General features: G+C 42.9%; 1 protein-coding gene across 2 annotated transcripts; it reads left to right on the forward strand.

Annotated features, from left to right (window-relative positions):
* The first annotated feature begins 2,760 nt into the window (after window positions 1–2,760).
* Window positions 2,761–28,715, forward strand: TFAP2B (transcription factor AP-2 beta). Of its 2 annotated transcripts, none has more exons than XM_065730457.1 (7): window positions 2,761–2,841; window positions 7,402–7,860; window positions 12,790–12,850; window positions 20,414–20,633; window positions 22,655–22,773; window positions 25,255–25,396; window positions 27,897–28,715. In XM_065730457.1, the coding sequence occupies exons 1-7, from the start codon at window positions 2,761–2,763 to the stop codon at window positions 28,195–28,197; spliced, it is 1,383 nt and encodes a 460-aa protein (XP_065586529.1). In that variant the 3' UTR covers window positions 28,198–28,715. The 2 variants fall into 2 exon arrangements, with proteins under 2 accessions (XP_065586529.1, XP_065586530.1); XM_065730458.1 differs by lacking the exon at window positions 2,761–2,841 and adding an exon at window positions 5,290–6,094 and having other exon boundaries at window positions 27,897–28,712.
* Window positions 28,716–72,089: the final 43,374 nt, after the last annotated feature.

Raw genomic sequence — 72,089 nt, forward strand, 5'->3', positions numbered from 1 at the left:
ATAATAGATGTAGATGGCTAGAAGGTTGGCCTTCGCGATTTTCTTCCTCCGTGCTCCGCGTTGGAGAAGAGAAAGGGTTTCGCTCTTTAGGGTGTTGCCCAAGATGTCTCTTTTTCTCTTTTCCTGCTTGTTTCTCCTCCACCTTCCCCCCCCCCAACTCCCTCACCCCCATCTCTTAAATACTTTCAGTGGTCACTTTGGAAGGCCTGGCTTGCATTTTGGAAGCAAGGCTTGTTTGCACATTCAGGATGCAACTCTTCCCAACTGAAACTGCTAAAACGGGCCCGCTGGAAAGAAATTTAAAGGGCTCAAGGGAGAGGAGAGGAAATGCAAAGCAAGCCCCAAAATTATGAAGAACCCCGGTTTATATGAATTATTCTTTATGAACACCGGATGCCTGCGTACCGTGTTTCACAGCTACAAGTGAACATCATGATCGTGGGACTCGAAAATAAGGATTTCAAGTCTATACAGTCTGTTAACAGAAAAGCAGCGGGCGTCATATCCATTTGAGCTCCTTTTCTTTCTCCCCTCCTCTCCCCTCCCCCAGCACAGAGAGCTTATTTAATTCAGGGTGCCACGAAATGGTGAAGCGTTAGCTGTCATGCAGCACATTCCCTGTGCCCTGTGCCAGCCTCGCAGGACATGACTCAAAGACTTTAACAGAAGTGATGGCACACTGTCCCTTTATGAGCCTGATATTTTTCCAAGAAGGCCATTCGGATCTGTAGGCGCAAGGAGAGTGCTGTGGGGTGGCTGCGTGGGGATCTCTGCACATCCTCATGCAAGCAGCATAGCTCTCTTCTCCTTCCCAGCAATTTTTAACACTATTGCTTCAGTTGCAATGGTCTGTCCAACCCACTCAGGGATGTGCTCTTTTCTCCTCCTCCTCTGTGCAGTAGCTGTGCTGAGGGGGGAGGAAAATAAATAAATAAGAAGGAAAGAAAGGAAACCCACTCGCATCTGCTTTAATAACTTCCAGCAAGAGCGCTGCCAGCTCCTGCTGCAATATCTGGCTGCTGTCTGCCTCCTGCCTTTTGCAGGTTGAGTTTGTGGAAGATGTGCACTTAGGAACAGCGAGGGGGGCTGCAGAGGTTGGGGGAAAGAGGGACGAATGCATCCGTCCCTGCTTAGATTTGGGGCCAAAGGGAATAAAAGAGACAAGCCCACCCTTCCCACCAGCCAACCAAACGACACCACAAGTGTCTCCTGATGAAGTTCTCCTTGTTACCCATGTATAAAAGCGTCTTTACCTGTAGGACCTCTGGAAATACAAAGAACACTGCTCTACCCACATAGGATCCCATGCAGAATAACAAAGATTGGTAGGAATCGGAGACAGGACCTCAAATTTAGAAACACCTTCTTTCTCTCTGCCTCTGCGTGTGTCTCTCACACTAATTCACCCCTTTCCCACCCCCAACCCCCCCTTCTGGTGCACTATCCTACTGCAAAGCCCAATTGTTCCCTTTCCGAGGCAGAGATGGGCTCTGCTCGCCTGCAGAATAAGTCGCCTCTGTGCGGTACGACGTGTTAAAGAAGGACAATGCGAGCGAAGGTTTGCCTGGGGGAAAATAATAATAATAATAATAAAGGTTACAAATGGTCCAACTCCTCCTCTCCCCTTCCAAACCGAGAGCTGCCCTGAAACGGCACAGAACCAACTCTGCTTTCACCGTTGTGCAGAAAGTAGCTAATCGCTATTGAAATGCGTGCTGAGCAGGGCTTGCGAAACTCTTTCTTCTCCTTTTTTTTTCTCAGAGAAAGTGTTTCCAAGTTCTCAAATAGACAGCCCAAGTCCGAAGTATAAGGCTTTCAAATGAAAGCCATTGATCTAAATGTGTTCCTCTTAGTTTGGCTCGGATGTGTTGAGGAGATGCTCTCTGGTGCTTTAAGAGAGGACGATTTCTGGGCATGTAAATAAAAGCATATTGCATGGGGGAAAAGCATAACATCTCATTGCAAATGATGAACCTCCTGGTGCAGGGACAGGTTTATTTTAATTTAAATGGGGTTGAAAAACTGTGCGTTAATTTCTCCATTCTATTTGTCTATCTATCTGTGTATCTATCTATCTATCTATCTATCTATCTATCTATCTATCTATCTATCTATCTATCTATTTATCTATCTATCTGTCTGTCTGTCTGTCTATTCATCTTGCCCTCTACATAAATAGTGGATAAACGCACTATATAATACAAATCTTTGATCACTGTATGTTCGTGTATATAAGGGCAGACATATAAATATATCCATATATATGTTCGGATATATAGTCCCATATTAAATGGATCAGGTTTGTGTGCATATATGCATATGTAACGTGTAGTATACATGTGCCTGTGTAAATCCATACTGAAGCGAGAATATATACGATTTACATATATAAATGGGTCACTTTATGTATGTCTGCACATGGGAAAAGTTATATGTTTGGGGATATAAGTGTGTATGTGTGCGTGTATATGTATGTGAAACTGCATATATGTCATTATCTGACAGCAGAGAGGTCTATATATGTGTGTATATGCATATATATAGTCACATCTATGTCTGTAGATATATATAACTATGTAACAGATAATGTTTTTACTACCCGATTGAGGTTTACTTCTGCAGCCTATTGTTTCAGACAACAGATATAAGTTGCGATGGAAGAGGAACGTCGGATTTGGTGTCTGTCCCCCATTTCCAATTATAGATGGATCATTACAGACAGAGAAGTACTGAGAATCCAGACATCTGCTCTTCACATGAATGCACTCACCTCCTAGAGAACAGCCTGCCATCATGCTCTGGAAACTGGTTGAAAATGTCAAGTACGAAGATATCTATGAGGTGAGTATATAATATGCATATGAGTAAGAGAGTATATGTATATTTAAATATACATCTAGCTGCATAGAGACATACTATATAATACATATATAGCTCTATATCTACTTACATGCAGATACAGAGACGCAGACACAGCACACACATATAGAGACGGGAAACCAAGAGTAAATGCTTAAATGCTTATTTATTTGCAAATTTGTATTCGGCATGCCAAGTCCTAAACTTTTTTTTCTTTTTTTTTTCCTCTTTTTTTTTTTTCCTCTCTTTTTTTTTTTTCATTCGTGGAAAAGCTGTTTGATGCGATTTAAAACATCAAAGAAATGATCTGGGGCTTGGAACGAGGCAACTTAAAGGCAAGAGTTTGATTGTTTAGAGCCCGAATTAAATATAATTCGATTAAATACGGGCAAATGTCGAGAAAGAGAAAAAAAAAAATGAAATTAGAAGAGAAGTACGATCTGCTATTCGGGGACGGGATGCATTCCTTTCTTTTCTTTCCTTTTTTTTTTTCATGTTTCTTAATTTCCAATCTAAGCTCAACCTGAATTCGGATATATAGATATATATATATTTCTTTTTCTCGTTTTCACAACCGGACGGCTTTTTTATGACTTTTTAAGCTCGTACACCGGTAGATAAGATGTGCGCGTCCACATTCACCCGCACTAATGACGAGGCACACACATTCTCTCACGTCCGTGGTTACACACACCCGAACCGATCCAACCAAAGCGGACACGGAAAGTTCTGGGTTTGTTGTTTTTGTGTTTTTTGTTGGTTTATTTTTTTTTAAGACCTCCCGGGATTTTCGAGGTCCTAAAGTAGAGCGAGGCGGGAGGGGACGGAGTGTTGTGTGTGTGGGTACGGGGGGGATCACAGCACCTCGAAACGGTTCTTAATTTGGCCCGGATCTTTCCCAACAACACCGTGAATGCGTTCCTTGTAAGTAAAGCAGCGTGCTGGATCGGCTCCGAAATTGGGGGGGGGGAGGGAGATAAGGAAATGGGGGAGGGGGGGGAAATAGATGGAGGGAAAGGTTTGCCGCTTCGTCAGTGATTTTGGTTTTTAATTTTAATCTGGTGGTGGTGTTATAGGAAGGGGGGGGGGGGTTGGATTGTCACGGGGAAGCGCCGTCGGGGCCGCACCGCTCCGACGTCCAGAGCTGTCCTTCAGCTCTCGGGGACCTCTCCGGACTTCCATCGGGAAGCACCCAACTTAGCGTTAAAAAGAAAAGAGGAAAAGGGAGAGAAAGAGAGGCAGGGGGGGGGGGAGGGCACTGCTCCGACTTTTCTCAGCCGGAGAAAGGACGGCAAAGAGCCGCAATATCTCCGCACTCAGCGCGGTGGGTGTGCGGGTCCCCCCGCAGCCCCCCAGCCCCGCAAAGCCCTCCCCGTGCCCAGCACAGCCCGGCCATTGTCTGTGCCGAGGCAGCGGGCGACAAAACGTCTCCCTTCCCGTCCTGAGGGGTCTGGGAATGTCGGAGATTTCCCTTCGTGCTGTATTTTGGAAGGGGAGATGTGACATCGTCGTGTCCCTCCACGGCCGTGGACGCAGCGGTGCGATGGAGCAGAGTGACCGAAACCCGCGGGTGCGCTCCGGGTCATTCCGTACCAGGCAGCCTTCACAAAATAATATCTCTACGGTTTGGTTTGAAAAAGGAGGAAGAACTCTCAAAAGGAAAAAAAAAAAAGAAAAAGAGGTGTTTCTCCTCCTTTTTCTTTCCGATTTCTAATTAGGAAAGCGATGGTTGGGGCGTCTCAGGCGCTTAAATGGCATCTGCTCTTAAAACAAAAGTGTGCGTGTGTGTAACGGGGGGGTTGGGGGGGGGGGGGGGGCTGCTCTGGGAAGTGTGAGTCTATTTAGGAAGGAACGTAAGTTGAACTTTAACAGAAATGGCAGACAGTCCAGTTGAACGAGTTCCTGCAACATCAAAAAGGTTTTACATCGCCCCCGGCTTCGCCTCGAAACCAGAAATTTACTATCCCTTAAAAATCACGGCATACATTTTACATTCGGGCGAAAATCGGGATACATATGTACATATCTAGATGGCGGTTGGGTGTTTTGGTTTTTTTGGGGTTTTTTTTTTCTCCTGCGTATCGGGCTGGAGGAACGGGATTCGGAGCTGAAGGGGACCCAACTTCACCCGCTGCAGCATTCTGAATAAGCACGGTCGGTAACACGCACCAGAAGGGCTTAATCTCCTCTGTAAATAGATAGATTACAGGCAGTGAGCATTTCTTCTTCTTTTCCTCAAAAAGAAAAAAAAAAAAAAAGAAAGAAAGAAAAAAAAAGAAAAAAAAAGCGAAAGGATTAGGAAAGCCTCTTATTTTCTACATTATTTGTTAAAAAAAAAATCTACAAGAACAAAAGCACCAAAGGCAATCAATTCACCGTATTGGGAATGTATAATTAAACGCAAAAGGAAAAAAAGAAATATGTTTTTTTCTTCTTCTTCGCCTCTAGCACTGCTCCATCTCCCTTCCCTGCTCCAGCTCAGTGTCTGCTTTCCACGTCTTCCCCTGCTCGAGTTAATTGAAGTTATGCCTCTTCCCTGCTAAACTTTTTCCCCCCTCTCCCTCTCCCCAAACTCTGCCCCTGCCAGCCCCCCTCGTCTGATTACATCGAGTAATTCTCCACTGAATGAACGTCATTTACAATAGTAGGGGAGCTCTCGAGCTGGCTGCCAGCTTCACGCTCCATTTGGTCCTGCATTCTCCCTTTAAAGTAGTCGTGTAATATTAATAGTCATGAATATCAATTATTATGAGGCGGTGTAGGGAAGGAAAGGGAGGAAGGGGTAGCGGAGCAGTCTGAGCCCAGCCTTGGGTTGAAGAGGATTGTGTTTGGGAGCTCAAAGGGAAAAAAAAAAAAAAAAAAGAAAAGAAAAAAGAAAAAAAAAAGAAAAAAAAAGAAAAAAAGAGAAAAAAAAAAAGAAAAAAAAAAGAAAAACCAGAGAGGGAGGGGTGAATCCTATATGTAGATAGAGGTTTCCAGGCTCGGTTTTGGGGGCATTGTTTTTTTCTTTTTTTTTCTTTTTTTTTTTTTTTTTTTTTGATGGATAGACTCCGAAATATCTCAAGCTGTTCTCCTGTGTCCAACACGACCCTTTGCAGATCTCCTTGATATTTTTTCTTTTTTTTTTTTTTTTCTTTTTTCCCTCCAAATATTAGTGTTATCGCCACTCTTTGATTTTTAGCTATTACAAGACTTTTTTTATTTCCAGATGTTAGTCCACACCTATTCCGCCATGGTGAGTTTGGATCCATGTTGTACTAGAATTGCATGTTCTCTCTCTCTCTCTCTCTCGATCTGTTGTCTCTCTCTCTCCCTCTCTCTCTTTTAAACGCCTTTGGCTTGGTAATTTAGCACAATAATTGGAGGAGGCTTGCAGCTGCTTCTCCCTTTTTGCATTGTGTGTTCTCGATTTGAGCTAGGGGAGATTGGGGGGGGGGGGGGGGGGGTTGGTGAGAACAGGGAAAAAAGTTTATTTTTTCCCTTTTATTTATTTATTTTTTTAGACCATGTGTGCCATTGCTTGTGGGGGTACGAGCTGCACTTCGTGGAATATCTATTTTTACTTGGGTACTTTAGCCTCGCAGCTTCCGAGCGATGGAGTTGGACAAAAGTCCGCTCCCACCTTTTCTCTGAAGCCTCCACACACTTCTCTCCCCCCAACCCCCCCCACCCCCACCCCAAAAGACTTTACATTACAATTACCCCCCCCCCCCCCCCCCTTCCCTCCCACCCCTTTCTCCGGAATATAATATTGGAAAAAGAGACAAAAAGACACTGGAAGTTCCTGCACAAACCGTAGCTGTTGGATTTGTTCAATACAGATCAATACAGATGTTTCATTTTTATTCTGTTTGGTTTCCATTATTATTATTAGACTCTTTTATACAAAGGGTCTCCGTGATTTTTATTTTTTATTATTATTATTTTTTTTTCCCAAGTCTTTCCTCGGGCAACTCCTTACCTCGGGCTCCTCCGAGAAGTGCAACTTTCCCTTCGGGTCTTTTTTTTTTTCCACGTGAAGATGGGTCGGTGATGTTGAGTTACAGGGTTTCAGCGGAGGGAATAAAGAGATGTTGGGAAACTTCGGGCAGGACGAGGGGGTGGGTGGTTAGGAGGGATGGGTTTGAGGGTTCTCTTTTTTTGTTTTTTTTTTTTTACTTTTGGTTTTATTTTGGGACCGGTGGAGGCAGACTCGTGTTATTAGAGTCGCACATCGTATACGGAGCATCAGTCCTACATTTTTAATTATGACATTAAGTGTCTTTCCCAACCCCCTCTTCGCCCTTCCCGATTTATTCCTGGGAATAGGTCTGGGTACGAAGCGCTGGGACACTGCTAGCGTGCGACGGGGGAGGGGGACACCAACGAACACTGGTTCACCATGGTTTTACTTTTCTTTTTCCCTTATTTTATTTTATTTTGGGGTGGGTGATTTGCTGCTGCGTTTGCGCTCTTTGTGTCCAAAAAAAAAAAATCCTTTTTCTTTTTTCTTTTTTTCTTTTTGTTGTTGTTGTTGTTGTTTTCCTTTCATCCCGACTGTAGGACCGGCATGATGGAGTGCCCAGCCACAGTTCCAGGCTGTCCCAGCTGGGATCCGTCTCCCAGGGACCCTACTCCAGCGCTCCTCCGCTCTCTCACACCCCGTCCTCGGATTTCCAGCCGCCTTATTTCCCACCCCCCTACCAGCCTCTTCCTTACCACCAAAGCCAGGACCCTTACTCCCATGTCAATGACCCCTACTCCCTAAACCCCTTACATCAACCCCAGCAGCACCCCTGGGGACAGAGGCAGAGGCAAGAGGTGGGATCAGACACCGGGTCACTGCTGCCACAGCCTCGGGCCGCCCTGCCCCAGCTCTCGGGACTGGACCCCAGGCGGGACTACCACTCGGTACGGCGGCCAGATGTCCTGCTGCACTCAGCTCACCATGGCCTTGACTCCGGCATGGGAGACAGCCTTTCTCTGCACGGCATCGGGCACCCGGGGATGGAGGAGGTCCAGGTAAGGCACCGAGTTTCTTTCTCCTTGGGCGATGCCTTCCAGCTGGGAAGGATCACTGGGGGTATGCAGCGGTTTCGGTGTGGGTTAAAAGGCTTGTTGTCGCGCTGGAGGTGGTGATGATGATGGAGATATTGCCCTTTCCTCCCCCACTTCTTTTTTTTTTTTCCTTTATTTATGGCGTGGGGGCTTTTATTTTTTTTTATTATTATTATTTTTGAGGCGTATTTATTTCATCGCTGTCACGCACGGGCTCTGCTTTGCGAGCTGGTGCAAACCGCACGTGAACCAGCAGAGTGCGTGGGGAAGGAAGAGGCTCTCACCTCTCCACGTGCTCCCAAAGCTGGCAGGGTTGAAGCCTGGCTTTTCAAATCCCAGCTATTTCCCATGCAATCTCACTCCCCTGCCCCCTCCTCCCTCCACCCCCACGCTAATTTCCTGCACTCCAGGGACTTTGATGAAACTGTCAAATTACCACTTATTTTTTTTCCAATCGTGAATGAGGGAAAATAACAACAGAACCCAAACCAAGTGGGGCCATCAGGACCGAGCCAGCCCCCCCCCTCCCTCCCTTTTTAATTGTTAGAGTGGCACTGATTTTAAGTAGTTCAGTTCTCTCCTTTGGATGACCAAGGAGTTTCACGGGGCTGAAAGCGCTGCATTTCCCAGCCTTCCCCCATCCCACGCGAAACTCATCGTCACGTGTTATTTCCTAAAAACAGAGTGGTCCTTAACAGCTTCGGTGCTGGGCAGGTTGGCACCTTGCTGGAACGGGGCACGGCCCCGAGAGGGGAGGATGGAGCATCCGGATCAGGCATCGGGCTTCAGAAAGTCAGGGTTCAGGGGTTGCCTTTCTTCCAAATTCTATCACAGATATTAAGAAGACACATTAAAACTTGGGAGACGCGAAGGAAGAGATGAGTGTAGATTTCAAAGTTACAGACAAGGGGAAAAGAAGGAGAAGAGGGGAAGAGTGAACAGTGGAAAAGGATGCTAGTGAACTTCGTGTGAATCGATGGCAGAGGGAACGCGTGGCATCAGCCTGAGGATTGTCTTAGGGCTGCTAGGTCCCCCAGCTTGACTGGGGACGAGGATTTCGGGAACAGGGAGGTTTTTCTGCCCGGCTGTGCTGCCTCGGAGCTCAGTGACCGACGGGTCACTGGTTTCTGCAGGTTTCCGAGCTGGTTTGGGGACCTGGGGGTAGTCCTGAGCCGTGTGTGCAGGTCTCGGCTCGCATTCTGCTCTCTCTGCCCTTCTCTCTCTCTCGCTCCTCAAGCGAGAGGCGTTAACTACTGTTAGTGCTTTGATATTTATACCTCCTTCAAATAAAAGCCGGTAATTGTTGGCTCTTGTGAGAAAGAGAGAGGAGAGGGGCGGGAGAGGGAAAGAGGAGAAGAAAGGGAAAAAAGAAGGGAGGGAGGCATAGAGAGAAAGAGAGAAAAACTTCAGAAAAAAAAAGAAAAAAAAAATAGAGAGAGAAGCCTTGAAGAGCTCAGATAAGAAGCTTTTCCCCTCTTTCCCAGTGAAACATCCCCGCGGCTCCGAGCTCAGTCTGTCGCTGCCGCACACAAGCTGCCTCCCCGGCGGGGATAGGGATGGGAACCGGGACAGGCAGCCTGGCTGTGGGCTGAGCTGTTTGCTTGGGATGCTGAAGGCACTGGGAATGGAAGTGGCCCTTTCTTTGTAAAAGTTTGGTGGCAAACTGGGGGAGGAGGGCAAGAAAGAGAGGGTATCCCAAGGAGAAACACGTGAAGGGAGAGGTGTCCAACTGCAAGTTAGCACAGGCAGCAGGGAAAGCAGCCCGGTCCTCTTCTGCTGTTCAGCATTTTCTATTCTTGTCCCTCCATCAATGACAGATGAAGCTGGGCAGTTTTCCACCGAGAATTTTAATGTGGATCAGGTTCTGCTCAGGCTATGAGGATTCCCTTTATTATCCAAGAAATAACTTCCAGAAACTGTCCCAAAAGCTTTATTTTTTATTCGTTTTTAATGAAGTCCGAAAAGTTGAACTGCTGTAAGGGCAGACAGATGAAGACGTGTATCCCTGCTGTAGTTTATGCGTCTCTGATTAAATAGATGCCATAAGAACGGGTTGGGCTGTCAAGGGGAAAAAGAGAGAGGAGGAGAGTGCGTGACAGAGAGAAACAGTGGTTATTATATAAACACCAAATCCAGGCCATGTGTAAGCCATTGTCCAGGGCTGGAATTAAGTGACTGCAACACGATAGCGCTCTGTTATTGTAAACAGGACGTATTGTATTGCTATTGCTGCCCCTTTCGAGAGGAGTTTTCAATCTGCCACTTACGGCCGTCAGGCAGGGAGAGGAGGGGAGCCAAGACCTACGTTTGGAAAACAAATCTGTATTATTTCATAGCGATGCTGGAAAATACCGTTGCAACTGCAGATGATTATTACTCCATTCACCATCTAGACCAAAGCTGGGTTCTACTAGAAAGAAATAGGGCAATGGTGTATACAGGGGGAAAATGCAGGCTGAAAGGGAAACAGGGAAGGATCGTCCTTCAGGGTTTCCTCTCAGATATCTCCCTAGCTGTTGGCTAAGATGTAGGTGTATATATGTGTGACATGTATATATATATATGTGTGTATATATATCCGTGGTATGTATATATCCGCTAGGTGTATATATATGGCTTGTATACATCCATATGTATACATACACATATATATATGGTATAGAGGAAGATCCATGCTATCGGATTATTGGCAGAAGGAAGGGAGGGCAATCTTCCTCTCTCACTTTCCTAAGTACATCAGGAACCCCCTCACCTCCCCCCACCCCCATACATATCTCCACTTCTCCTCCTCCCCACTCTGACGGCCGTCCCCGCCTGTGTGCCAGCAAGAGACACGGAAAGTTAAGTTGCACCAAAACACCCAACTCTCTTATAAAGTAACCCCTGGTATCACTTTTAACTAAAGAAGTCTAGTAATTAAAAGTCTGAGTTGTTTTTCCACGTTTCCGCATGCAGTCCTAATTAAATCTTTACGATCCTCTCTGTGACTATTAACTGCCAGCATGCTGAGCGAATATCCTGTACAAAAACCCAGCAGGAGGGCGTAATTAGATAGAAAATCAGACAGGAGTCTTCTCATTAACTACAACAACTAACCCACGTTGCTGATGGAGCGAGCGGAGTGCACGCACACACATAAACCGTGTGCACAGACCTATACCCCAGAGATAAGGTGAGAAAGGGAGGGGGGAGAGAAATAGGGAGAGAAGATGGCTTTTCATATTTACCTCCAGCTCTGTGCCATCGAGTTGCAACGCGCAGCGCTCCAGCAGGCTGCAGGATTTGCTCATCATCCCTCCTTGGTGGCTGCTGAGGGAGAGGAGGGATGAGTTTGTAATTGTATGTTGTGCCCTTTAGGTACGTGGGCTATTGATTAGGGGAGAGACTGAGCCACGCACACACGCGCAGCGTAAGGAAACGTAAGTTTCCTCCTCAGCGAAGGAAAACGAAGGAAGCAGAAAGATCCCGGGGAAAAATTGCTCCATCACCTTTTTTTTTTTTTTTTTTTTTTTTGGGGGGGGGGGGGGTTGTAATTTTCTCCTAAATCATATCACGTCTTGAACGGCTGCTGAGCAGAGAAAGGCTGGGGTCAGCTTCTCGGAGTAGCAAAGATAAAGTTAAAATAATAGGGAAGGAAATCGTTGCTTGGCTGTAAAGAGTTTTTCCTTATCGTGGAAAAAATATATATATATATATATGCGTATGTGAGAAGATCTCAAATATGTCACAACCCGAAAATAAAAGGAAAAACAGAAAAATAAAAATAAAAATTGGGGGGGGGGGGGGGAAGAAGAAGAAAAAGGAAAAAAAAAAAAAAGCCAAGCCCTGGGTAGAAACAGAAATCAATTAAAAAAATAAACACAAACAAGCACAGACATAGGTCCTCCTTCCACCTGAAGCCCAGAGTTCACCCTGAAGCGGAACCTGTCGCAGTTCTGCAGGGAATTTGGACTCTCAACTCGTGGAGATGGTTTCGCTGCCCCGAGCGCAGACGGAGCCCGGTGATTTGCGTTTGTGCATCGCACCTTCGAGCTGAGATATACGACCCAACGTGGGCTCTGCCCCTCTTTGTTCTCTCCCCTTCTCAAGGAGTGAGTGCCTGATAACAGGTGTGCTCCTCATAATAATCATCATAAAAGGAGGACGCCTTGTAAGGCGGATCGGAGGACTTTTTCTAGGCGATCAATTTTATAGCTGATACTTTTGATAACGCGTAACCCCCCTCGGCCCTCCCGCCCCACAAATTCGGGACACGGAAGGGAACCCGGGAGCAGTAAATCTTTTTCTACTCTCACCCTACACGACGTGGGTGTTGTGCCGCTCTCCAAATCGCCCAGGCTTTAATTAAAAGTCCATAACTATTCCATAGAAGAAATGAACGGTCCTTGAATTATTAAGATGTAGCGGGGTTAAGCAAACAAACAAAACAACAACACCAACAAAAAGGAGAGGTGGAGGGGGTTGGGAAGGGGAAGGGAGGAAAGCGGAGGGGGAATTGAAGTTGTCCTTAATCGTGTTCATTTATGTCGTGTAATAGATCTTGCAGATGTTGCCAAATTGCCGGATTTTCAAAGGGAGAAATGTAAAGCTTTCTCGAATGCAAAGAAGTCCGTGAGATATCCGTGGCTGTATAAGATAACAAAACCAATATTGCGCCCCATATGCTTCACACCTCCCTTTTATTTTTATTTTTTTTTTATTAGGCGACTGTATAATTTGTAAGAATTTCATTTCCTTGTCGATTTGAGGGAATAATAATAACAAAACTCCCTCCTCCCCTCGTGAATTAATATAAATGGAAATAACAGCAACTCCAGTTTGGAATGACATGATTTATGTACGCGGTTCTTTAATATCCAGTCAATTTGAATAGTGATGTTTTTATATCCACAGTCAGTTGAAGATGCCAATAACAGCGGTATGAACTTATTGGACCAGTCTGTCATTAAAAAAGGTATGGATTATTCCAACGAGCTAGATAAACTTTTACCGCGTGGCAATACCCTTGTGACATAGATATATATGCGTGTGCGTATAGATTTTAATTCGGGACAATGAATTTATCCGGGAAGGAGGCGGACACGGGAGCAAGATGAATCGTTGATTGGGTCTTTAGGTAGAGCGAAGGGAAAAGGAAAGGAAAAGTTGATTCCCACCCCCCCCCCCTTCCTCTGTTTCCTCCAATCACACAAACGCCCTCGAGTGGGGCACCCCTTGCTGCCCCCCACCCCCAACAGCCCTCCGTGGGGATCGCGTGGCTTTATACCGGGGAGTGGGGGGGGGTTGACTCCTCTTTTGGGCTTCAGTGCATCTCCCAGGCGGGTGGGAGGTGGAGGGGGAGAGAAAGCAACGCCTGTGGAAAGCAGCTCTGCCTTCCTTCCCCCCCACCTCCCCTTCCCCCTGCCTATTTTTTAAATCTTTCTACATATGCGCACATGATTTAGTGTAACTGCAGAATCACCCCATACTGTTAAAGGGAATGTGATATTAACAAATGTTTGCAGTCTCTCGTACAGCTGTAAGCAAAATAATTAACTAATTAAACTAATTAAATGTAATTACAATAACTCATTTTGGGCGTAATGCAGCTGCTTAATTTTTTTTACATTTCTCTGACAGTCACTGGAAGATGCTTGGCGATTAGTGTTGTGTTATGCTGATAGACATTAAACAGATCCCACACTGCAAATGTAGGGGAAGCTATCTTTAATTATCTAAGGGGTTTCTATTTCTAGATTCAATTTTAAGTACCAGAGATGAGGCTTAGAAATTCTGGCCCTTATGCTTACGATCAGCAGCACTCATCTCCGGGACTTTATGATTTGTCAACCGCTCAGAACAGCTACAAACACTTCAGTGCAGGCGAACCCAAATCTAGAACCCAAAGCTAAATAATAGGAGTGCTTATTTAAAACGCTTATTTAAAACGGCATGAGGTCCTCCTGTGTGTTTGTTGTTTCTTATTTCAATCCTCGTGTACGTTTACCACGAGGTTCCAGTTGGTCGAGGGTTGAAAACTTGGAGATCTTTTGAGGCCACGGGTTGGAAATGTCGAAGAGAGACAAAGAATTGGTCGCTTGAAGGAAAAGGCGTTAGTTTGGCTTGCGTGTTTCCGAGTGGGTGTTGCGGTCGGGATCTGAACCTGACGGCTTCTGGTGGGGTGTTTTTCTCCCCCCCCACTTTTCCTTCTCTCTTCCCCCTCCTCCCCTTCCCACCCCGCTTGCTGCCTCATGCGCGATGTTTCCTCGTGGGCGTTATTTGATTAATTGGTGGTTGATTTGTGGTCGGGAGCCTCCTTTTTAACGCTGGGGCGAGCTCACACTTTCGTTTCGCAGCCTGTAACCCTCTCCCAGCCCTCCTTCCCCCCCTCCCCCAGCACCCCTCTCCCTTCTGCAACGGAGGGTGGGGGGGGTGGGGGGGGCAGCAGGAGCGCTCTCCCATTCAGATCCAGATGCGAATCGTGGCACGGATTTGGGACAGGATGGGATGTGCCCGAGCAGTGGAGGTGGGCACTGCACGGTGCCACAGGGAGAGGGATACGCTGAGTTGTAACCGCGTTACACGTCCGCTTTGGAAATGAGATTACCAAAAGGCACTCAGGTCCATCTGCTGCTGTCCTAAAGTCACTGTAGGCACATTTTCTTCCTAATGTATATAGCCAGCAGAAGGGGACGATGCGGGCTCGGTTTCTTTTTATGGGTGCGGAGAAGTGGGCGCTAGTGGGACGTAACGTTTGGGGCAGGCAGTGGGTAACAGGGGCCAAAGGAGTGACACGGGGAGGCTCCCATCTGAATTTCGCTTTGTTCTCTGCGCTTCGCAGCTGTGAGGGTGTACTTTGAAGCAAGGATAAGTTATTTAAACCCTGCGAGTGGTTATTGCAGGCAGAGGATGCGAAGAGTTATGGGTTTGAGTGCTCCTCGTGATACGCGTTTACTAGATGAGCAGCAGAGGGGATCTGTTTCGCCAAAACATAGCTCAGCGCCTACGATGCTTTAATTAAACTGTAGTGAAAAGAATATAACGTGAACTTGAAGCATAAAGTTAATTATACCATCCAGGCTGCGCGTGCCTTCTTTATGGACTTCGGGGCCTGCAGAGGGAATTATCTACCCATCGGTGCAAAGGGATTGCCAAAAATATTAAGGAAACCATAAAGGGATTCATAGGCAGCTATCGATTTATCTCACGTATCGATCCCGCACAATGGATCCCACGTAAACGCGGCCTCTTGTTATGTTTGCTATCTGAGCTTACTTGACATTTCTGAAGTAATTTAGTTAAGAGGAAATGAGTTGTTCCCAGTAGAGAGAGCAAACGAGTGGAGTGAAGGTAGCCAGCGTGATAAATGGCTCTTTCATTTGGAGATCTCCAGAGCTCGTTTAAGGCTAATTTTCTGTATTAGCCCCCTTTGAGCTATTAATGCAATAGGCAGGGACCGTGGCCCCTCATCTCTTAGCTGCCCCATTAGAGCGAGCATTAAGCTCCCAAGCCTGAGCTCTGCTGCGGTGGTGGTGAAATAATGAAAGGTGCTTTTAAAACTCTCCTAATCTAAGCTGGCAGAGGGTGGTTAATACGATTTGAAGGGGGCTGGTCAATGAACAATCAATAAACTAATAATGAGAAGGATGCGGTACATTAACAGTCTAAAACTCCAACAAGACATTAAAAAATCATCGTTAACTCCTAGTCCCATTAAGATTTGGGTGGTGGGAGTGGAAGGAGGGAGCCAGATAAATCATCAAGATGTTAATCATCATCAAGGGAATAAATACGAGATTTTTAACTCAGCCTTGAAGAACTTACTGGCTGCAGGTTTGGAGGCCTTTCCCTCCGTTCCCGTTGCAGGGAAGGGCAGGTTTGCCAAGTGTCGGGTCCCCTCGTCATCTGCTCATCTGAAATTCGCTTGGCACTCTCTATGGCAAAATATCAGTCGTCGTCGCTCAAATCCCAGCGTGGCCCGAGCGCGAAGTTAATTTTTCGTGACTCCGGGGCACAGTCAGTGACCTTAACGTTATCCCGACGTATTTATTTACTTTCAGCTATTTCTCAAAGATCGGCCGTAACTTCACATCTGATGTAGCACGAAAGACCGATTTAACCCAAACACCTATTTCGCTGTCTCCTTGCAGACGTGCTCTATTAATGGCATTGTTTTAAGGAAACGTATGAAAGGAGCTCTCTTAACTTCGGGTTGTCCTTTTTTTTTTCTTCTTTTTCCCAAGTAACTCTGAGTCGAGCAGAACGAGTTTCCTCCCCGCCCCCCCCTCTTGAAGTATCCAGCAATAAATGATTAACCGAAAACCACTCCGGACACAGCCTTCCAGATGATAGATCTGGGAATGCAGCCTTACTGCAGAGTTTTTTGCTTCACTGCCGCTCTGCTCTGCGCCTTTTCTTGCACTCCCCATTGAGCCTTGTGATTCCTTTTAATTTAACGCGCAGCAATTCCGGAGGGAACGTGTTTCACTTTGAAACGTACTCCTGGCATCCAGGGGGAAAGGGGAGCGAGGAAGAGAAGACAGGAACAAGAAGGAAGGGGACGTTTACACTTTCTGTGTTTGCTCATTAAGGCTTAAACAATGATTGGGTCCTTGGTGACAACGGGCAGTTATTGTCCCTCTATTTGGCGACAAAGGCGGTCCCCATCACCGGGAACAACACAGCCTTGCTGCTCTGATGGACTTCTTGCTCACTTCACGCCTAATAGGCAGATTAAGGGGTTTGAGGGCTGTTTGACACCTCTTCACTAATTAGTCCGCCCGTGCAGTTCGCTATTAAGACGTACTAATCGCGATGGGTTGTTTCATGAATTGATCGACTGATGCATCGACGATCATATTGCTTTGCAGCGTTACTGTGGCGACGTCCACAGCTCAGAGCTTCTTCTTCTCCTTTTTTTTTGTTTCCCAGCTGTTTTCAGGCCACGATTCTATTTATCCGTTCTGTTGGAGTGATGCTGAGATGCCCTTTTTAGAGCCCTTTAGGATACTGCGTGCGCATTTTCGCGCGTGGGCCGATGGCAACCCAACACAGAATCACCACCACCACCACAAAAAAAAAAAAAAAGAAAAAAAAAATCAGAAAAAAAAAAGTACCAACCCCTAAGACTTAATGTATGCACAGAAAATTGTAAACATGTAAAGAACTGAAAGCTTCATGCTGAGTTTCGCCATGCTCCATTTCCCCACCATTTCCTGCTGTCGTTTTAAAGCGATCTCGCTCATCTAGAGATCCCGTTTGAGGGAACAGTATGCTTATAATTACTAACAAATCAAGCGGCTACTGTTGCTCTCCCGCTTTATTGATAAGCTGAAGAGAAATGGAAGGGGAAGAGATGACAAAGAGGGTGGAAATCACCACGGGGAGAGAAAGAGGGAGGGAAGAAGGAAAGAAATGGGGGAAAGAGAAACGGGGGAATGGAGAGAAAAAGAGAGAAAAGGAGATCTGGGAAGGAGGAATGACGTGAGAGCGGTCACGCCCGTAATTAAATATAGTTTTGAAGTGCAGGGAGTAAATCAATGGGGAAAAAAAACGTTGAAGCGGAGATGGTGGGGGATGCCGTGCGGGAGTTGTGCGTTCATCTGTCAGCAGCTACGGGGAAAAGCTGACATCGACTGCAAATCACCTCCCGTTACGGTGCGCACCGGTTTGCACGCACGCGGGGGTGTGACACGCGCAGTCCGCGTGTGGCCGTTCAGCCACCGCAACCTCCACGCTCTGTTGTCTCTGCCTCCAGCCGGAAAGCGATAGCCACGATAAACACGCAGATACGACACAGATAGCGATAATTCATCCCACGGCAAACACGTTTTTTTCTTTCTTTTTCTTTTTCTTTTTTTTTTTTTTTTCTTTTGGAGGGAGCATTAGGTAATTTACAGAAGATACAGAGTGTAGATAGAACAGCATCTCTCTGAAGCTATGAAATCGCGATAGACATGCTTACACCGCCTGGAAAAGCCCCTAGAATGGGATGGGAGTTATTAAGGCTCCCAACCGCTCGCTGTGTTCGTGCAGTACTTTTTTTTTTTTTTTTTGGGGGGGGGGAGGGGCACCTCTGGGAGCAACGGTGCTCAGCAGAGCAGGGAAGGAGCCTGCCTGCTCACCGACAGCAATTCGCAGGGGAAAAGCGAGAAAATCCGTATTTCAGAGGTTAACTAGTGCGAGAAGTGCCACGATGGGAGGAGTGGGGTCTGTTGGAGCGGTCGCACGGGTACCCTCTCTCTTTAGTGAGTTTGGACTAAGATCAGATGGTCGCGGAATTGCTGCCTCTTGTTTAATTTCTCAGTTCACTGGACAGTGACCTGATAAAGCGGCCGCTAAACGTAGCCACGGTAGAGGTGTACCCGAGCCACTGAGTCCGTGTGTTTGTTCGGAGGAGGGAAAAAGAACCAACCAACCAACCAACAAAAACCAGTGATAAAAATTCATTTGGTGTGGTGCTTCGTTAATCCAACTCTTTTTTACTTTGTCTTGATGGTGAGCTTGCTCGATGTGGCAGAGCACGTTATATGGCATCCACGTATAATGGGGGAAATACAAGGTCTCTCTTTTTTTTACATCCAATACCCCGAAGGAGTCTCTTCCTATAGAATCAGTGGCAAAAATCCCATTAAGAGCAAGAAAAGGCCTCTAACTCTCTTATAACTATTACTATGCCCATCTCCAACTCTTTGCAAAAGCCTTTATGAGCTGCATAATGTGCCCAACTAAAAATAATAGAGAAATAGGAATCCATTTCACTTCCCGATTCCCTGAAGTAAAGCCACTCCAAATAATTTGTTTATACTGGAGACTATATACAAGTAATACGTGTATCTGAAATCGACATGCCTTTTGGTTTTTAGCTGTTATAGAGCTTTTATTGTGGGGGTCTGGTCTGGCGGTAGGAAATGATCTGTAATAAAAACGGTGAAACACGGTTGTGTCTATTCCATACGCTGAGGTTATAAAATTGGCAATTGCCCAGTAGTTAGCACTTGGTAATATATTAGGATACCCGATCTTATTGTTTAGCAACTCCAGACGACTTAAAATATCCCCTCAACCCTAATGGCTTGATTCTCCAGATACGTCGCAAATAAACAGGGGTTTTTAAATGGCTAATAGCCGGCATATGCGCACCGTAGAGCCCTCTGATTTGCCGGATCGGTTTTGCAATCGATTGCAGTGGGAAACGGGAAGAGGAAGAAGCGGTATCAGCCCTGCGAGAGGGTGTGTAATCAATTAAAGTGTTCTCCATCGCTGCTCTCCGCGGTCGCGGAGCTCTCTCCGCGCGTCGCGTTGCGGTGATCCGCACGTGAAGCAGCGGTAGCAGCTGTCAGCTCTTATTAACTCCTGCATAAAACATACCTTAAGTACGGTTTGTTATCAATTACTCGCCGAAATGAAACAACTGGGACAAGGCAGAGCGAGGCTCCCTATAAATTAAAGCGATTGGTTGATTGATTAGCGCACCTGCCGTAAATCAGAACGGTTGCACGCAATTATGAGCTGAATTTCACTTTCGGGTTGAAGTTCATTTGTAGACAAAAAACCGCGGCGCGGGGGACGGCTTTGGGCTCGGCTGCAGCCAATTTCTTGCTGCTGTTGGTTTCTGAGCGGGCTTGGATGCTATAATGGGGATTTGCTTGTTCTCATCCCTTTCCTCACCCTTAACGCAACTCTCGTTTCTCAGAGAAAAGGGACACGTTGGTCGCGGGCAGAATGGAAAGTTTCTAGTTCGCTTTTGTTCGCTTTTCCCCTCCTTCATTTTATTTATTTGTTTATTTGAAGCCTTCATAACTTCAGACCTCATTTCTGTAGGAAACAAATGAGTTCCCCTCTGCTTTGAAGACAGTGCAGCACGGTTCTGTTGGTGCACGTCATGATTTAAACTGCGATTTTTTTTCTTTTTTTTCTGGTGTTCATCTCTATTTTTTTTTCTTTTTCCCATTTCTTTTTCTTTTTATCAGAAGGAAAAGGCTCATTTTGTTTCATAAACCAGACTTAATAAAAACACAAAGCAATAACAGAGCTGTCTTCTGGTTGCTGTATCCTCCAGCCTCCACACTTATTTAAGGCAGCAACTCCCTCAGTGTAGGGAATTTATTCCTGGCTCAGCTTTGAAGTAATGGGAAACGTGAGCTAAAGAACTAACTCTTTCTGGTATTTTTTGGTTATTTTTTTTTACCTTGCGAAACGTCAGGTGCAGTTAGTCGTACGAACACATGGGGAAGGGGCAACGGGATGGGAAGCGTGATGCTTAAAACCCAAAGCTGCCAAATGCTCCGAATGCGTGCTTTATTTCTCAGCAATTAAACCTTTCACAGAGGCTGTGCTGCATCGCCATGCTTGTTATTATCACATTCCTTGTTATTCTCCCCAAAAATGGAGGGGTGGGGGTGGGTACCCCCCGTTAATTCGCTGTAGAGCTGAAAAGTTCCCCTTCATTGCGCTCTGCTGTGCGTGTTACAGTGCGGTTACTCTATGCTATTCGTGCCATGACGGTTTCTCCCCTCCCTCCTTTTTCTTTCTCCAGTTCCGGTTCCTCCAAAATCCGTTACTTCTTTGATGATGAATAAAGATGGCTTCCTGGGTGGAATTTCGGTCAACACCGGAGAGGTGTTCTGCTCTGTCCCTGGCCGCTTGTCTTTGCTTAGTTCAACTTCTAAGTATAAAGTAACGGTGGGAGAAGTTCAAAGGCGCCTTTCTCCCCCCGAGTGTCTGAACGCATCCCTGCTAGGAGGAGTGCTGAGAAGGTAAGGGGTTGGGTTGGCTGTGTTACAGCGAGGATAAAACAGAAATGTTTTGTATTCGGGCTGGGAAGTATAGAAACATTTAGCCCGGTATAACTTTTATCCGAGCTTCCCGAAATAAAGACCGTCAGCGGATAGCTCGGGAAGGCAGAAACTTGGCTGTCCATCCAAAGAGGGTGTAGGAATCCGTCGCAGTTGGTGCAAATCACCTGCCAAAGGCCCGGTCAGTGCTGCTGAAAACCTTTAAGTAGTTAATGTTATTGGTCCTCGTTAAGCGAGCGCTATCCGAGCCCGAGTACAGATCCGGTGAGTGGGAGATTGCTCATTCGGTTATCAGCAACAAGAATTCAGGCTCCCAAGTCATCACCTGGGTGAACACGGAGAAAGGGCTTTATCTTCTCAAAAGAGGATGAAAGACTTAATTGTCAACGTGACTTTCCCGTTGGAAAGTTGAGCTAAGGACACGCACCGATGAGAACAGGGAAGACGTTATGATGGGGGGGAGAGATACTCCCAAGCCAATAGGAAGAGGAGAGAGGACAAAATATGGCGGACTGGAAAATAAAGAGCGACTTCAGGCAGCTCACAGATGCCTATGAACTGGCCCAGAATAAATTTCACTTTACGCATAAAAGTAGCGTGCCTTAGAGTAGGAAGGGTCTTACCAACTAGTAGGCAACTCTGACTGTGAGGTGCTCTAAAATGAACATGTTTGCTAGTTTTCCTGCAATTACTACTGTGTTGACGTCAGGAATTTTGTGTCTGGAGAGGGGTACGACGCCCCGCTCTTGCAGTCAACCCTAAAACACGCGTGGGAATGAGGAGCTCCTAAAATAGCTGCCGTTCCACCTGAGTGTCTGTAAGCATTGCTCAGATGCGATGTGTGTGCCAGGGAGGGGAGCGGAGGTTTGGTTAGAGGCGGCCACCCGCCTGCAACTGCAAATGGAGCAGGAGGACATCGGAGAGATACAGTGTAGGAAATGTAATTATCAAGGTAAAGAAACATCATTACAGAGCTTCAGTGGATTACTGGAGATGGCCCAAGCCCTAATCATTGGCTGCTGCTGACTTCAGTTCCTATCTCGAATCTGAATTTTAGACAAGCTTCGCTTGAGTGCACAAGAAATAGAGGAAGCTGTTCTCTTGCGGTTCTGCCGTGCATCCCTACTTACTTTGATAGCAAATAGTGGAAAGCCAGTCTACTTTTCTCTGTCTTTGCTGGCTTCCTTTCCGTAAGTGGGACCGTTAAGTCTTCAACGTTTGTTAAGAACCGAGAAGTGCTCGGGATGGGCTCCGATCTCAGTGCCAAAATTCTCTCGCTGGTTTCTCAGGTGACGGGATTCCACCCCTCGAGATGTACATACCTATGGGTGTGTGAACAATAGCTCCGTTATTTCCCACCTTATCCTTTCAGTGTCCTTATCAGTAACCTCCGACAAATATTCACGTCTTCCTTCAGGCACCCCAATCCCCGTGCAGAACGCGGTGCCTCCGGGTGAGCACTGCCTCACCGCATGGGCACGAAACGGATCCTGAAGTTTCCTAAGTGTTTTCCTCCCATTCTGTTTGCCCGCAGACACATACGTTCTCCCTTCGAGCATTTCATTTCTCGTTTTTATCCTCGTTCTTATTATTGTGGCTCTTTCCCGGACTAAATGATTGCGATTTTGTGATTTATTTCTCCTCTATCTCTCCGTCCATCTCCACGCTCCATCCTAACAGAAGTTAATGCCATACAGTAGGAGCTCATTTGTTCTCTAGCTCAGAACCCTCTGCCGTAATTATTGCTATCTGGCATTATTTGATTTCCCTGGATATAAGCAGGAGAAAAGCGGGCTCATCCCCACTCCCACTCCTGGGAGAAATTAAGCAAATAGCAGCAGACTAGAGCTCGACCAACACACCCAAAGTGCTGAACACAGGATGAAAAACCCTCTCAGGGCTCCACTGACCGCACAGTCTGAACATTTCTTCCAGGAACACTGCGGGGCTTAACCACGATCTTACTTTCTTTGCAATTCTAGAGCCAAATCGAAAAACGGGGGGAGATCTTTGAGAGAAAGGCTAGAAAAAATCGGTTTGAATTTACCAGCCGGCAGGCGTAAGGCTGCAAATGTCACTTTACTCACCTCCCTGGTGGAAGGTAAGCGAGGGTCGCAGCTCCCTTCACACCCCCTGCCCGCTCCCACCTCGGGGCTGACGTTTCGCGAACCACAAAGGGCTTTGGGGGGAATCAGGTGGGAAAGCCTCGTGGATGTGAAACGCAGGGAGGGTTGGCCGAACGCTTGTCAAGGATCCTGTCCCCCCAAATATCCCCGGAGGGGGGCACTAATTGGGCTCGGTGGCGAGAATGGGTTGTGTGTATTGTGTGTGATTGGGCTGGGCAGTCCCGTTCCTCACTGCTATTAATTACCGGGGCTGAGCTCTCTGACTTCACGTCTGCTTCGTCCTCCCGCTAATTCCCTCCTCCCGAGTTTATTTATGGTTGATGCTCATTATGGTCGACTCTCGCTGAGGAAAAAAAAAGAATACCGAAATAAACGTGGTGAAAGAAATCACCAGTTTTAAAACTTTCGGAGTGCAGCTCACCTTATGGTGGCTGGAACAGAACAAGGACTCGAGCTATTCCCAAGGAAGCAGAGAAGGAAGGGGGGGTTGGGGGGGAGGGGTCTGAAGTTTCACCTCGTTTCATGTCACAGTATACCCCGAGTTGGGAGGGACCCATAAGGATCATCGAGTCCAACTCTTCAGTCAGCTGATGTCATTTCGGTGTTCAGCATGTTTCCTTTTATTTATTGTTACTATACTGAAGGGCCATTCTTGAAGCCCCTTAATACGTTTAGGATATGTGTATGTTTATACTAAGGCAAGTTGGACCTTCTCCAAAAAACATATCCGGAGTAGTACAGTGGCAATCATGAATTATATGCATCTACGTTACACATACACACCGAGAGGCGTAGAAATAATCCACTTATCTCTTCTGCGTATAAGCATGCATAAACATTTGTGCTAGATATTAACTTTCCAGCACTCCTTGGTGGAGTTGTGGCAGTGATAAGCCCTCACCGCATGCAGAGCTGGGGCTGACAGCAGCGAGCTCCTCCTGGTAGCGTGCAGGGCTCGGATATGGTCATGGGGGTGCACAGTGCAGGGGATGCACAGAATTTTGGTGCTGATCCATAGGTGTGAGTGCAGTTGCGTGCGAGAAACTCTACCCACAGCAGAAGCAAAGTCCCTGAAAACCACGAGGATAGGAAGCGATGTTAAAACCCACATTAAGTCAGTAGGATGGTGTAAGCATCGCTCTCCTGGTTTCCTTACAGATCAACAGAGGTTTCTCTCGTAAGAGCTTCCTCCTTTTGGAATAAGCTGCACCTGCTGCAGGTGAAGTTTGCTTGGTGCCAGCAGCCAGGCTTGAGTGCTGCTGTCCTTATGCTCTGGCCAGCATCAACCTAGTGTCGCCAGGGGGGATGGGATGGCCACGGTGGGGACACTCTGGGTGTCCTCACGTTCAATAAAGAGCTTCGTTGATTAGCGAGAAGCTTTGAGAAGCAGAGATGACGTTGGAAGGCAACTCCTGACCGTTAAAAATAATGCAGTCCTGGAGTTATTAGACCTATTTGTTTTGCGTGTTGGAAATCTTCCCCTTTACCCTCAGGCGGTGCTTTAAAGGGTTTAACGCTTTATTCTGGAGGAGTTGAGCTGTAATCTGGTGGAATCCCTTTTAGAGTCTGAGGGTGCTTTTTTCTTTTCTTTTATTATTCTTTAATTACTTTTTCCCTTTTTTATTTCCCCACCTTTCTTCAAGCACTGTCTCCTTCTTGTGGTGCAGAGTGTGTCGGTAGGGGTTTGATGACATGAACCTCTCTGTAGGCAAGAAATTAGAAATCAGGAAGTGGAAATGACAATTGTAATTAGAAGAGTTACTGTTGTTCACAGCAAAAATTGCCATCAGTTGATATCCTTCCAGAGGTCAAAGATGAGTTCCCGTTGCCGGTGGTCGGCGAAGAGAGCAGATAAATGAATTATATCAAACAAATTAGACTTATTTCCAGCATTATACTGACGTGGCAAGAACTATGATAATGATGTGAGTGCCATGTAGTCCTACACAAAACTGGCATCAAAATGAACATTATGTCCTCGTCCATAAAATGTTGGAAAATGTTCTTCTGCTGTATTGAAATAGGAGTGTTTTTGGTACTCTAAGGGAGGGTTGACTCCTTCTGTCTTTTGGGACTTGCTTAGTTTCCCTCCTTTTTATTGTCCCAGTTCACTTGAATTTGTGTGTGTGTGTGTGTGTGTATGCGTTCCCTGCCACAGTTCTGCATGGGATCAGTTGCATGCATGTCTATAAACCATCATCAGTATGTTGCTGCAAAGACAGCTGTAAATCTTTTACCAAAACTTCTTATTTCCCCCCAAAAATAGGGTTTATAGAGAGAAAACCTCCATCTGCAGCCTGGCCTTAAAGTTCAGGGTATACTATTGGGTTTCTAAACGTGACTCTTAAGAGCTGCTCTCTCCAAGAGGGAGAAGTGGGCAGCAGTAAAGTGTTACACAGTGCCTTGGTAGCTTGGCCCCAGCCCGGAGGTGTTAATGCCCCTCTCATTCTGTCCAGGTGAGGCCGTTCATTTAGCCCGGGATTTTGGGTACATCTGCGAAACGGAGTTCCCAGCCAAGGCTGTTTCTGAATACCTGAACAGACAGCACACAGACCCCAGCGACCTCCACTCCAGGAAAAACATGCTGCTTGCTACAAAGTGAGTGCCAACTTGCCCATTGCTCCCCTGGAAAAATCCCCCATTATCTTAAACCCTGTGTCTGAGGTCAATTTAAAGGCAGATAGAGTTTGCAGTCCCAAAATTATAGCGGCCTTGGGGGAAGGAAGGGATGCCCACATTGCTCTGTGGGTAGGGTAGCTCTTATTGTCTGTGGGTCACTCTGCAGTGGGACAGTGTTGTCCCTAAGGTCTTGTCCCTGATCTCAGCTACCATGCATCTTTTCCAAGTCATCCTCAGTCTAAAAAACACTATGAGAAGGCAACAACAACAAAAAGTGGGTTGCTTCTACACCATGGTCTGTCTGTCCCTCCTGCTCATGTGCACACCTGTCTTCCTGCTACCAAATTTCAATGTCTAACCCAGATGGTTTAATTAAGAAAACAAAAAAGGGGAAAAAGAAGAATGCAAAGGGAGAAAATCCAACAAAATCATTGTGAAGTGATCATCACCCTCGCTTTGGTCCCATTTCTCTCCATGGGGACTTTGTTGGTGGCTTTGTTATATGGCATGACTTGCACCCAGCTGCCTCTCCTAACTGAGTGCTCAGGTCTTCGGTGGCAGTGCTGTGCATTTATCTTTTTTTTTTTAGGGGATGAGGAATAGAAAAAATAAGGAAAAAGAAAGCAGCCCAAGGAGCTCTCATTTATTTCATGCTCTGGGACGTGACTTGCCTCCGATGACAGCGTAATTTAAAGAAATATATGGAGGGTTGAAAAATCATTTGCTCAAATTTGTCCAGATGTTTTTTAGACGTGATTGGAATTTGATTGCCCTTTTCCACAGGGTCAGAAGATATTAATGTCCCAGAACTTTAATTGCTCACAGACCCTGCTTTGCTCTTTGAAGATGTAAAATGTTGCGCTCATTACTGTTTGTTCTCCAAATTCAAAGTTTCCTCTCTTGCACTTTCCTAATGGATAATACACATAGAAGTAGACCTTTATCTTTCTCCACCCTCTGAAACCTTTAACCCACTGGGAATTTCAGAGAATTTCAGACGATGAGAGCTGAACGCCTTTTTTAAGTGTTTCATTTCTTTTCTTTTTTTTTTTTTCCTTTTATGTCTTCTTCTTCTTCTTCTTCTTTTTTTTTTCCCACTCCATACTTCTTTCCCCTCTAGTCCCTGGATAGCCATCTGCTTAAATAAATTTCTCCATTGGGAATCTCCACAGCTCTGATGTTCCTGTGTGGCCTTGGCATTTGTTGACTTGAAGGCCTTCTGGACTAGAGCAATGCAAAAGAGAGAGTGGGGGAAATATATATAAATAAAATAATAATGAAGTCTAATTTTCAAGAGTGTAAAAAAAAAACCAAACAACTAAACAAGGGACAGATGTTTACTGATGCTTTAATTAGTCTTTCTCTCCACAGAACAAAATAGGAACTCTTCTCAGCAGTGTGTGGTAATAGGATGAGGGGAAATTGTCACAAACTCAAGCATAGGAAGTTCCGAACAAATGTGTGTGGGAATTTCTTCACAGAGAGGGTGATGGAGCACTGGCACAGGCTGCACACAGAGGTGGTGGAGTGTACTTTTCTGGAGGCATTCAAGACTCTTCTGGATGCCTACCTGTGCAACCTGGGCTAGGGTGCAGCTTTGGCAGGGGGTTGGACTTGATGAACTCTAGAGGTCCCTTCCAACCCCTACAATTCTGTGTTTGGAAGTGCTAGATTTGATAAGCCAGAACAGATCTCTAGAATCCAGAACTTTCTCAACAAGGTTGCGTAGCCCAAGCGATCTCAAAAAAGTTTCCATCTAGTTATTTCACCACATCCCTGCGCCCTTTAGCAGCACATGGCTGGGATATCTTTCCAGGATCAACAGTTGAGAGTTGCTCTGGGCCATGGTTCAGAAGGGTGGTTGGCTGACACACGGTGTATCTCCCATTCAGGTTGGTCATTTTTGGGTGCAACAAGCAGAGTGGAGTTTTCACAGTGCTTCGGAGACATTGCTATGATTGCAGGAGAGATTTTTTATCTCAGGACCTGCTGTCATGCTGCAATTGCAGTACCCTGTTTCCTGAAGAGCATCACCATAGGCATGGTTCCTAAGCATCGCTCTAGGATGGTCCTCAAGTGCTAGTGAGGGATCATAGAATCGTTTGAGTTGGAAGGGGTCCTTTAAGACCACCTGGTCCCACTCCCCTGCAGTGAACAGGGACAGCCACAGCTTCCACAGGTGCTCAGAACCCTGTCCAGCCTGACCTTTGCTGTCTGAGGGTCAGGGCACCCACTCTGGGCATCTTGTGCCAGTGCCTCATCATGCTAATTGCAGAATCACACATCCTATGGAAATCCTAAAGGAAGGGCAAAAATGTTCTATCCTGTGGTCTGGGATCAGCTTTGGCTTGAACTTGTTCCTTCTTCCAATTTTGGTTGTCTCAGAGAACCGTGACAAGTGTGGGATGAGTCTAACCATTGCTTTTCTCCCCTTGTCTCTCTTTTCCTCTCTTTCTTTGCCTTTATCTCTTTCATTCAGGCAACTTTGTAAAGAATTTACAGATCTCTTGGCCCAGGACAGGACACCCATTGGAAACAGCCGGCCCACCCCTATTTTGGAACCAGGAATTCAGAGCTGCTTGACTCACTTCAGCCTCATCACTCACGGCTTTGGGGCTCCCGCTATCTGCGCCGCCCTCACGGCCCTCCAAAACTACCTGACTGAAGCTCTCAAAGGCATGGACAAGATGTTCTTGAACAACAACACTGCTAACAGGCACACATCTGGCGAAGGACCAGGTAGTAAAACTGGAGACAAGGAAGAGAAACACAGAAAATGAGAGGAAAAAAAAAAAAAAAAAGGAAAGGAAAAGAGGAAAAAAAAAAGTTAAATAAAAGGAGAAAAGAGAGAGAGAGAGAGATAATCTTTTAAAACAAAACCATCTTAATTTTAGCTTTAAAAAAATTGGATTGGGCTTTGGAAGAATTCTATTAGGTAGGACAAAATAATAATAATAAAAATGATAATAATAATAAAAGAAAGACGATAATTTAAGATCAGAGGAGCACAATGGCGCAAGACCAGTGGTTCAGAATCTCTTGCCAGGAACATGTGAAGACAACCACCAGGATTTTTTTTTTTTTTTTCCCACTTCTGTTCTTTCACATTTTTTAAATAATGATTTGGGGAGGGGGAGGAGCCTAATAATAATTAATAATAATAATAAAAGAAAGAAATGAATAACTTATTGGAAGAAATCGGAGAAACATTTTTGGTGTCAGTGCTTTGATTTCTTGAGCTGCACGGTCTGTCTTACTCTGGTTTGATTTATTTATTTATTTTTTCCAACGACGTCCTGTCTCCACCTTAGATAAAATAATCTTCCAGAGTGTTCCTTTCTGAGCAACCCATCGCCTCGTCCCCCACTCTTCCCCTCTCATCTCACCCATTCGCCTCTGTCTAGACTAGGAAAGGAGGGCAGGCATTGTCCTGGCTACCCAGACCTCTCGTGAAGACATCACCATCGGCCACTCATGGCTGTGTCTTCTCTTAATGGCATTAGATGGGATGCTTTGAGTCACGGTAGCTCAATGGAATCAGCTCACTCTAGTTTTTAAGAATCCTGTAATTACTTTAATTACTTTCTTTTTTTTTTTTCCTGGTCTAGACAGACTCTCTGTTTAGATTGCCAACGTTTACAGGTGTGTATGTGTGCGTGTGTGCGTATGTGTGTGCATATGCGTATGCAGGCACATAACCCAGAAGGGGTGTGTGTGTGTGTGCTATGTTTGTGTATATATATGTATATATCTGAACATATACATATATATATTTAATATGTGTGCATTAACCACACATATTCATGCATGCAAACATACCTTTGTAATTTAGTACAACGCCTTGTCTATAATGGGTTGCAAAATTTGGAAGTAAGGTCTGGTAACAATGTCAGTGCTATCTGATTTCTTGATTTCTGAGATCTCCTCTTTCTCTAGGGAGTTTTATATTCCTAACTATGCCAATGTTTCAGTCCTAAATTTCCTCAAGTAGAGTGTGTGTGTGAGAGATACCTTTCCCCATTTTTAAAGAATTGTTAACAACAGCAACAACAACAACAGAAAAATGAGTGATATGAGTATGTAATTCTTTCTCAGGAGTATGCACTATTTTATTTTCTTCTGTTTCCTAAAGCTTTGCCCGCTTGGCTTATGAGCTTCTTCAAAGAGGACTAGAGATCCCTACACAGTATATCAGGTACAGAGAAAAAAAAATCCACAATTCTGATATTCTGATATTTTTTTTTTCTTTTTTCAAATCAAAGCCAGTTGTTTCAGAATTCCGTAGGTGCACTTCTTTAAAGAAGCTCAAAGGGAATAATTGGAAGGAGATAAAACTATGAGTTGGAATCGAGGTGTGATACTGCAAAGAAAATAAGAGCTGTGTTGAATGTTACCGCGCTTGCTTGGCACTGGGGCTTTGTACCAGGGAGGAAAGGGCTGCCATGTGAGCTGGCTCCTCGTGACGGGAGCGGGGAGGGTTTGCCAGGGAATATCCTGGTTTCTCATCTCAGTCTGATGAAATCTGCTTCTCTTAGAAAGATTTTCAAAAATGTCTTGTGACTTTCACTTTGGAATGAGTCGGTGCGGTAGGGGAAAATCTGCTGAACTCCAATGTTTTTCTCAGTGGTTTGGTGTGTGACAGGATGTCTTATGCATATGATTTGGGAAGGGTGGGGGAAGTTTGATTTCTTTTCTTTATTTCTTTTTCTTTTTTTTTTAGCATACCTTTTTTTCTGTCTTATATGGTAAAAAAAAATAATGCTAAAGTGTAAGGATGTGAACTGCTGTTTGGATTCTGCCCCACTGTAATCGCATGTATTTCCCAGTGGGGCAGGATTCATGCACTAATGCATCTTTTTGCTTGTGTCAGAATATCTGGGTACATGTGGGGTAAAGCTTGGCTCTTCTGGAGTTGATGGCAAAAATTCAGTTGGGCCACGGTCTCCCGTGGCATCTCAGCTAGATTTGCAATGCCCAGTGCCACCAAGCTGAGCAGGCACAACTGATTCCCAAAGAGTGGGTGAGAGAAACCATAACCTTGGTCTGAGTCCTAAATATCTTCCAGCGTGGATGGTGGAGAGAAATAATTTATCAGTATTCTCCTCCTCGACCTCCAACAAAATGTTCTTAAAGCAAAGCAAATTAAACTCTTGATTCATACCCATAATGCCCCAGCTACCTTAGATAACACCGAAAGAGAAAATATAAATTTGTATCCCCCTTGAATTGGACATGTGGCAACAGAAGCCCAGGGATTGTCCCGCCTTGCTCAGCCCCAGAGGGCACCAAGCCCTCCTAAAATGCTCCCCATCCTCGGTCCCTGGGAGGGGGGCAGAGTGCTGGGGGCATTTTCATGTGAGGAGAGTGGGAAACTGGGGCAGGTGGGTTGCTGGGATTTGCTGGGAATGGCCTTCAGCCATGGCAGCCAGTAGTGGGTTTGGCCATTGGCAGATCCCTGCAGATGTCCCCAGAGGAGATGCAGATCCTTGGGCAACGTAGATCTCATGGAATCCCCTCTGTGATGCTGGGGACCCCCAGATTGAAGAGCAGCCCTGGCCCTCCAAAGTCCTCTCTTTGCCCATCACTTCTCTCTGTCGCCCTGCAGAGGAGGAAACTGGGTTCCAGCACAGGACGTGCTCTAGCAGCAGGATGCATGAGGAGGAGTAGGGATGTGCGTGGATGTCTATGGAGAAGAAGAATGAATGACACAACCTGAAAGCAAATCTGCCCATTGAAACTGTTTTCTGAAAACCCAGCTCAGTGTCGAATGCCATTTTGTCTTTGTGAGGAGCACATGGGTACAAAACCTCCAACATCCCCAACCTGGGGGTGGATGCTGCTCTTCAGAGAGACCCCAAGTTAGAGCTGAGCCCTCCATCTCTCCTCCTGCAGGGGCAGGGAGACATGGGGACTCACTCCTTGTCACCCAGGAACTTCCAGCTAAAGGCCTGGGGGGACACTGGGGTGCTCCTTGGTGTTGGAGGGGATGCTGGGGATGCTCCTTCCTTTTAAATGTGAAAGGGCATCACACCACCACTGTGACCTAATGGGGAGAGGGAACTGCTTGCATCTTCTCAGGGAAAGATCTACACACACGTGTGGGGGCCTGATCCTGGTGCTGCTGACATCTTCCCTAGGTGAAGGTTTGGTCTCCTGGAGCAGGACCTAAAGCCCGGGAAAGTCAAAGGGAGAGTTTCAGTCGACTCCTGGCAACTTTGGATCTGCCCTTTGTGCCTTCTACGTGGAAGAGACAGACTGCAGAGGCCAGGCTGTGCTTTGCTCAAGCCAACATAAAATCCCCACTACTTTCAGAGGGACTCCCCCACTCTTTTATTTATTTATTTTTATTTTATTATTATTATTATTATTAATTGTGCTTCCTAAAGTCCAGAGGAAAAACAAAGAAACAAACCCTGATTCAAAAGCATGCAGGGAGAAATTAGGATGTAGGAGCATACCCATCCATCTCTGTTCTTCCCTATAGTGCTGGCCACAGACAGCGCATCCATGCTTGGTGGCTATGGGTGCTGAGGATGGAGGTTCCCCCCAGAGCTGATTTCAGTCTCCTGCTGGAAACCCTTTCCCTGCTGCCCTTCACGTTCCCAGCCAGACCACTCATGTTGGCGGGGCGGCTCGGACGTTTATCTGATAACTGAGTTATTAAAAGATTCCTTTTATTTTTTTTTTTTTTTCCTCGAGATGGTAAATCAATAAACAGGAGGATTAACTCAGCAGCTTTGCTTTGTAACTCAAGGGAAAAGTTTGAGGAGAGACTGTGAAAAGTTTGTTTTCAAACCAAACAGGTGGGTCTCTGTACGTTTGATTTCCTTCTTAGTCTCGCTTTTCCTTTTCTTCTTTGACTACAATTCCTCTATTGGAAAGATCTCAATTTTCATCCTCTCCTCGACTTTTTCTTTTTATTCACTTTTTCCTGGTTGCTATTCACACGAGGTGTGAAGGAAACAAGAAGCCAATGTTGTGGGAAACCTTTTACGACGCGGCGGTTTCTCTAAAACCAGGTGGTCGCATCTTGTCCCACCCAATGGATGTTCTTTGAGAGAAGCTGCTCCTTTTGCATCCCAGTCCCAACCTCACCCCAAAGCCCCGAGTTTCCACGTGGGCTGGGCTGGGAGAATGATGGTGTTAAGACATTTCATAGCCCTCACCCCTTCCCTCACTCATCTCTTTCCCATCGATGTAACTCAGATCCATTCGGTTCGGGTTGAATACGGAGATTTCGGTGCTGGGTTCAGCGGCCCTAAGTGTTGTCAGATCAATCCGGGCAAAAGCTCCTTCCCCCTCTGGCTTTCCCACGTGAAAGACCATAGGCTTTTTACAAATAGTCTATTTTCTTATACAAAGATTAAAAATAATAAATAAACAAAAGAAAATATCCCCGAGCGCACTGGCAAACGCCGGAACATTTTGAGAGTGACGAAACGTTGTGTGCCAGCGAGAAATAAAGGAACACCAAACCAATGCAAAGCGGTGGAGGAGCTAGAAAGTTGAGAAAGGATAGAAATACACTCCTTTCTGTGCCCCAAATGATCCCTTTCACCTCCTCTTCTTGACAAATCTGTCCACGTGAAGTAAGAGATATCAGTTTATCAACTCTTCCTGAGAAGAAATGCGGAGAGGCATTCGGTATTGAGTTTGTATATATTTATTTATGCTTAATTTAATGGGAATGTGTAAATACGGCGAGCAAGTAGTTTTTGGGTTATTTATCTGTGAATCTATACCTCTGTGAATGGGTGGGGGAATTTAAAAGCAAAAAAAAAAAAAAAAAAAGGAAAAAATAGAAAACACACAAAAAAAAAACGCTTGACTAGATAGTATCCTATCGGAATCTCTTCTGTTCTTTATAGACAAGCTGTTATGGTAATGGGTAGAAATCGGTTTCTTGTCCAGTGATGACCTGATTTACATAAATAATAAGAATAAAAAAAAGAGATTGTTGTGTTTTGTTGTATTTTCCTCTTCAGTTTTATTTTATTATTATTATTATTATTATTTTACCACTTTCTTATTTAATTTAATTTAATTTATTTTTATTTTTTTTCGAATATTGGTGCTGCTTCGATTCTGCAGACGGATTTACTTCTAATGCCACGAAGTCTTTATTTTCCCAATCGAGGAGTTGGGAAAATACAGGACGTGACTCTACACTAAAAAAAAGAAAAAAAGAAAAAGAAAAAAAAAAAGAAAAGAAAGTAAAAAAAGACAATAAATATTGCTTCTCAGAAATGTTGGTACTTTATTTCTGTCTGACTCGGAAGTGTCCGTGTTTTTACCACTCTTACCTCTTCATTCTAAGCAGACCTATAATAAACCTCATGTCATGTTAATGTGATCTTTGGTTTCGATTTGCCTTTACTAGCTGAGTTAGCAGTAAACGTTTTCATTTTCCAAGTGTTAGCCATTGAATCAAAGTGATATGTATCATTACAAGCATTCGATATCAAGAAACCTTTATTTCTTTTAATTATGATTATGATTATTGTTTTCCCGCGGTCCCCATTGCTGTATTACAGTTACTGTACGTTTCACTGATGTCTATGTGGATGTGAGCGTGTATATATGTAGATATATACTCTTCTATACAGAACGGGAGTGATGTTCGCCGCGTTATTTTCTACTTCTAGATCTACAGTCACTACCAGTGACACAAGTCGCTACCAAAAGGAAATATTAAAACCACCCCGACCCCCTGCGATCCCAAATCGCCTTTATTTGGACTTGTAAGCTGCACTAAGAACAGTTGCGGGCGGAGCCGGATCCCCGGGGCCAACCCGGAGCCGCTCCGGAGTGACTCCGTGTTACCCCGAGGCTGAGCGAAGAGAAGAGCGGGGCCAAACGCCTCGGGATTTCATTTTTTTTACTTTACTTTTATTTCATTTTATTTTATTTTTTCAGTGCTGTCATAGAAACCAGTATTAAGCAATATCTCTCCCCGTCTCCCTATCAATCGGCGCTGGAAAGGACTCTTAGTGTAACCTCACCCTGAGAACAACCCCCCCCCCCGTATGCTCGGGGGTCCCGGGGCTGGAAGGCGGCTGAGAGCATCGCCCTCATTGCGTTGAAATGTTGGAGCTGAGGAGTTGGCTGGGTTTTGGGTTTGCCTGTTGGTTTTTAGGGGGAGCGGTAGCTAGGAGGGCTGATGGAGAAGTGCAGCGGATCGGGTTTTGCAACTTCATGTTCCTCACGGAGGAGGGGTGTGGGGTGAGGGGGTAGAAGAAAATAAATCCATCTCCACCTCCGTATCCCAAACTACCTCCCTTCTCCCTCTCCTTCCAGCTTGGACTACGGGAACCGGCTCAGCTGATCGCCCAAGGTGTCCAAAATAAATCATCATCATCATCCTAATAATAATACTAATAATAATAAATAAAAAAAAAGAAAAAAAAAAAAAAGAAAAAGCATTGCAAACCACGACCCCAATAAGTCTGTTTGATGGGGAAGATTTCGAGGCTCGCCTGCCCCAGCTGCAGCCCGGCTCGGACCCGGCCGTGACCTACTTTCTCTCCGCGGTGCGATGGAGAAAGAGCCCGGAGCGCCTTTACGGGGCCGGGCATGAGGTGGGGGGGGGGGGGGGGGGACAGTGGGACAGCAGTGCCCGGGGTCGGATCAGGGGGAAAAGCGAAGAGGGGGGAACGATGAGGAAAAAAAAGAAAATAGAACCCCTCACTTTCTTCTCCTTCCTACCGGGGTTTGGCAAGGCGAGGATCAAATCCCCCTCCAAGACCCCCCCAGAGCCGCCCCAGCTGCGAGCAGGTGTGCGGTGAAGGCTGCCCGCAGGCACGGAGCGCTGGGAAGAGCAGTGACACCGGAGCCGGTTTCCAAAAGCCAGGCTGAGAGCTTTTCTTTTTTTTCTTTCTTTCTTTTTTTTTTTTTGTTCCGGCTTGTTTTGTTTTCTTTTGTGTTCGTCGCTCCCGATGATATTATTTTTAGGAGAGCATATGTTTTGCATGAAAGCTTTCGCAACAGTTCGTGGAGTTCCCAGTGGAGTCTGGGAGGGCTGTTTAGAGGGTGAGGGGGGTGGATCAGGAAGTTTCTCTGCTGTCCAAGAGCTGTGCAACTGTTATGTAAAAAAAGAAAAAGAAGAAGGAAAAGGAAAAGTAAAAGAAAGAAAAAGAAAAAGAAAAAGAAAAAGAAAAAGAAAAAGAAAAAGAAAAAGAAAAAGAAAAAGAAAAAGAAAAAGAAAAAGAAAAAGAAAAAGAAAAAGAAAAAGAAAGAAAAAGAAAAGGAAAAAGAAAAGGAAAAAGAACAAGAAAAAGAAAAAGAAAAAGAAAAAGAAAAAGAAAAAGAAAAAGAAAAAGAAAAAGAAAAAGAAAAAGAAAAAGAAAAAGAAAAAGAAAAAGGAAAAGGAAAAGGAAAAGAAAAAGAAAAAGAAAAAGAAAAAGAAAAAGAAAAAGAAAAAGAAAAAGAAAAAGAAAAAGAAAGAAAAAGGAAAAGAAAAAGAAAAAGAAAAAGAAAAAGAAAAAGAAAAAGGAAAAGGAAAAGGAAAAGAAAAAGAAAAAGAAAAAGAAAAAGAAAAAGAAAAAGAAAGAAAAAGGAAAAGGAAAAGGAAAAGAAAAAGAAAAAGAAAAAGAAAAAGAAAAAGAAAAAGAAAAAGAAAAAGAAAAAGAAAAAGAAAAAGAAAAAGAAAAAGAAAAAGAAAAAGAAAAAGAAAAAGAAAAAGAAAAAGAAAAAGAAAGAAAAAGAAAAAGAAAAAGAAAAAGAAAAAGAAAAAGAAAAAGAAAAAAAGAAGAAGAAAAAGAAGAAGAAGAAAAAGAAGAAGAAGAAAAAGGAACAGGAAAAGGAAAAGAAAAAGGAAAAAAAGGAGGAGGGGATTGAAAATAAAGAAATACACAAGCGAGCAAAGTTGTTTTATAACTCAGCAAAAGCACTGGCTTGGGGAAATCGGAATCTCCTTTTAAAAGGAGACTCAGTGGAATGAAGAAAGGCTCACCCTCTGTTTCCTAACCCCTCATTCTGAGATTGCAAATCCAATAAATACGTGTCCATATCTGCAGTAAATACAGGTGGCTGCTCTGAGAGCATCTGCACTGCTCGGGGTCTGGAACCTGATGTCAAGAAGGAAGAAATATGCCTACTGATATCTGCTCTACTTTGTTTCCCAAAGATCTTCAGCTACTCAAGAATCTGTTCTATCACCTACCTACCTACCTGTCTACCTATCAACCTACCCACCTACCTATCTATCTACCCACTTACTTCGCTATGTATCTACTTATCCACCCATCCATCCATCCATCCATCCATCCATCCATCCATCCATCCATCCATCCATCCATCCGTCCGTCCGTCCATCCATCCATCCATCCATCCATCCGTCCGTCCATCCATCCATCCATCCATCCATCCATCCATCCGTCCATCCATAAATCCATCTCCTGGTCTTTCACCTCTTCGAGCTTCTCCCTAAGCAAGAGCTACTAATAAACGAACAGCAGCACTAACCTATATCTCATGACAATGTCCCCTCCCCACAGGTCCGTTGTTAAAATCTGCTTTCCCAGACATGACCGCCGGGGTTTTATCTCTCTCTCTCTCTCCTTCCTTGCCCCAGTCTCTTAATTTTTCTGCAACTCGAAGTACTTCTAGTTTCCATTACAAAACTTCACCTTGATTTATGTAGTCATAAACATCATTTTTGTCTTCCATCCCTTTGGGGCGAGCTCTTCTTTCTTCCTTTTGCTTTTCTCCTTTTCCCTTCCCCACCTGCACGGTACGACCCATATTTATACGAGAACTCATAAATAACATCTGGCGTCCCTACAGTGGAACTAGTCAAATGTCTTAAACAATCCCCAGTGTCAACATACTCCCTGAATTCTTTTGTTTTCTCTGTCTCCCCCATAAACAGGCATCCATGGTTTTTTTGTTTGGTTGGTTTTTGGTCTTTTTTTTCTGTGTCATGGACGTGTATATGCGTGTGCACAGCCGTATCACGCCGCGTTAAGTGTCACAAAAACTCGCCGTCCCACTCTCCCACCACTACCGACTTCTATGAGTTACTGGGTGGGCAATGCTACTTGGTTTCGCCTTCAGAATAGACCCGAGGCAGTGCAAAAGGACGGACACGGGGCACTGGGACCCGGGGGCATCCCACGGAGCCCGCCCCTCATCCTACACCCCGGGGGCAAAGGGAAACCTCCGAGGGAAGAAAATCTCCAGGAGCTGAGAGTTAAGGGCTTCTCTGTACCGCCCTTGTCATGAAGATGGAAGAACCAAAGTCGCACCGCAAATTACTATGGAGCTTTGCTAAAGAAAAGAAAAAGAAAAGAAAAGAAAAGAAAAGAAAAGAAAAGAAAAGAAAAGAAAAGAAAAGAAAAGAAAAGAAAAGAAAAGAAAAGAAAAGAAAAGAAAAGAAAAGAAAAGAAAAGAAAAGAAAAGAAAAGAAAAGAAGAAAAGAAGAGAAGAGAAAAAGAAAAAGAGAAAAGAGCGAAAAGAAAATTGGAAAGTGTGTGTGCCTGCCGATGTGCATTTCTCACCCGAACATTTGAAGGCAATCATTCTTATCATCCTCCATCCCTGATCTGCCCCGGATGGGGGCGAATGGAAAATTCACCGTGAAATATATACATAAAATAAAATAAAATAAAATAAAATAAAATAAAATAAAATAAAATAAAATAAAATAAAATAAAATAAAATAAAATAAAGTAAAATAAAATAAAATAAAATAAAGTAAAGTAAAACAAAATAAAATAAAATAAAATAAAACAAAACAAAACAAAATAAAATAAAATAAAATAAAATAAAAAAGAAGAAAGAAAAAATAGAAAGAAAAAAAAAAAAAGAGAAAAAAAGGGTGAAGTTCAACGCTTCGCCAAGTGCTTTTAGAGCACCGTCCCGGGTACGCAGCATGACCTCCCTCCTCCTCGGAGGTGTAGGCTGGAGCAGCCCCCGTCCCCCGGAGTAGCCGGGTAGGGGAACTCTGCGCTGAGAACTGAAACCTTTGGTCCTTCCCAGGTGGTGTCGTGGACGCACAAATTGCATCCAGTACAAACGCAATGACATTCAGGGCACGACCCGTTCAAAACGCCAGGGTGAATGAATTAGTGAGGGGGGGGGGACATTATTTCCCCCTTGTAAAAGTCCATACAAAAAAAAAAAAAGTCTCTTTTAGCCCACGGAACAGCTCTAGGATAAGTTTATTTCGCTGTGGGTGCACAGACGGTCCTCTCTCCTGCTGGACTCGCACTGAGGTCCGCCCGAAGCTGCTCTGCTTTGCTCTCCCCCAGAACTGAAAGCGGCCATCGGGACAGCAGCAAGTCCCCGTCCTCCTTACACACCAACACCGCTTTACTTAATCCAGAGTAGATCCTATTTCGGCTGGGAAAAAAGAAAAGAAAAAAAATCACAGCGCAATAACTGCGTGTGTGTGTGTGTGTCTGGAGGGGGGGGGGGGGGAGGGGGGGAACCGCACGCTGGAGATGGAGAGCATTTTCGGATCAATGCTTTCGGTGGAAATCAGTTGGATTTTAAAAGGTGAAGCGAGGAACCGAGCGAAACATTCCGAAACGAAAAGTTCTGGATTTTGAGAGTAATATTTGGCGGTGAGTGTGGGAGGGGGTTTTGTTCGGTGAGAAAATCAAAGCCCGGCTTTAAGCTGCCCCAGATGCTCAGCTGCTGACTCCCAGCACCCTTAAACCCTCAAAAACCCTGTGCAGAGAGGGGGAGGTGGGCTGGGAAAGGGCAGGAGACGAAGTTTGAACCCCTCCCGTGTTGCTTTCCTGGGACACTGCCGTTACAGCAGAGCCCGGAGCAGCTGCTGGGGGAACGGGGGGGACGGAGGGGAGCAGCAGGGACCTCCTTCCTTATACTTCAAAGGACTCTTTAAACTTTAACTTCGGAGCGACACGAGACGGGAGAAAGTAACTCAGCCCTGACCTGTAAACTCGCATTTTGGAAATAGATATTTTTTTCCTCCCTTTCTTAATATTTGCAGTTTTTGTGTAATTTATTATTATTATTATTATTATTTATTTTATATATATATATTTTCCTTGTCCTCTCCCTGCCTTGCCTTGGGAAACCGGGGCTTGCTTGGAAAGCCTGAAAAGCAAACCCAACCTCCCAAATAAAACCACCACCACCAACAACAAAAAATAAATAAATAAAAGGCGTTAGATGCACAGAGTTCCTCCTCTCTGGATAAAAGGTGATAATTAGAGGTTTGCTCGCCCAAAAGGAGAAACACACGCAGCTCCAGAATACACACCCTAGGCTGGGCGTTGTGCAACTCTGGAGGATGGGTGTGAAAGTCAGGAAGGGCTTTTCTTTTTCCCCTCTGGCTGTAGATACTCTGCGTGTGTGTGTACATACACGTGCTTGTGTTACTGACCTGCGGGAAATATTTTACAGCTACTTATCTCTCCCCGCACAGAAAATGAAGGCGACAGGACAGGATCGTTTCCTCCTTTCTGCCTTTTTCTCCTCTCCCCGCTCACGCAGCCTTTGGCCGTCCCCTTTCATTTACCCCCAACAGCTGAAGGGCTTCTCCTGCAATCTGAGCCGCGTCTGCTGTCGGATAGAGGGTGGGGGGGGTGTTGGCCACGGTGGGACAGGGAGCTGAAAGGGAAAGTAAAGCTGGGGTGTCTATACATAGAAATCCCTTATCTATATCTATATCCATAGATGGATACACATATACACAGATGTATACGTACGTATATATATAAACTCCTTGCTAAAGTTGGGAGAGGAAGACCCGGCTAGGAGCACATCCCTCCCCTGGCCCCTATCCCCTCGGAGAGGGCTGATAACGAGCAGCCCCTGCCCTCTCCCCTTCCCCACGTCCCCTCCCCCTTCCCCTCTCCCCCATCCCAACATCCTGTCAAGCAATAGGCTGTAAAATAGTTATCCAGCCCAGCACACAGGCAAGTGCCGTTTGAGAGTAATTTCTGCCCCGAGCGTTTGGCCGGGGGCAAAGCAAGCGTGCTCTCTAACTGATCAACCTGGATATTTCATTATTCATTAATTTACTGTTTAACCAAATCCCACTCATTATCAGAGGCAACGCTTGGCAGAGCCCAGCGAACAGTAGCAGTTGGTGTCAGGCGTGGAGAATTGGCCCATTTGATCCTGGGCTGTTTTATTATTCAACACCACTGACTGAGAAAAAGGCCCATGAATAATAAAGAGCCAAAGCGTGTTTGAACTGAGAAGCATGACACAGCCTTACAAAACAGCAGTTAGGAAATTAAAGGCGAGGTGGCCCAGGCTTTGCATTTTTTATTCTCACTGTGGGCACGGGCACTGGGATCCCATATTTTTTTTGTCCCTCCTGTGTTTATCATTGCTGTTATTGCCATTTTCCCCACAAGCCCTTCAAGAGGTGCAAACACAACTTCTAACTGTGAACTTTTTTTTTAACGTGAGGTTTCTCTCTGCTCTATCCCCGTTGTCGTGTTAATGTTAAAAAATGGCACAACTTGTGCTCAGTTCCTTTTCTCCGCAGGAATAAGACCATCACGAGCATTGTGTCTGGATCATTTAGGGGTGTAAACCCACAATAACTCTCACAAGAGAAGTTTAACGGTGCATTGGGATGCCAGTGGTGGCGTGGGAGTGCTGATGAGATCCTGCAGGACCCTCCAGGCTAAGTCAGGTCCTCAAGTCTCCAGGAAACTATTCCTTTGAAAGCATTATTCATGTTTTGGCACCACCTTCACCTGGTACAGGCTGCCCAGGGAGGTGGTAAGGTCACTGATCCTGAAGGCGTTCAAGAGATGTGTAGAGATGTGGCACTGTGGGATGTGGTCAATGGGAATGGTGGGATGGGTTGGGGTTGGACCTGGGGGTCTTTGAGGTCTTTTCCAACCTGAATGATTCATCTCTAGGCACTGTCTGATCACCAGCTGAAAAAAAGAATACATCTCCCAGACACCACAAATATATATTTCACACTGGATATAAATGATCTCATATTTATCCTTGTTATTATCATTCACTGCAGTGAACCCAAAGCTTTGCTTATTTGACCTGAATCCTACTGTTACGTACAGCAGAGACTCACAGATGTTACCTTAGGTGTTTTCCAAAATTTTACTTTTGTTAGGTCACTAAGGACCACTCTTTGGAGTAGTTACGCATTCTATATCTGAAAAAAAAGAAAAGTCCCAAAAGATTTATTCTCTAAGGTGGCAAAATTAAAATGGGACCTCTAGAGATCATCAAGTTCAACCCACTGCCAAAGCAGCTCCCTAGACCAGGTTGTAATATCTGTAGATCCTGACAAATGCTGTTGTGATTTCCTCGTGTTACATTATCATTTCCATTGGAATTAGTGTCATTAATGTCATCAGGTTGCAAGACGATCTTGTAGGTCTTTTCCAACCTTGGTGATCCTATAAAAGACCTATCTTTGAAATTTCTGTCAGTAAATGGTGAGATGGATTCTGCCCTTCTGACTTTTCTATTCCCCTTCTGTCAACTTTGTCAAACGTTATGGTAGGAGCAGCCCCAGCTCAACATGTGGTAGTCACAGCTTGGAGGGGGGGGGGGGGTTGCAGCCCCATAATGCTCAGGCTGTTCTCCCTGTTTTGTCACCAGTCTACTTAGATGCTACGTAAAATATAGAGTCTGGAGAAAATAGACCATCCCTCCTGTTTCCATCCCTCCCTATCTTCCCTCTCATCTTCTCTAACAGAAGTGGGATTTCTGATGTGTGGTAGCCGTGCAGGGAATGATAATTTGTAAGACCAAATGTAGGTTATCTGCGCGTATTAGTTCTGGTCAGGATCAACAAAGGCCTCCTAAATGATTTAGAGTTACTTGATTTGAATCAATTGTTTATTTAATAAAAAGTGGTCAATTCAACCCTACACCACGTGTCTTTTTATATTTATTTGTGGCCTGGCTCCCTGCAAAGGCATCTTTGAACAGTCCGTGTGTATCTTATTGTGGCAGCAGGCACTTATCCATAGAGCTTGTCTCATCCTGCATAGTGGGTTCTGTCTTTCTTTCCATCTCTATTTTTATTATTATTATTATTTTCTTGCTTCTGGAAGAACTGGTGTGGATTTCATTGGGTTTTTGTATCTTGACTAAAAAAAATCCAAGTCAGGAATAAGTTATCAGAAATTTGGCGTGGTCAGAAGTTTACTTTATCTTTCAAAAGGAAAATCTTCAGAGTTCATTTCAGATCTCTGGTTTCCTCTTCAGTCTGGCTCAGAATGACCATGGGTTTTAAATAATGAGACAAAATAAGATGGTGCTCACACATGTCTCTGCATGTGGATTGGTACAGATGAACCTCTTTTCTCTCTGATCTTTTGTGAATATTCATGAGAATGGTTAGTGTTACTGGAATTGGTTTTTTTTCTGGTGAAAAGTGTCTTGTGGTAGCCCATCATTCCTGTTAGCATTTGTTTGGGCTTCACCCCCATCCCAGGTCTTTTCCTCATCAGGGAGAGCACAGACAAGGGCCAGATCCATGCCCACTGTACCGACCTCCTTGCTGATTTGAGAAGGAGCTCACTTGGGCATCTCTACTTGCAAAAACAGCAAAAAGTGCCCGTGTAGTTATGCAAAAGAGACAGCATATGCAGACCATGTCACACAACTGCAGACACACAGCTGGCCTGGATAGCCAGTTGCTGCAGCAGTGAGTGGTTGGCCATGTGTTAGAGAACATCAGTAATTTGCTCTCATAATGTTTCCACTGATGCAACAGTGGTTTAAGTCAGTGACCTTCAAATTCTTCCATCACTTTTCCCAGCTGAAAGGCAGGCACAGCCCACATCTCTTCAGGGTAGGAGCTGTCTTTTGTTAGAGGACATTTTGTGAAATAGCACCTTGCGTTTAATTCCTGCTAGGTACTGAAATAATAACAATCATAGTGTACATTCTTCAGGAGGTATAAAATAATGAGGATTCAAGGCGATTTTATGGGAGGCCAACAGTCCTTGGGAACTTATTATTTTGTTCTTTAGTGAGAAGTGGATTCTCTTTCTGAAAACAAACAACCAACAACAACAACAACAACAAAAAAAAACAACGACGAAAAAACAACCCTAAAAATATTCTGCTGTCAGGACAGAAGAAGAAATCTGGTGTTTCCATGCATGCATGAATGTGACGAGCAGACGTGCATCCCAGTGAAGGCTGTTGAGCATAAGTAGATGCGAATGCCAGTGAAGGATTATACCGTAGGTGCAGAATTGCAGGTTTAATCACATGTGATTATAATTGAGTGTGGGGGGAGGTGGGCAGCACTGATGGTGTAACTGAATGGGGGGTGTGAGGGTGTGATTGTAATTAAGTGTGGGTGTAGCACTCTGGACATAACTGAATGTGAGTGCCAGGAGTTGGGTACGTAACCAAATGTGAAAGTGTCTGAGTGAGTACATGTTAGTAGAGGGAAGAGGGCATGATTGAAGCTGAAGGTGAATGTGTCTGAGTGTGTGTGTGATGGAGCTGGTGCGTACTGGAGGACTCTTGGGATCCAGGGGGGCACCAGCAGGACCATGAGAGACCAGCTACGTGCTTGCTGTTTTGGTGCTAGGGATGTAAGCAGTGAGGGTATAATCAAAACGCAGCTCGAGCTTTCTAAACCGAAGAGTGAGCTGGAACAGCCCTTCCGCTGGTGTGCTCAAAGTCACAAGCAATCTCATTGACTTTAATGTAGCTGAACATGCATGAATAAGTGCTCAGTACCAGGAACAAAGGCTACAAAATTAGTGGATGTAATTAACCAACCCAGTAGTGAATGGTGCTGGGCTAGTCTACAAACCATTGACTACTCGCTCAAGTAAAATGCGATACATAGGTTGTTGCTTTTTAATTTTTGCTGTGTTTCTGTTCCCACTGTATTAATTTTTTTTAATGTATAATTTAGTCTGTAAGTTTACAGCAGGAAGGTTTTTATAAGAAAGGAATTTCAAATGACTTTTAGAGGATGTTTGTGGCACAGGTATTTCCAAATAATATTTTTTTTTCATGTCTGACATATGTTTCCAGGAACTACATTAATCCAATCAAGCCAAAAGACTAACACATCATAAACTATGAGTCTAATCAAAACTAATTAGCCCCACTTTATTTTTATGTATCAAACATACACAACAAGCAGCCTGTAGACTGGAGATCAAGATACCTCAAAAGAATCGTTTGTACAGTCACTTCAAACGGTGAATAAACTGCAACCTCGAAGACCATGTGAGTCTAAAAAGAAGTTGAATTCATTGAATTATTCTTTTTCCTTCCAACCTAGTGGCTCAGGTCGAGTTGTTTGTGTGCCAGAATGATTGAAAACGATGCTACCAGCAACATTCTCAGTGCTATTTGCCGGTGTACGCAAGTTTCCTATTACTTTTACCTTCCTTTTTACTGCTTCTCGTTGAGACAGGCACACACTTCTCTTCATGTGCCTTAGGGCTTCTTGACACTTCAGAATTTCCCTGAATTGCTATTCCAGAATTCTGGAATAAAATTGGCTACATGGGGGCTTTAATTAAGTAACTACTTGGGAACCATTATCCAGGAATAGTAAACTTGAAAAAGGTTAGAGAAACAATGTGGCCCAGTGAGTAGAGATATGGCATGGGAAGGAGGAAAGCACCTTATTTCAGCTAAGCCATTTGCCTGGAAGAGGGATAAGGAGTCATATTCTGATGGCTTACTAAGGGACTGAGGTTTGTTTCACTAGATTTTACTTGTCTAAAAAACAGGACCCTGAATAAATTGCAGAGGGTTCTCCCTACATGGATGGAGAAAACTCCTGCCATGGACTGATCCGTGCCACTCTAATGTGAGTAGGTAAGTTGGATAAACATTTTCTCTATGTCTTTGTTTCTCAACAGAGATGGGGACAGAAGGCTCATAGGAAGTGGTAGGAATTGCTTTTATGCTTTGTGGTCCACTTACTCTTAATGAATGTACTGCTAAATTAGGCACAGAAAAGTGCTGTAAATGTGACCATATCTATTTTATACTGAGAAGGATTTTGAGTTTTTGCTCATTGCTGTATAAACTTTGCTTTTTCTTTGTCATGTGTTTCTTTACAAATTGAATTTAACTCGTGACACATAGAGGTGATCACCTCAGTTTGATAGAGGAGGATTAAGTTTTTATATTCTACTCGGTGAGACGTCAACTGAACTTAAACATCATCTTTAGAGTTACAGATGTGCCCATCCACTTTGTTCTGGCACCATCTCAACCTATTGGTGTTACTTTGCTTTCATTTGTAGGCTCCTAAAATGATGTTTTCAACTGATCGTAGAGGATCTTTAAATGTAGTCTCCATGTTTAACACTTACCAGCACTTCTCTCTTGTAACTAGTGGTAGGACTAGAGGGAATGGCTTCAAGCTGAGCCAGGGGAGATTCAGACTGGATGTTAGGAAATACAGAAGAGTGGTCAGGGATTGGAATGGGCTGCACAGAGAGGTGATGGAGTCACCGACCCTGGAGGTATTCAAGGAATGTTCAGATGTTGTGTTGAGGAGCATGGTTTAGTGAGAACTATTGGTGATGGGTGGATGGTTGGACTGGATGATCTTGTAGGTCTTTTTCAGCCTTGGTGATTCTATGTGTCTATGATTTACAATATTAAGATAGGTTTAGGACGCAAAATATCTTTCCCAACAGAAATTATACTCCCTCTTGTTTCCTCACTTTGGTTTCACTGTGACTTAGTAGGAGGGACTGAGATACTCCCTTCTCAAGTAGCATGGTGGTTTAACAGTCTTTTTTAGAAGAGCAAAGGACTCAAAGTCTTTCACAAGGAGTGGAAAGTTGGCCTGAAATCTCCTTCTTCCTGGACAAAAGCAGCTTTCACCTCAGTGACACAGAGTGAAAATGGTCATGAACTGGAAGTGATGCCATCCACCCTGTTCAAATCAGACCAACCTTTTGGACAGGGCCCCAATGGATGCTCAGGGGTAGCTACTTGTGAGCCTCATGGAGATGGCAAATTAGCTCAGCTCAGGAGAGTGATGAAGAAATGCAAGAGTTATTCTCTGGTTTTTTATTAACTTTCCTATCAGTTGTAGAAATGAGCTCTTAGATCATGCTCTCAGCCTTTTCATTGAGATCTGAGAGTCTGAGGACACAGATTTTAGTCTGATCTCTGGATTAAGTCATTGAGTACTGATTCAAAACCCATCCATCACTGCTAAAGCTTTCAGTGACATCAATGGCCCAAAGCTGGGACCTTCAAGTGTAAATTTTAAGGAATGAATCACTGCACACTTCTATAAAGGTTCCTGCTGGAAATGACTTGATTAAAAATAACACACTTAGGAGAGGTGTTTCAGCTCCAGCCAGACCTCATTAACAGAATCACTCTTGATGTTCTTCTTGGCAAGTCTGGCGTTAGGTCTGCTTCAAACTTGTTTATGAGGTTGTTTGAGGTTTGTGCTGCACACAAGATCTACAGTTGGAAAAGTGTCACTGCATGAGGCTGTAATCCTCCCTGTGGTCAATGTGTTGAGAGTTTTATATTTCCTGACCACAGGATCTTTCCATAAAGTGAAGGGGGGAGGGATATTATTGTGATTAACCAGCTGGTTTATTAAAATTTCTGGAAGCCACAGTGAAGCTTTAATGAGATTATTGTGTCCATAAACGGCAAAGTTTCTTCTACACTTTCTTATAATGCGGAAAACAGAGGAACTGGCCAGGCCTTTCTCAGGCCATGTGAGAGGTTATTAAAGACCACAACTCGGAGTGTGAACAGTGGTAGTGAGACAGGGAGAGGCCTTTTTGGTGCACTCATCAGCTGAAAATTTGTGAGGCGTTTCCCCGCCCATGATCTCTGGAGGTGTAAACTGCAGAAGAAGCTTTTGGCAGCTGAAGCAGAAACAGGGATAGGATTCCCTCCATCCCTCAGACCTCCTGGATTAGTTACAGGCTGAAACATGAGCAAGCTTTCCAAAGGTTGGCCGTGACCTGTGGTTTGAAAACATACATTGCATTTATAGACATGGGGTTGGCAGGGTCCCTGAGCACCTACAAAACAATACACAGGTGACTTTAGCCAGGTTACTCAAGCACCTACGTCTATGTTCCCAATCAGAGCCATAACATTCTCCTTTTTGATTGATAGACCAGCAATTTTCACTAGATAGCAGCAGCATTTAACATGGACGCAGAACAGCTTGTACTTGCCTTTCCAACATTAACAAATTAATTTCTCTGCTGGGTAGCCAAACAATGCAGTGCATAAATGAGAAGCAAAATATGAGGGAAAAGCAAAGTGAGCCCTAAGAACACCTTAAGAAGCCCTATTACTGAGGGTGGATAGAGATAGGATAAGGGGGACTGGTCTTAAACTGAGACTTTGAGGCTTAGGTTAGTCATTAGGAGGAATTTTTTCACACAGAGGGTGGAGATTCACTGGAATATGTTGCCCAAGGAGGTTGTGGATGCCCCATCCCTGGAGGCACTCAAGGCAAGGCTGGATGTGATTCTGGGCAGCCTGCTCTAGTGGTTGGTGACCCTGCACATAGCAGGGGGGCTGAAACCAGACGATCATTGTGGTCCTTTTCATCTCAGGCCATTCATTCTATGATTCATGATTCTATGAAATTCTTGACCCTTCTTTCTTGATTTCTCTGTTCCTTCTACTAACTTGATGTGAAATGTGAAAAAAAAAATACAGTCTGTGCTAGTAATATTCTAATATTCCTTCTATTTGATAATTATATTAGTTTATTTCTAATTTCTTCTTTTTTATTGCTCTTCTATACTTTTTCTTTTCCATTTTTTTTCTTTTTTTTTTTTTTCATAGATTGCTGAGAAAAACTGCAGGATTCAGCTGTCATTTTGTGTGGAATTGTGGAAATGACATTGAATAGAATGGAATAGAATAGTTCAGTTGGAAGGGACTTGCAAAGATCATCAAGTCCAATTGGAAAAGCTTCATAAGGAAGGAAAAGTTTGACAGGTTGAGTCGAATGTGGTGAATCTTTCTGGATGTTAAAAAAAAAAAAGAAAAAAAAGAAAAAAAAAAAGAAAAAACTAGGAAAATTAAATTATATAACAATTTGTATGTCCATCCTCTACAGCAGTCAGCTTGGAGCTATCAGCCCACACTGAAATGGCACAATTGAGTCATACCCATAAGGGGCAGTTTCTTCTTCATTCAAATGACTCCAATGCAAGAGCAGACAAACAATAGTTCACTTTCTGGTGTCATGCCCACAGTAAGCAATGCCTCCAGTATCCACCTCTCTGTTACCACCAGAGCTGTTAATCATATTCCTACAATATCAGGGGGGCAAATAGTGATCTCCTTCACTAGATACATCCTATAGGGCTGCAGGTCCTAGAAGTCATGCAAATGTTTTTAAAGGCCAGATTAAGCATTTCTCAAACTACTGTGTGCTCTGTTTTATAGTGGGTGCTATAAAAATAGCTGGATCCAATTTATCCTTTACACATACAGGACAGAGGTGAATCCTACTTCTTTTAGTTGTTGCCATAGTGAGCATTTGCACTAGGCTTTTTTATTTTTCATTTTTTCCCTTTTTTAGGCTTCAGCTCAACAGTTTCTGTTTATTTGTAACAAAGCAGAGAAAGGATGTTGCTAAAAAGTAAACCACCTTAGGTCAGACGTTATAAAAACACAGAGTTGGTTATTAAAGTACTTAAGAAAGGTAGTTATGAGGTCTGACTCAGCTTCCATTTTGATCAGTAGCAAAATTCTAATTGATTTCAGTGAGATCGGAGTCTGACCCTAATCAGCTCTGTCCATTATAAATTAATTGATTCACATTCCTGTCCTCAGAAAGCAACATGGCATGTTGTGTTTTTAATGTGAATAAAGAAGGAGCCACCCTTATCATTTGGGATGGATCAAAATCATCACAGGATCTCTTTCAATGATGTGCTGATAACATCACTGTGTAAAATAGTTTTCCTTGTGGAACATATACAAATAAAAAGATTTTATTGGAACAATCAAGATAAATTCTGATTGTAACCACACAAGGTCAACAAACTAGTGGTCAGAAATCCTATCATTGTAGTTAGAGCAGGAAAACCTACTGGTAGTCTTTCCTGGGTTAGGAAGGGCTTATGAGCTAGGGTCTTTTGCCCTCGCTGCTTTCACAAATTTGCAGTTATCAGATCTGCCTTGAACACGATGTTCAACATCCTCTGCCCATTGCTCACTGCAGGAACAGAGCTACTCAGGTATCCATTGTGTGGAATCCAGGAAACTACAGAATTTTCCCATCTCTTATCCAACAACATCCAGAGATCCAGTTCCTTTCAAGCACTCTGTGGTTGGGACAAAAGTGGTCTGATGGTCAAGCAGTGATGCTTCTACTTTATGGATCTCATAGAGTAATAGATGACAATCTGTTTTGTTTCTTTAGGTTGGCCTTGAGGTGACACTACGGTTACATGTTCTCTTCCTTCTGACGCCAAGTCTGCACACAGATATAATGCAGTATCTGGAGATTTTTTGTTGGGCAACTAACTCATGGGCTTTTTAATATTGTAGAATCGCAGAACTGTTTAAATTAGAAGGCCATCTTGTCCCACTCCCTGCAGTGAAGAGGGACACCCACAGCTCTACCAGTGCTCAAATCCCCATCCAGTCTGATCTTGGGTGTCTCCAGGAAGGGGCACCCACCACATTAGCCACTATGAAGAAAAGTATCTCAGCCAAAAGCAGGATGGCAAAGCACAGAGGATAAGAATTCTCCTATGCTTATGCCAGCATCAGTTGTTACCTGCCATAGACATAGCCATGTTTTAAGACGTGTCTTTCTCATCTCTGAGGATGAGGAGTGATGAATGGACCTTTTCCTACCAGGTAAGATGACCCTTTACACCCTCGCTTAATCAAAAGGCCAGTAATCACTTCTTCAGAGCAAACTCTGCTCTCATATCCAGGCACAGGGTTTGATGTTAAGGTGAGGAAAAGCACATTCACTGGCAAAAAATTCTGTATAGATTCTGTATTTAGGGATATATCACAATGCCTATTTCCTTCACAAATATTAGTTATAACATGAAGTGGAAAGATTTTTCATTTTTTCCCTTCTGCCCTATCCTTTCCTTACCACGTGTAAAAGACTTGTGCAAGCCATGTTTTTATGGACTTTACAAATATGGGAAGTATGCAAACCAGTAATTAAGTGGGTTAGAAACCCTAAAGAAATATACATTAAATCACATCAAATCAGGTTGAATCACGAAGTTTGATCAACTGTTGAGGGGAGTATGAAGTATTTCAAAAAGGTGCTCAGTGGGAGTTCCAGATGGACCAAAGGTAAATTCACGTAGCTGTATTATGAGCACACCCCATGACACTGGAGGTGACTGCTATTGCAGATGTTGCATTTCAGATGATGACAAAAGAAAAGCTTTTTTTCTCCACAGCTGTCAAACTTCTGGGGGAATTTTTGTGTGGACAGTAACCCTTTGATTCTAACAAAACAAAGTATGTTATCTCTAAATTCTTGCTATGCTTTTGGTGGGTGAAAAAACCCTGTGCTTCAGATCGCCTATAACACTGTGTTGTTCTATTAAATCACTGTGGCAGCAATGGTTGTCCCACAACAGAAAATGTCTTCTAGAGAAAAAGGAGTTTCGATCGATGTGTATAGGGTATGTGTACCCTCCAGGCAAAGAAATCATTGGTCACTCTGTGGGACTGCTGGTTTTAGTTCAGTACTATGTATCTACAGCCACCCATCAGCCCCATCCCTCCTTCCATGTCTAACAGCACAAAATTATTCATCAGGTTTCTCTTTTTGCTAATTGGCAGCAGCTCTGTAATTATGAGATAACCGCTCCAAATGAAATATTCGGGATTGGGTTTGAAATATTGTCTCTTCCTGCCTGCCTGGGGGATTTATGCAAATGCAGAAAAAATTGTACCCTAAGTCAAAAGATTCTGTGGTCTTATCCACCTCTTCCAGGACTTTATGGGCAGGAAGGAAGGTTGGGGCAGTTTTTCATTTCCTATGTGAATGTCAGAGCTTGGAACAATAATGGGGTCTGGAATTGCTCTTCATAAAAAGTATGCTGAAATTATCAGTAGAATGGAAGGGAAATGCACCAGGTGAGATAGGAGATACAAAAATAATTTTCCTGTTGCAAAGTAGTTTTCTTTTTTTAAATGGTATGGAGGGCTAATCTGTTTAGTATCCAAGCAAGCTATTTATCTGGTAATTTATTTTCCTGCAAATAAGTGCATCTGATACTATAAGGTATATACAGGCTGTTTTTATATACTCATATATAGTTTGCCTCCTTTCTCTCTTTTTCTTTCTTTCTTTTTTTTTCTTCTTTTTGTTGGTTTCAGATGTTGAAGAATACCTGATGATTTCTGCTGTGCAGACAGTAGTCACCGAATGTAGATCCACAAGCTGTAGATCTGAAGAATAAGACTCCACAGATGAGGAGGTAATCCTTGAAACCCTTGTCAGACACAGCTTTAAAGAAAAGAGGAGAGGTTTAAGGGTTAACATAACTTAAATATCCCCAAACAAGCTAAGCACAACGTGTGGAAGACTGTAGTTTTAAAATAAGATTGTAACATTCATGATAATTTTGGAAGTGTTTGAAGACCCAGAAGTTTCTCATGGACAATAGTTAACAGAAAAAGAGTACCATATTTAGAATTCTGGTACAGAAACATGAAGACTTGGTCAGATTTCCATGTTTTCTGTGCATAAGAAACCAAATGAAAACAGCAGCTGGAAAATATACGAACGCTGCATTACATATGAACACATGACACATTCTCATGTGTACTGCATATATGCATCTACATCTTCATATACATAAGTTTATGCATATATGTGTGTTTAGAGAGGGGAAGAAGAGGGTGACAATGAATAACTGTTAAAGGAAAAGATGCACTAGCAAATCAAAATTTGCTTCTGGGAAGCATAAATATGAAAAAGCAGTATTTGTTACTGCAACAAGACTCATGAGATTTCTAAAGAGATACTGCATATCTGGGGGGTAGATTAGTCTCATGTAATGTTACATGTCTAGACGGTCGGTACCTAATCTAAGCAAGTTGTCTAAGCTGTTGATCATCTCTCAATAGTCAATGGAAGCAGACAGGATCCTCCAGAGAGCAGCTCATCCCTCTAATACTAGGAAGAGTTAGGCCATTTCTAGAGGTTTGCATCTTTCTTCACTGACTATAGAGGAACTGATTAAGCAGTGTAGACACATGTCTAACTTTCTGATGGCTAAAGTTAGGTGAGGTGAATTTGCTTTTCCTGTGCTTGCAAGTTAACACTTCCAATCCAAATAAACAGTTTTAACATTTGAGATGCACTAGGTTAGATTGCTAGTCTAAATATTAGAAAGCCAAAGGCTTTGAACTACTCAAGCTTTGGTATGCACTCCTCCAGTCTTTAAGCATTAATTATATTGCTACAGTACTTTTCTTCGTCTGTCCTTTCATTGTTAACAGAATTAACATGCCATGAATTCTACCACCTAGGTAACACCTGAATCCTATACCTAGGTTTTGGGTTTACCTATAATCCAATACCAGATGAAACCAAGCATGTGGATACCTACAATATCATTCAGAGATAAAGGGAAGGAGTGAGAGTTTAAGAGAGTGAGGTGAGAGAGTGAGGCCCTTAAATCTTGTTTTCAATGTGCAAGTGCCTATAGGCTCTCCAAGTAACAAACATCCCACTATAGGATGTAAAAATCTCGTCAACGTGGTCAGTGGAGCAAGGAGAAGATGAAGCTTTAATTTTAATCTGATGTTTGTTAGATGTGGGTTATGTTGTGCTAACTCCCAGACACTGACAGTTTGTGTACCCGAAGTTGCAGGCAAGTTTCTGTAGCTCACCCCTGTTCCCCACTTCCTATCTCCCTTTTAGTTCTGAATGATGCTCAGAGCAGTGTCTCCCTGCTGAACCAACTGTTGCAGCTCCTGAAAGCCTTGTGGTGTCACCTGTGTCCCACAAGCCAGACTTGAATGGAGAGGGCTCAGCTAGAACCTCACTACCTGAAGAGGACATTGATCCACCTCCCCAGCAGTGACCCCAGAAGGCATCTTCTGTATTAAAAGCTGTTCTACATCTTGATATCTGGTGTGAAGGGTGGAAGGGAAGGAAACAGCAGTTCTCAGTTGTTGACAACAGGCGGAGAGGAATGCAAAGTTTACAGGGGAAGAAGGGGAATTTGAGGGAGATGTATAAGGCCTCCCCTCAGTCTCCTTTACCTCTGTCCCTTAACCAAGAGGCCTTGGCTGCTCCATATACCCCTCACCCTCCAGACCCTTCCCCATCTTAGTTGTTCTCTGGGCCCTAAAATGCATAATTTGGGTCACCCTGCTGAGAGAGGAACTGATGCTTTTTGTGCTGTGTCTCTTGGGTGTTTGTAGTAGATGACTGGGATAAGGTTCTAAGATTTGGATCGAAGTGCAGAGGACAACAGGCTCTGTCAGGCCTTTACAGACTGAGAGCTAAGCACTTCGTCGTGTTTAAAAACAGAATAATGGGGTTCCTTTGAGCAAAAATGCACCTAAACGTGATTTATTTGCATTCAGAAGTAGCTGAACTGAAATCAGCAAAGCAGTACTGGTATAAAATCAACTCAAGCATGGTCAGAATCAGTCACAAAATCTGTTTTTTAAGCTCCACTAAACCTTTATGATAATTCCCATGCAAATCATCCAGGATATCTTGCTTCTAACGGGCTTTTTCTGAAGCTGTAACATTCTGCAGTCTATTTCTCCCAGGCCCTGGATTTTCTGGCAGTGCACACATGCTCGCTGTTAATAAAAGCAAATGGCTACAGGGGATTCTGAGTCTTAAATTTAATAACGGGTAGGAGTTAAAGTAAACAGTGACTTTGCACCGGTGTGGAGGGCTTTGTAATGGACATGCCAATGGTGAACTGTAGCTGAGCAGTTCTCTTTCCTGGAAGCAGATCTGTTATCTGCTCATTACCTGATCACCATGTATTGCTAAAGGAGGGGAAATAGCTTTTATCTTCTCTCCCTCTCCTCACCATTTCCATTATTGCACCTGTGGGTTCTCAAGCTGGTTTTTTTTTCTTGGGTTTTTTTTTTTTCAGCCTTTCTTTCTTTCTTTGAAAGAGGTTCAGCTGTCCAGCTGCTGATGGAAAGGGAATTTCCACAGCACCCAAGATCCCAAGAGTGCCATGCCAAAAATAAATAGCACAAAGGCTAGACATTTCATAGCAAATACCACTCAGTAGAAAGCAGGAAAGCTGAATTAGTGAGGATGCCAGTAATTCTAATCAATATGCCCCCTTTGCACGTCAAGCTACAAATACAGAACAAAGTTGGTTAAAATGCACGTCCTGGGACATTTTAACATCTGGAACTTCTTATGTATTCATGAAGATTGTGAGTCAGATTCACAAGGCTGTTTAAACAAGTGTGTTGATACACATAAGGTTTACTGTATATATAGAAAAAAAAGGCATCGTTGTTAACATGTTTTTTTGTAACCCTGCCAACCTCTTGCCAACTGGGGATGGAGTGTAGGTGGTTGGCATGTGTTACTAAAGCTCTCACTGGAATGGAAACTTCCCAGAGCTAGTTCAAAGGTTAGCTGGGTGTTTGATTTAAGCCCAACTGCTTTGGAGAAGAGGGATTTATTTATTTATTTATTTAGATCAAAATGAACATTGGTGTTAGTAATTCTCACATTTGGTTTTCGTTGTTACAGAAGGTGTTTATTTGGGCTTGAAACAAGTGGTTTGGTTGACCTGATACTAAAAGAGACTGATTTAATTTGGGCAGGACTTGCCTTACAGCAGTAACTGGATGTTTATAAGGGGATTAAGCTCTGTTTATGTTCACCATCTACAGTTTTGTCACCTAGCTCTGATTAATCAACTAGCATCCTATCTGAGGATGGAATAATTCACCATGGGGAGGTTCTTACCTGTCTTGCACTGAAACCATACACACAAGCTGGATGTCTGGTTTGGTCCAGGTGCCCAACTTAGAGATAAGTACATTGAGCTCCACCACTGACAGGTGTTAGTGCTAAGAGCTTCCTGTTTGCTTCAACAAAATGGAGCCAAGCACGTGCTCAATGTCTGGACAACAGTCAGCTGGCACAAACTGAAACACAGGAACCAAAATACCAGGATGTACTTGTGTGTTGTGCAGGTGACAGAGCATTGGAACAGTTTGCCCAGGAAAACGTGGAGTCTCCTCCTTGGAGATCTTCAAAACCACCTGGGCATGACCCTGGGCACCCTGCTCTGAGTGGCCTGGCTGCAGAAGGGATTGCCTCATAACTTTGAGGTCCCTTAAGGTCTCAGGCATTCTGTGATTCAGAAATATAAGTGCTCCAAATCTATTGAGAAACCACTCGTTCTCTAAGAAATGGGGTATCAGTTTGTCTTGAAATTTCCTTTGTGTTCACTAAACGAGAATGAAGAATCTGTTTATTTTAAAACCGAGCATTTGAGTGCGAAGTTGCTCTTCAACTCATGAACCTTCTCATCAGCAGCCATGGTGACATGCATCCTTAGGTATCCATGGGTCAGCTTGGCTGGGCTGAAAAATTGCTGCTTGAACCCTACCATATACTGTGTAAGTCTCTCCTTGGGCATAAAGGAGACAAAAAAGATTTCATTTTCCTACCCGCTTATTCTCTAACTATAAGGCCTCGGGGAGCTGAAGTAGTTTTCTTATCTGAGATATTTAAGCTATAATTAATTAATTAATTAATTAATCCCCGTAAAGACATTCGTAGCAGTTGGAACAGCAATGATATTCAGGTAAACAGCAACATTAAAGATGGTGCACATGTAGAAAGAAATAATATTTTATGAATGTGTTTACAGTACCCTCATTTAATATCCATTTGGTTTGATTGCTCTTAAAAAAAGCTCTTTAGTCAAAATGTTACATTCTGTTAGTTTCTCGTAGCACCATAAAATGTAAAATGCAATGCTTTAATTCCTAAAACTGTAGCTAAAAATAAAAGCACTGTTATTTAATATATGTAAGTAGTTAAGAGATTTTATTTTTAAGGTGGAATTCAGATGTCAGAAAGTTGGAAGTGCTTATCTAAGGAAAGAGAAGTGATTTTTGAAACAAAAACTGACATAATATAATCATAGAATCATTTAGGTAGGAAAAGACCACTAAGAACCCCAAGCCCAACCCCATCTTGCCCATGCCATGCTCACTGACAACATCTCTGGTTCTGGAGCATCTTCAGGGGTGGTTACCTCACCACCTCCCTGGGCAACTGTGACACTGCATCACTGCTCTTTATGAGGAGAAATGCTTCTGAATATCCAACCTGGTCTTCCCCTAGCACAGCATGAGGCCAGCACCTCTTGTCTCATCACTGTTATCTGGAAGCAGAGGCTGATCTCCAGTCTACTATCGCCTCCTTTTAGGGAGCTGGAGAAAGTGATAAGGTTGACCCCTGAGCCTCCCCATCTCCAGACTGAACCATCCCAGTTCCATCAGCTGCTCCACAAGGGACCTGTGCTCCAAGAACATTTCAGAGCTGAGATGAAGTCCTCTGGAAGTCCTGTTTTTCCCTCATAACTAGGGATCTTGCAGTTATTACTGCAGATATTCACCGTGCCTTTAAGTGAATAAGTATGACTTAAACCACTGAGGCACTAAACGTGCTCAGGTGGAATCTTACCTTTGGTTTCCATTTTCCAAATGAGGCATTACAATGGAGGCAGGGCACGCAGAGGGCTTGAGGTAGCGACACGTGTGTAGACCATGATCCCTTTGAGATGCTCCAAGCTGTTTCAAATCACTAGGGAACTGCTGGATACAACATAGGTGATATAGTAAATAGATCTCTTTTGGAATGGAGCTTGAAGACACCTGCTTGTTTTGTCTGTGATCTCGTTGTGCAAAACATGCTGATATTTCTGAGAGAAGATCATCTCTTCAGAGATTTCTAAAACATCTGTTTCTCATCCTATTTTAACCACTGTCTGTCTTCAGGATGCTTTGGCATTTCCACTTCCAATCCCAGCTTGCAACCAGAAGTAAAAGAGGAACTTGAAGAAGTCTGGTTTGAGTTTAGGTATAACAATGACTGAGGCTCATCTGCTTTCTATCTTCTATGAACTGCTGGCTACTCTTTTTCAATCAAGATGTTCAAATGACAATTATGTACGTTTTAAGGGAGATTGTGTAGAGGACTAGAATAGGGTCATCTTAAAGAACCAGAAGATCCTTTTCCCTGTGTATATGCTATAAATCTCTCATTATCAAAATAATGCCTCATTTGTGGTCTTGGATGTCTCTGCTTTGAATGAGTCATATTTCTTGTGATGCAGATGACTCATATCACTTCTTGTACAACAAAAGCTTCATCTGTAGAAAAGCTTAGCAAAAACCTAGCTATAGCAAGCGGGCTCTGCATATGCTCAGTTGCTAATACTCAGTCTTTATTTAATTACGTTTCATATCTTTCTTGTGAGGTAATAATAATAATTATTATAGAAGTTACACTACATCAGGAAAAATATAAAAAGGAAAAACAGAGATAAGTGGTTGCGAAAATGAATGGAGGTGTTATTATAAAATCTGGATTGAGAGGAGCTCACCTTTCTGTTCTTTCTGAACACACAGTGACTCCTTCTATTGCAAGTTTAGATGAGATACGTATTCAACAATGTCAACAGGTGTCTTTATTCAGCTTCCACTGCACACAGTGTTCTGATTCAAGGACCACAAAGTCCCTGGCTTTAGTGATGAAACAGTTTGTATTTTTTTTTTCCAAAAGATAACTATCAGGAAGCAGACATCCATCCACGTCTTCATGAGGTTTTTGAACTAGACACAATGAATTATATTTTTTCAAACCCTGGTCTTCCTGCTATCACATTGTTTTCATAGTCTTGGTTTCTTAGGCTACATTCTTCAAAGAATGATTATTTTCTTCTGCCAGCAAAGAGAATTGTCCTGCATTTATTGTGGGAAGAAAGGGGTGCATTTAAAGTCAGACCTCATGGTTTCTTCTCTCCTACTGTGAAAAGCTAAGGTCAAGCATAGATTTGCACAGGAGAAACTAGCAATGTTGTGGTCTGGCAGAACTCAGCTTCCAAGAGACATAAACATACCTGAGGTGAAAGAAATCGTGAATGGATCTCAAATGAGAGAATGTGTAGACATGGAGTGATTTGAGACAGCTTGGTAATGCAACCCTTTGCTGGGACAGAGCCACAAGGCAGGATGATCTCCACAGCTGAACCTAACAATTAAAAACACGTTCTCTTGATTTTTCTATTTTTGACTGTGGAACTGAAGTCAAACACAGAAAACTATGGTAGCTTAAAAGCATACTATTATACCTCACATAGGCTAGTGTTAATCATATGTCAACATCATGTGCAACTGTGGAAGTTCTACACCTTCCACCATATCAGAAACAAATATTTTTGTTTTCTTCTCCAATTACTTTTCACATCCTTGAAACAAAGACAGCTTAGCCTGAGCTGTCTAACAGCACTGGATTTATTAATGATTGTTCTGATGTACCAGCAGACATGAGCCAGTATTAGATTTCATTCTATTTACTCCAATTATGAGGACACTTTCAAAGCAGAAAACGTATTGACTTTAAATAGGAACAAGATACTTACATGATGCTGTCATGGCAGAGCAGAAAGAGAAAGTAGCCTATTGAACAACTCACTGCCCTGTATGTTCTGACACCCAAGCTAGCTGAATCCAGTTATTTTCCTGAAAGGACTTTAAAAAACTCTGTGTATATTTCCATCTGTGTCTAAAGGAACAGTGCTACAGAGCACCAGGAAATAGGTGAGTGAAGAGATGACAGAAAAATCAGACATCATCTCTGTCATGTACAGCAGTGCTAAGCAAGCAAATCAAAGCAACATTACTAAAACAGCTGTGAGAACAAATACCACACCCTCCATTTTACATGGAGCTTCTGTTCTGAAACGCTACGTTTAATGCAGTGAAGTGTTAGTTTTCCTCTTGCTGTTGACTTATGTGAGGGACATTCAGGCAAAGTGATCTTGAACAGCCAACTATAACTAGGAGGGCAACTTGATCTTGTAATTACTGTACAGATATTTTACCAGGAGATGAGTACTTGATTGCTAGAAATTCATTTATCCATAAAGCTGTGCTCATCTTGTGGCTGGATCCTATGGACTAAGTTGACTTTCCCAGTCTGCTCCCTTGTTTGATTAATAAGAACATCACAAATACAGTCATTAATTTCATCATGTTGAGGAATATATTGTCATTCTGCTTCAAGTGGAATAGATGTAAAACCTCTTTTCTTCCATAGAAGTGTCTCACAGACAGCTGAGACACTACAGATTCACAGAGGTCATCTGTCTGTTTGCATGGATATGCAGAGAGATCTATTTTCCAGGACAATATCATTTTGCAAAACATTGAATTAATCTTGAAAGAAAAAACTAATCACGACAAAACTAAAACAAACAAAAACAAAATACCAAAGACCTTAAGAATAAACTTATGAAGGCCATTAAATTAAAGGTCATTTTCTTGGCAAGCAAAACAAGTCCTAATATCAAGCTATGAGTTAAATATCCAGAGAGACACAGCTGTAATTAATTCAATTATAATGATGCAATCAATACATTGACACTTTCTGATCTGACAAGGATGATTACTGGATTGCAATTTATCTCCCAGCTTTCCCAATAGTCCACGTCTCTAATGAAAAGTGTCTTTTGACTTATTCCCACTTGGTGTTTTAGCTTCTTTGAGTTATTAGCTCTAATTTTGTCAAGCTGGAATGCTACAGACCAGGCTGCTAGGATACTACAAGATTCATGGGTTTTGGATATTGTACGACAGTAAAACAGCTGGAGGGGAGGGGAGAACCGGTATGGTGAGTAATGGCAAATGCATCCATCACAAGAAAGAAACTTCTACCAGCCCCACTGGCGAAACAGCGAGTTACTGAACTATCAAGGATATCAGGCTGAGGATTTTGAATGATAGCTAAATATACTTTCCCCTTAGAGAAGTGATCTTCCTTTGGACTGATTATATTTTTTGCTATCAACGATGACAATGAACAGCTGTGCTCGGTGGTAGCTGCTTGTAATTTCTTTGCCGAACATATTCACTCCCAGGACAAATAGATGCATTTTAAAATGAGCAACGGAAACAGACCAGAATAGTGAGCAAGTTGTACAGCTACACGCTACTGTTCAACCTTCTTTGAAAGAGATACTGATTTTTTTACTTACCTAGTATTATCACTGAGTTTATTTATTCAACCACCTGTATTTTGTTACAAAACCTTTTAGCAATGAGGTACAGTATTCCCATGGTGTAAAAGAGCTTCCACTGCAGAGGATTACCTTCTAGCATAAATCCAAGCCACAAGCTCTGTCAACTCACAGTTGGTCATGAAATAGATACTTTTCTTCAGAAATGAATCTGCTTATGTACAAAAAGGACCAAGAAAGAAATCGAGATGCAATTGAAGCCAATGGCAAAAATGTCATGGACATCTACAAACACACAAAAACATCAATTACACAAGACAACTTTAAAGGCCTTTTCAATTTTGGTGTGCTTTTGCCAAGCAGATCTTACAATACTGAACAGCCTTGTAGGACATAACATTTGTAAATTTGTTCTTTTGGAAACTTGTTTTCTTCAGAGTTGAATATAGATTTGAAAACTTGAGCTGACTTTGGTTCATAATTTTTCTTCTTGGTTTAATCATTCAGTTATCATCATCAGATTGTTTGATATATCTGGGGAAAGCTATCATAATTCATCATGTTTGTCACAAGACTTTCAGATGAATGTGTAAAGTCAGAGTGGATATTTGTAAGGATTTATTACTTTAAAAATCGCTTTATTTAAGTTGTCTTCCTCCCCAAAGACCCTCACCCCTCAGCTTCTAAACTGAGAGCAATAAAGATTATAAAATGGGGGCAAGACATAAACATGATACAAACACAATGGAAATAGTAATGGGCACATCTTAGCATCTGGAAGAAACATTTAAGGAAGACATATAGCAAATGTTGTTCACAGAAATTTCCCCTTGCTTGAACTCTGGTTAAAAAATGCCATTTAAAGTGGAGTGATAATTATGTGAAGTGACACAATAACAAATAAATATAAAAAAACTAACAGCAACAAAAAACAGACTGCAAGGAGTCCAAACAAATTAGAGAGTGAGGTCACTGAATGCATGAAGGCTGTACTCACAAATACACATTGCATGGACCAGTAGGAACTCATGTAAGCATGAGAGATAATTGAATTTCTGTTAGGATTGCTTCGGACCACTCATGGCCTCCTGTTTTTTGCAGTGGATGGGATAGTCTCCACAGCAAAGTCTTGGATGACCTAGATCAACTTTGTATTTAAAATACGTTGAGATCAGCCACCTTTGTGGGTTTGAACTGGCCACAGATGAAACGTGTCCGTGTCTGACTTGAAAACAACCACTTCAGGGGAGGATGGATGGCTTTCTTCTATGTAGGAACAAAGCTGATAATCAGAGGAATGGTGCACCCCTTCCTCGAAGAAAGACTGAGGAAGCTGGGCTTATTCAGCTTGGAGAAGAGAAGGCTGCAGGGTGACCTCATTGCAGCCTTCTAATACTTGAAGGGAGCTTATAAAAAGGATGGAGACCTTTTTTACATGAGTATGAGGAACGGTTTTAAAATAAAAGAGGAGACATTTAGAGTAGCTGTTAGGAGGAAATTCTTTGCTCAGGTGATGGTGAGAAACTAGCATAGACTACCCAGAGAAGCTGTGGATTTCTTACCCATGGAAGTGTTCAAGGCCAGGTTGGATGAGTCCCTGGGCAGCCTGATCTTGTGGGAGGCAACCAGCCCAAGACAGGTGGGTTAGAACTAAAAGATTAGAAATGTCCCTTCAATTTCTGTGACTGTAAGTGCTTACAGTGGCTTAAAGCAGTGGTGGGCTTCAGAGTGAGGATGTAGGATACCCTACCATCCTGTGACTCTTTGGAAGTGCTGTTTGTATGACTGACATCAAGGAATTATTCAAGGATGATAGGAAAAAGAAGAAAAAAAATCCTAAAACGATTCCTCCAAAACCAGTCTCTATTTCCCATGCAACAATGAAGAAAACAATGATAGTCTAAATATATATTTTAAGCTCTGTTAACAGGAATAGTATTGTCTTGTAATTTCCTTGACAACACATTCTCTCCTTCTTTCTCTTTCCCCTTTCCTATTTGCTCACTACATTTTAAAGTTAAATAACACCAGAGATAAACAGAAAAAAATGGAGGTGCTTCCTATCTGTGGTTGATAACTGAGTAGAAGTGCAAATGAGCAGCTCCATGCTTAACACAGGGATTGATTCTTGCTGGTTTCAGAACTTTTAGTTTAGCCAATGCAAAGCAATAATTAGAAATATAAGCTCTGAAACTTCTCTCCTAGGAAAGAAAAAAGTTTAATGCGTACTAATAACATACCTTCAAGATTGCACGTTAAATTAACTACTCAGTTTACTTTTCTGCTGAAGAAAAAGGAGAAATTGCAGTCTCTTTTCCATGCACTAATCTCGAGTCAGTTGGATATTCAGAACTTGCACCACTGTGAGATTTTATGCCAATCCACTCATTTCACTGCAGTTGCTCCTGATTTACATTGGCAGCAAATGTTTTTCCACATCACTTAGAGATACAGTTCTATTTAAGATAGATTTATTTCACTGGAAATTGAAGTTAATTCCTCCTATAAATATGAAATTAGAAAACAAAACCCCAAACCTCCTTCCCTTCCCCCCATCCCTTCCCCTCTTTACAATGCTAAGGGTAATGAAGCAAAAGTCATTGCCACAGATCTAAACATGACAATTCGGCACATTTTATTTCCTTAGTTCAGCTGAATTTGTTATTCTCACACGATTCTATAATTGCCTTTTTCTTCTCCCCAGCCATCAAGTTCACACAGGTAGAAGAAAGGCTGTTTCAGATCTGAACTTGATGCTGGAGGTTGTTGCAAAGATTATGTAACACAACTCGAAAAGCTTTACAAACTGTTCAAATAGCAGAACATTTCTAGTACAGTGAAGGAACATAAAAGTGAAACCAAACAAACCCAGACCATTTTGCAATTACTGACAAAATTGTGCACTGGCAGAAAATGTGAAAATATAATGGCAGAGGAGCAGGGGATTTTTTTCTTTTTCTTTCCCCAATTTTTGTCCTTTTCTTTCTTTTTTTCCTTCCTTTTTCCCTTAGTACCAATAAAATAAATGCATCTCAGTTCTCAAAACAACTGAACACATGTCCACTTTCCCTGACTTAACGCTTTCCTTCATACTGATAGTACCAGCAAAAGATAAAATAACGTTAGCGCCAACTGTAAATTAAATGATGGATGTTACAGTTCCCTTTTTCTGAATCTAACTCTTTAAACCTCAGTTTAGAAGCCTAAATGTGGAATGAGGGACTATGTCCTGTTTCTCCCTGCTGGGTTCATTTAGGATAAAACCCAGGCTGTCCTGCATTTTAGTTGGAGACTTGCACACAGTGGGGGTGATTGGACTTTCTCTGCCCAAGGCACAACATATGCTACTTCCCATCACTTTAATAGGCATTAGTTCCGCAGACAGCACTGGTCAAATGTACATTATTCACAATCACTTTAATGCAAATATGCAAGGATGAGAGAGAAAATATGTCACAAAGAAAGAATCGGCCATTTCCGTTCTTTTTTTTTGATTTTCCTCTTTTATCACGGTATCTCTTCTTCTTTCATCACATCTGCCTACCCAGATCTGCATGTATCTATGTAATTGTTTGAGCTTCTAGAGGTTTGTTTTATTTCTATGGAGGATCTCGGTATTGTTGGTTGAAAGTGTTTAGAAGCAAAATACCAATTTTACACTTATTCTAAAGGTTCTGCCTAGTGTTATTCTTAGCACTCGTAGGAACAGTGGGTTATTTCCCTTGGTCAGCCTTTTTGTCAGAAGGTTCATTCTAAATGTTCTTTGCATTATTTCTGTTCTTATCTATCTTTTTTTGCACTCTCAGAATGACCCACGTCTGTTACAAATGAAGATTCCTAATGAAAACATTATTACCAGAATCCCATCCATGCACTTCTGTAAAGATGAAAAATAGTTCTGTGCTCTTTACATATGCATCATGACCTCTACCTTTTTTTCAGCTATATAAATTGCACATTGGGCTCTTCATGCTGCCACTGTGATATAAATCCTACTAAAACACTGTGTTATAAATGAGATTCTTAATATCTACCTTTCTGTCTGTCTGTCTATATTTCTTTCCTTCTGGTAGATCTGGAACAGATATGAAACAAGTTCTACTTCTGCTGTGACAATCTCATTCCAAGGCTGACAACCCTAAAAATAAACCGAATATAATTCAGCAGCATTTAGCATGTGTCAGCTTCTCAAATAAATTCAGTGGATATTTGGACTGAGTATTGAGATTATTAGGCATTTGGAAAAACAGGGAGATGTTGCTTGGTGGAAGCCAGAATCTATGTAATCTTTGTATCCAATCCAAAGTATTCCTCAAGAGAGGAGTTGCTCCTCCCCATCTAATAAGCAAGACCAGTGGTAAAATCTTGGCCAAACTCCAAATGAGGTACACTGGCCATCAGCACAACCAGGGTTACCTATTGAGGAATGTTGCCTATCACACTGGAGGGCTCTTAAACCAAGACACAGGCGCATAAGATACAGTGATCTTGTGAAGGGTAATCCAAACTGCAGAGTTTTCGGTGGGAGCTCACCTGATCCACCAGGATAACTTCCCAGGGAAAGCAGTGGTTTCTGCAATTTTTCTTTGTTCAAGGCTGTTTGTTTTCCCTTAGAAGATATTCAGATTCTACCACAGGTTCCTGGGGTCATGACAGGAGCTAAAATGGTAAGTTTTGCTATTAAATAACTGCCAACTGTGAGCACTGTGGAGTCAAAAAGCCAGACTTACGGGTTCCTTGTAAGCACTGGATAAGAAAAGCGAAGTAATTCTGTTTAACCCATGAATGCTAACAATGTATTTTTAAATAGATAAATTCACATAGGGTAATTTAATTCATACGAAATGGAATTTTCCGAAGAAAATTTCACACACACATAGGCACACAATGCAATCACTTTACTAGTTCTGTTGGTGTCAAGAGAGTAGGCATTCATTCTAAAATCATCGAATCACCAATGTTGGAAACGACCTCCAAGATCGTCCAGTCCAACTGTCCATCTACCACCAATATCTTCTCAGTAAACCACGTTCTTTACTACAGCATCTAAATCTTTCTTAAACACCTCCAGGGACATACGTAACATTGCAAGAAAAGGTAAGAAGTAACATCAAGTTTATTTTCTAATAGGTGCTTTCAAGGGCACAGTTCTGCACTGATGATAAATCAACGCTCAGACCTATTTGGTACAGAAGCAAACACAACAATAGATGTTCGTACATATGTTGAAACCCAGACAAAGATTTTGACAATACTTAGCACTCCGTAGGGTATCATTATAAAAATATTAAGGATAAAACTTTTTTTTTTTTGCTTTGTTTTGATAATCCAGTGCTCCTTTGCAGCGAGCTCCCTGGAATCCATCCAGATATACACCAGTAGAATGGGAAAAGCACTTCTGCTTTTATTTTTTGTATATCATCAACTCATACAGATCACAATCAGGACTGGCCCAGTGCCAACCACCAGGGAGTCCTGGCCAATGATCTATGTGTTTTGCCGGCCTAGTGAAATAAATTACATCCATTTCTGTAAAGAACAGCAACAAGGAGCAAAGCAGCAAGCATTGCATCTGGACAAGTTTTAACTTCTTAGCCGGAGTGATCTGATGCCCAGTTACATCTGGATAAGCTAAGAGCCACTTTTGTATTATTTCTAGCAATCCTTGTCCTCTCTGCGTGCATAACAAGGCATCTCATTGGAGCTGCCACTGTCTCACAGAAAAAAAAAAAGACAATAAAAATAGCAGTTAAAATTACTCTGCTCCTGCTTCTCCTACTTCCACTGCAGCTATTTGCTTTGTTTATGTTTCCACCAACACTGTAAGAATTATATGAGTTTTTTTTATAAAAGGTTTGGAAACAGTCAGGCATTGCTACCCCTAGAATCAATCACTTCATGGACTACTTTATTTCATATCACGACATTACTATGCAGTTCAGATGTCAGATATGTACATTGTAGGTTTTTTATTATTAATAGGCTTTTCAATTGGGAAAGCCTGTGTTCTCTGAACTTAGTAGGACTTTATCTTTTCTTGCAGGCGATGAGTGATTTATGTGGACAGCTCCTATTAATGCTAATGGAAAGCAAATGCGTAAATCTCTCCACAGCGGATAGATAGCAATCTTGGAAAAGTGGTCCAAGCAAAGCGTGTCTTTGTACAGGGTCTAACTTGCAATTAGCATAAAAGATTGACATCAGCTCTAATTCAGTATTTATATGAGTTCTGTTAATCTAAATACAGAATCAAATTAATCCCTTGTGTAACTCCAGTGCCTGCTTTGGAATTTCAGTACTGAAGACTGCGACCTACCCTGTCTTCAAATGTGCAAGCTAAATACAAATGCTCTGGTTTTAAAGGGTGGACTCTGATACCCTGTTCATTCAGGAGCATCTTAGTTAATTAAGCCAACCCACATAGCTCCTATTATGTGATGCGTAAAGTCATTTGAAAATAGAAATTAGTACAGGAAGCTGAAAGAATAATCTGTTCTTCAGTGTCAGGCACCTACAATGCCATCAGGAAAACAAGATCTTTTGACAAGGTGCTTGAAGAAATAGGACAAGAAAGGGGTGATTTGAAAGGGTGTTTCTATGGAAGAAAGTGAAGGTTTGGATAAGGAAATTTAACAGACAAAGCCAAAACCAACCCAACCAATCACCAACACAAGGACATCAGCTTTTAATCAGAAAGACATCAACATTTCTGGATTGAACTGCTGTTGAAAAGTTTTTTTCTGCAAAAAAAAAAGTACTACAGAGAAATTCCAGTATGGCTAATTCTTGAATATAGCCATGTTTTAGGTAAAGCCCAGGTATCATTTCACAGGATGAAGTATATAATGGCCAAGGATATACTGTGAGAGAAAAAGAATTTCAAGGGTGAGTCCTGAACAGAATGTTCTTGGTGCTTCCCACCCCACCACCACCTGAATTTCAACTTTAGACCAAACTCAAGGTGCAAACATAGGACATAATAAGGCACAGACTTATGTTTAACTTTTCAAACAAAGGAGCTGCTGAATGGATAAGATGTATTCTCGTAGACAAGCTGGTTAAGACAGAGCAGATAAATGACAGGAAGGTGAACTAGGAAGCTCAGAGGTTTGTGATAAATGAGACAGAGTCTAGCCAGTGGCCAGTAACTAGTGGGGTACCCAGAGGTCCACGTTAGGGATAACACTGCTTAACCTCTTCATTAATGCTAGGAGTGAGTTCACCCTTGTCGTATTTATAGATGATACAAAGCTGGGAAGAGTGTCTGCTGTGCTAGATGCGTGTGCTGTCATTCAGTGGGCCTTTGTCAGGCTGGAAAAATGAGTAGACAGGAGACTGATAAAATTCAGCAGAAGGAATGGTAAATTTGCCCCTCAGGAGGAATAATTTCATGTACCACTGCAGAGTGGGTACCAGTCTTCTGGAAAGAAGTTTTGTAGCTAAGAACCTGAAGATCCTGGTGGATAAGTTTAATATGAATCAAAAATGTACTTCGGGGCAAAGAGACCACTAGGGTCCTTGACTGTGTTAGGATGTGCACTAGTAACAGATTAAACTTGGGGAGTTGCATTTGGAGTGCTATGGCCAGTTCAGGTCTCCAGACAGCAAGGTAGACATCTGTGTATTGGAGTAAGTCCAACAAAGGGCCATTAAGGCAACTAAGGAATGAAAACATCTAACATACTGGTAGAAGATGAGAGAGCTGGGATTATTCATGCTGGAGGCTCTTGTGGGTTGTTCAGATAGTGAAGCTATTTAAATTCTGGACCAGATTGTCCAGAAAGGTGCTAGAGCATACATCCTTGGAGACACACAAAAGCTGTCAGGATACGGCCCAGAGACATTTGATCAAGATGACCTGGCTCTGTGCAAGGGCATTCTGCTAGATTATACTAAAAGGTGCCCCTTCCAACTTCTGCTGTTCTGTGATTCTTTCAATCCTTTGGGCTCGTTTCTACTGCTCACACACTACCTATCAGCTTCTGAGAGAAGTAACATATCACACCTAGTCTGCATTTGCTATTTTTTTCCCTCCTCAGGTAGAGGTTAAATTATATTTTTGACAAATTCCTTACCCTTGTCAATAAATCAATGAGAACAAGAATGTAGCTGCCTTAAAACAATTAGATTACTTCTAAGTACTTGTGCCAATATAAGCCAACACAGTGGTGGCACATAAAAAAGCAGCTTCATCACCCTGAATGACTTATGCTTCTATAATTTAGGGCAGTATGGTTAGGTTGTGGTTGGATTCAGTGATCTTTAATGTCTTTTCCAACCTGAATGATGCTATGATTCTGTGATTTAAAATTCTTGGGCTGGGTATGAAATTGAGGAGACCTCTCAATACTGTTCCCAGAGCCATCTATTTTTAGAATGTTTTTATTAATATTTAACCTGTTGCAGGTGACTGCTTGAACAGGGGGATTGAGCAAGACAATCTCCAGAGGTGCTTCGTAATCATAATGATTCAGTGATTCTGAGCTCCAGGAGAATGACTGTTAATTGAGCTCGTGCATTTGCATGCAGGTAAAACTTTATTCATTTATTTATTTATTTATTTATTTAATAATTCCTTGATTGACACTATTAACAAACATACTTCAGAGTTCAAGAAGTTAGTCTTCAGAAGTGTTGTTGCCTTTGACTTCCATTGGAATGAAATAACTGGAAATTAGGCAATTCCTGGCAATCCTTTTCCCTAGATACTCCCCCAAGAGAGCTAAGAAAATGTATTCTAAATCAGTCTTGCGTGGATATTTAAGAAAGAAAAATAACCATAGCAATCTGAACAAGAAACAACCTGAAAATGGAATTAACCTCTTCTCTTAAAGAAGCCATATCAAATATTTTATTGGCCAGGGTTTCAGGTTTAAACAGCATTTGCAATTTTCCCAAGGTATCTGGTCTATGATTCTTATCTCTCTGGAGAAGCACTGCAGAACTGTTTGGTGACCCAAGTTAAACATACCTAGTCCCTTAGGCACCTTCATTCCTAGTAAACTAAAGAGTGCCAAAGAAGATTCCCGGATTGTGAAATTGTTATCTATACATACATAACATCGAAATGATCTCTGCCATACCAACAAGTGCTGTCCCAATGTATTACTCCTGGACCCTGCTCAGATGATAACAGACCAGAGAATGGTCTGAAAAGGTAGATCAAGTGCAGCCAGTCTGTTTTGAAGATCAAAAGGATTTAATACTATTGGCATAAACAGATCATATGAGTGGACCACAGGTTTAGAGAACAAGCTTAATTACACTTTGTTTTTCTACCATGTGCTTGTCTGACTCCGTCAGAAGAGACCCTGACTCCCAGAGTGCTGCTGGATGTATTCCTGGTTGTTGCCAACCTGCAGGGTTGCCCTTGCAGGAGCAAGGGAAAACTGGTTGACTGTATATGTAAAATGCTAGCATACTGGTGAACAGGATTTTTCAGAGTCCAAAAGCTCTGCTTTGGCCAAAACATAGAGCTGAGGAACAACTGTGACTTTACAGGTGTAAGAGACAATGCAGATCCATCCAAACCATGTCAAGTATAGCATTAACCAGACCACAGAACAGGGGTTTGGAATAAGGTAACGGGAGAATCAAATGTCTCTTAATCTCCTGTCATGATGAAAGGGAAACATTTTTTACACTTCTCCATTTAGCTTATCTGGTGTGGGCAACTGGATCAAAATACATAAGCAGCCAGTGAAACGTCATCTCAGGCACACAGGGACATAAAAACACAAGAGAGTGGTGACCCAAAATTTTAGCAGGTCCTAGGATTTGGGAACTGCTTGAGATTTTCTCTGTATAATAGAAGGAATGTATTTTTCCTGAGAGCAGGCTTCCTCCCTGTCTTTCCTCAGTTCATATTTCTTGCCTTGAGTACAGTCAATGTATGCCTTAAATTAGTATTTTGTTCATCCTCACTGATTGCGTGCTTGTAGCCCTTGAAATATTTAGGCACACAAGGATCTGAACATGGAAATCTCTCTCAAATTTCTATCTTCCTAATGTTCTTTATAATCCAAAAGTACTAGTCTGGGATGATGGAGTACTTCAGTCTTCAGAGATATCCTGACTGGCAGATAACCAAAGGCGACACAGAAACAACAGTTCTTTATCACAGCTTCTATTGCTCAAAACAAGATGTAGAAAGATTCCCCAAAGAGGAATATGAAGAGAAGGTCTGTTCTCTAAGAGTTAAAAGCAAAACGGGTCTTTTGTGTCCAATATTCTGTGCCTGTACCTAAGGAAAGATGGAAGGTCTATGCCAATATCTTCTAGGTGTTTCTTGTAGCATATGGCCCTAGAAATGCTGATTCTTTGTATTTAATTGACATCAGTGGATTTTTCTTCCAGTTTCTACCCGTCAATATACTTTTACAAAGACAGCAATCTACTTCAAGAGACAGTAGTACTCCTTATTCACTTTCTAGTTTGAAGAGAGTGCTTCTCTATACTAGAAAAATACAGAGGAACTAAAGAACTGTCTTAAGATCACTCATCCTACTTAGCTTTCAGTTTTAAACATTCAGTTATTCACATAGCCATAGAATCATGAAGAATCATAGGACGACTTGAGTTGGAAGGGTTGCCACTCAGTAAATCAGGCATGAGACCAGGTTGCACAGGGTCCCTTCTAACCTGGCCTCGAGCACCTTCAGGGATGGGACATCCATAACTGCTCTGTGCAGCCTGCACCACCACCTCACCACTGTCCCATTGGTAGTCCACAGAAACCACTAAATATCCACTGCAGGAAGAGATTACTTCTGATATTTGCCAACTTGTGCCCTTGAAAGCTATCAGAGCAATGCATGCTCATGTGTTTTGATGCACCTCACATCCTTATTTTAAAAGCAAACCCACTCTCTAGAAAGCCAGTGACAAAGGAAAACGGACTTTCTATTTTGTCTTTGACTCGACTGACATTATAATTGAATTGGATGGAACTTTTACCTCTAGACAGACCTTTAGAAATGAGTCTGCCTCAGCACAGTTTAGCAGCAGGCTGACACAGTTTGCATTCAAGCACACCATGAGGGTTCAAAAGTTTAGAGGCACATTTTATCAATTTTCTCCTGAACCATCTTGCAAAATGAAAGTTGTAGAGCATAGAATTAGCTGTGAGACCTCTACCTGTGTATTAAATAGAGTAGCATTCATCCAGGGAAAGTCACATGGCAGGAGAGATTCATCCTCTGGTTCAGCTGACTCATTTTGATAATTGCAGTGTGGGAATTGGTATCCATATCTGGTGCCTGAACTGTTGTCATAGTCAATGCATTTCCAGAGCTCAGTTTGGTTTGACTCAACATAGTTATTCAGTGCCATCTGAGACACAAGGATCTGTGAGACACCCATGTAGGAGTGATCTATCTCTGGGCCTGCAGAAGATACACATCTTTCTAGAGAGGCAACTGAATGCAAGATGAAACCTAGGAGCATTTCAGATGGCATTAATACCTATGCATAATCAACTGGATCAAAGTGTTGCTAGAAGGAGCCTAGAGACA

This window comes from Cyrtonyx montezumae, unplaced genomic scaffold, assembly GCF_038088225.1.
Source record: "Cyrtonyx montezumae isolate F1298 unplaced genomic scaffold, pur_monq_1.0 scaffold_13, whole genome shotgun sequence".
Taxonomy (NCBI): Eukaryota; Metazoa; Chordata; class Aves; order Galliformes; family Odontophoridae; genus Cyrtonyx; species Cyrtonyx montezumae.

Bases quoted from the DNA above. Each gene is read 5' to 3' on its own strand.
- TFAP2B (XM_065730457.1), top strand. From the start codon at position 2,761: ATGCACTCACCTCCTAGAGAACAGCCTGCCATCATGCTCTGGAAACTG. The intron at 2,842-7,401 runs GTGAGTATATAA...TCCCGACTGTAG, and splicing joins AGTACGAAGATATCTATGAG to GACCGGCATGATGGAGTGCC. The intron at 22,774-25,254 runs GTAAGCGAGGGT...CATTCTGTCCAG, and splicing joins ACTCACCTCCCTGGTGGAAG to GTGAGGCCGTTCATTTAGCC.